General features: G+C 37.4%; 1 protein-coding gene across 1 annotated transcript; it reads left to right on the forward strand.

Moving 5' to 3' along the window:
• Positions 1-38198: 38198 nt before the first annotated feature.
• LOC107822168 (uncharacterized) lies at positions 38199-43051 on the forward strand. The gene is made up of 2 exons (XM_016648673.2): positions 38199-38945; positions 41341-43051. Exons 1-2 carry the CDS (start codon positions 38704-38706, stop codon positions 42692-42694), a joined length of 1596 nt encoding a protein of 531 aa, XP_016504159.2. The 5' UTR covers positions 38199-38703; the 3' UTR covers positions 42695-43051.
• The last annotated feature ends 29038 nt before the right edge of the window (positions 43052-72089 follow it).

Raw genomic sequence — 72089 nt, forward strand, 5'->3', positions numbered from 1 at the left:
TGCTAGACCAATGCTTATGAGAACAAAACTTCTCATTTCAGTATGGGGTCATGCTCTTTTGCACGCAGCAACACTTGTGCAGATAAGGCCCATAAGTTATCATAAAGTCTCCCCATTGCAATTGGCTTTTGGTGAGGAGCCAAATATTTCCCATCTTAGGATCTTTGGTTGTGCGATATATGTTCCAATTGCTCCACCACAACGTACAAAGATGGGTTCTCAAAGAAGGTTGGGGATATATGTTGGATATGAATCTCCTTCTATTATAAAATATCTAGAACCGATGACTGGAGATTTATTTACGGCAAGATTTTCTGATTGTCATTTTGATGAATAAGTATATCCAACATTAGGGGGAGAAAATAAGCAGTTGAAAAAGAAGATAGATTGGAATGCATTATCACTGTCTCATTTAGATCCTCGAACAAATCAATGTGAACAAGAGGTTCAAAAGATTATTCATTTACAAAATATTGCAAATCAATTGCCAGATGCATTCACTGACCTACCAAGGGTGACTAAGTCACATATTCTAGCTGCTAATGCTCCAATTCGAGTTGATATCCCGGCAGGACAATTAATTAAAGCAAATGAGTCTAAGCCATGCTTGAAACGTGGTAGACCAATCGGTTCTAAAGATAAAAATCCTCGAAGAAGAAAAGGAGCAAGTGATCAAAGTGAACATAACACAGAGGTAGTGGCTCAAGAAGAGCCCCAAGACGTAACAAATGATAAGACCTTAGGAGAGGTCCAGGTACCTGAAAATAATGAAAATGAAGAGATATCAATAAGTTATGTCTCAACCGGGAAAAGATGGAACCGAAATAATATTGTTATCGATAACATTTTCGCTTATAATGTTGTTGTTGAAATAATGCAACAAGATGAGGATCTTGAACCAAAATCTGTCAATGAATGTAGACAGAGAAATGATTGGCCAAAATGGAAAGACGCTATCCAGGCAGAGTTAACTTCACTTGGAAAACGTGAAGTCTTCGGACCCATAATTCGAACACCTGAAGGCATAAAGCCAGTAGGGTATAAATGGGTTTTTGTGCGAAAACGAAATGATAAAAATGAAGTCGTTAGATATAAAGCGCGACTTGTGGCACAAGGGTTTTCCCAAAGGCCTGGAATTGATTATATGGAGACATATTCTCCTGTAGTGGATGCTATCACCTTCAGGTATCTCATAAATATGGCAGTGCAAGAAAAACTTGATATGCATCTAATGGATGTTGTTACAACCTATTTGTATGGAACATTAGACAACGAAATTTTTATGAAAGTACCTGAGGGATTTAAAGTGCCAGAAGCATATAAAAGTTTTCGAGAAACTTGTTCAATAAAGCTTCGGAAATATTTATACGGATTGAAACAATCAGGTCGTATGTGGTACAATCGCCTGAGTGAATACCTGTTGAAAGAAGGGTACAAGAATGATCCAATTTGTCCTTGTGTCTTTGTCACACCTCCTTTTTTCGCCCGCGCCGCCCGCAAAAGGGACGCGGAAGGGAGTTTATTCCAATTAAAGGACAATCAAAACGGGATTTATTTATTTCAGAGTCGCCAATTGGGAGATTTATGGTGTCCCAAGTCACCAGTGAATCCCGAATCGAGGAAAAGAATGACTCTGTTTAACAGTCTGCGTACCAGAAATCCGGATAAGGAATTCTGTTAACCCGGGAGAAGGTGTTAGGCATTCCCAAGTTCCGTAGTTCTACCACGGTCGCTCAACTATCATATTCGGCTTGATTATCTGATATAATACATGTTGAACATATGTGCGAATTTTAACTTTTAACCGCTTTTATCATTATTATTATTTTTTTATCGAGAATTGCAACCTCGTGAAAATATATCTCGAACCACGTTACAGTCAATGTACCCGCGGTCGTCGACACACTTCGACTCCGTTGAGATTTGGATTTGGGTCACATAAATGTGCACCCGAGTTTAGGAAAATAATATTATTAAATACGCGCCTAAGACTAACGCGTTGTTATTATTTTGGGTAGGGCCGTGAAATTTGCTAAACGGTCCGTCCCAGAATCTAAGTATTTTAAAATAAATAATTATTGAGGCCCACGCAATTTTGTATTTATTTTTGGCGAAGCACGCCTCATTTATTTTAAGGATATCCTAAAATGACTATATTTTTATTAAATTCGTCTCTAAAATAAAAGAGAAAAAATTCTAATTAATTACATGCTTAAAAACGTAACATATTAAATGCTAGATTAAGACAAATGTTAACGGAAAGGAATATTACTAAAATTGAAATTATAAATACAATACGGAATCAACAAATAATATATTCAAAAGAAACTAATTATCCTATAACTAGATTAAACTCGCATTGTTAGATGACTTGGACCGTTGGAATTAATTATTTACAACTATTTGAAATTAGAATCAATCTTTATTACTAATGCATATTCGAAAATTTATTAAATTTAAACATTAACTCGTCTTGTTTGAACTCAAATCATGCCATAATGCCTAATTCGCGAAATTAATTTAAATTCATGCTTTAACTAAATTTAGCTACATTTTCACGATTAACCTAATATTGGCAATATTAAAATCTTCATAGCTAGTGAACTAATCAGTTTTGCCAAGCCGATTCACTAAAGACCAACTTATATTATTTTCCTCTTATTTCAATTATTAAACAGTTTGACAGTAATGAGCATGCTTAAATATATACTACCTAATAATCAAACTAAAGTAGAGTATTATTTAATACATCACTACAAGATGCCTAGTTATGCAAAGCAACAGAAATTTACAGAATAATAATACATGAAATATACTAAATACAATTAGTAAAAGAAACAAAGAAAAAACTAAATTAAAACTTCAAAGTTTCATTCTTCATATGTATTCATGCTTTCACATTTCAGCTTACAATATGCCAGAGTTACAGTTGTGTACCTGGTATTGCCAATACAAGATGGAGAAGGTCAGCAAAGTAGTATGTAACACAACAACATCAACAATAACCAGCAACAACCAACAAACGGAACACCCAGTGACATATTTGAAAACCAAAATAAAAATCCAGCAGTAACCAGTGAAGTAGTAGCAAATAACCAACCAAACTCAAGGAACAAACCACATGAAAATTCAGAAACACCAACAATAATCAACGGGCAAAAACAAAGTGAAACCTTTTTTTTTTAGATTGAAAGACCAGTTAATGTTTAACCCTTAATTCTCTCTTAATGTTCAGAAAATTCTTTCTTTTAAACTCTCTTCAAATTCGAATCCTCAAAAATCTTTTAATATTTCCGAATTCTTCTCCTCCTAATGTTCAGCTAATTCCCCTCCTCAATTATGTCCAAGTCTGCTCTATTTATGCCTAATAACAGACCCCTTAATCAATTAAACAAATAATAAAACAATCCACTTTCTCTTACCAAACCCACAACTACATAAAAAATGCAATTGTTATTTTATTTAATCAACTTTTCTTGAGCCCCGTAATCATACTATGTCTTGTTCCCCATTATTGATTAAACAAATGCATTATTCCCCACTACCACATGTCTTGTCCCCCACTATATTATTTTAATACCTTATTTTAATATTATTAACTTAGTGGACTGATCACTCAAAATAAATAATTGTTCAGATTTTCAATTCCAAAAATACCCCTCTGAAATTACTGAAATTACCATTCTACCCCTGAAAATACTGCAATTTACCATTCTACCCACATCAGCTATAACCAATCCTCCTAATCAATTAATCAATTAATAAACAAACTCTGAATAAAAAAACTCACTAAACAAACTCCTAATCAACAACATTCATGAATTACTTCAACAGAGTCAGATTCATATCAGAACAAACTTAATAGAACAAACAAGTAGATTCAAATCACTAAATTCAATCATCAATTGATCTTCAAATAAAATCCAACAACATTACAACCAAGATAAAGGATTCAATGATTCAGAAATATTGTTTTGAACTAGTAAGGTCAAAATTGATTCACACAGATACAAAGGAATAAACTAACTATATTGGGATAAAATCACAATTAACTTAGACAAAACCTGTACGCCCAGGGAACCAAACAACGTGATGAACAACAAAGAGCAAACTGACACCATTTTGACTGAACAACTAACAACAAACTACAACAACACGAATATACAAACCAACTAAAGGAAACAAGATAATATGACAAATAATAGAGACAAACGATTATGTAAAACTTCTTATGTGATTCAGCAATTAAACAAACAAACATCACAAATGAAAGGGCCAAGATATTAGTATCACGTGAGTCATAAAACTGGAACGAAGGAAATCGGACGAAAGCAACTCATACACCCACGACGCAAGATTTGAAAATCGAAAGATGAGCAAAGTTAGAATATGACCTCTTAATAGAAACTTCTTTATTTTCAACATCAAAGAAGCTCCATTGAAAAGCTCGATTTTTTGAATCACGAGCGGAACTAACGAACGGACGATCTCGTTGGACCCAAACTCGAACTGGCGACTGGACATGAACTTCGAACCTCAGTTTCCGCCACCTACAATGTTTTTCCGCTACTCAATCTGGTTTTTATTTTCTACGACAGGTGTGTATGTGTGTGTTTCTCGTCTCTTGCAGTGAGGATGATGGGTGAGGGTGATGTGCTGGAGAAGATGACGTTTGGTCTGTTAGTGGCGTTGGACGCCGATGGAGAAGGCTGGAGCTTCGCGACTGGCGTTAGAGTTGGGGTTGTTGTGGTCGTGAGGACGTGAGCTGGGTGTGTGCGATGACGAAGACGAAGCTCAGGCGTGGTTGTGAGGACGTGAGCTATGTGTGTGGTCGACGGGAATGGAGGTGAAGAAGATGAGAAGGGTCGTTTGGTTGGTGTATTGGTTGCTGCTGTGATGGTCGTTCATGGCTGGAGCTTCGCGACTGGAGGGTCGTTGGTTGTTGAAGACGAAGTAGCGGCAGCAGGTGAAGGCGGATGACTGGAGTAAAGGAGATGGTCGTGGTCATGGTGGAGCTGGAAGAATGGCAACCATGGATGTCGAGGGAGCTTGGAGATGGTCGTTTGGAGAAGATGAAGAGAAGAGGGGGGCGGGTATTTTAGGATTTTTTTTTGTTAGGGATGGGGAATGAAAAATGAAATGAAGAAAGGGGTGGTCCGTTTGGGTTATGGGGCGGACCGGGTCGCATTAACCCGGTGGGTTTTTGGTTCTTTGGGCCTGTGGAAGAAAAGGCTCAATATGATTTTCTTCTTTTTTTATTTCCATTTTGCTTCTTTTTTTTCTTTTCTTAAAACAAAACTAAAATTCCAAAAATTCTAAATTAACCTATAGAACTAAATTAATTTATAAAAGTATTAATTAACTCTTAATAACAATTAAGACACAATTAAATAACAATTAACGATAAAATCACACAATTTGGACACTAAATGCTAAAATGCGAAATACATATTTTTGTAATAATTTTTCATTTTTGTAAAACAAACTTAATTACTCCTACGTGTAGAAATAAATCCTAAATGCAAATGCGATATATTTTTGTATTTTTTTTAATTTAACAAATAAACATGCACAGACAAATACAAATAATTAAAGAAAAATAACCCAAAATTCATAACAATTGCAAACAGACAAAAATTATTTTATTTTGAATTTTTGGGAGTAGTTCTCGTATAGGGCAAAATCGCGTGCTCACAGCTGCCCTTCTTTGTCCGAAAACACGAAGAGTTTTCGTGCAAAGATAAAGTGAGCGGTTTTTGCTCATCCGAGTACTCCGTGTGAAGCATTTTTTTAAAAAGATTTAACCGAACCTTTGCTTCAAAGTTTTTGCTACATATCCCTGGCTAGAAGGGAATTAGGTTAATGTAGTTCGGTAAGTTTTGGTAGCTGGGACTACCATGGAACTACAATTTTGTTGTTACTGCTGCTGCATGCTGTTGCTACTGCTTACCGATCTCCTTATTACACCGTGCCAAAAGGAAATAAGAAGTTAGACTAAACTAGGAATTACAAAATCTTATCTATCTTCGACTTGCTCTGGTTGCCTTGCTTTCTTGTCGGCTTGTATTTCCACTGGTGCTTTTCTTTCGAAAACTGCTGGGGATCACACTGGCCTTTTGCTTTTCTGAACACAAGTTTTATTATTCCGCTCTGTCTGCTGGGGACACTGCTTCCTACATTAAAGCTTGTTATGCTGGGGATTTTTGTTGTAACCCTCCTTATTACTGACTTCTGTTTGATCTTGAAATGTATTCCTCTATTCTGCAGGCGGGGACGCTCCTGACACCAACTTGACTTTTGAAAGATGACACAACCTCCATTCTCCAGGCGGGCTCCTGACTTCTCCAACTTTTTAAATGTAACACCTCCATTCTCCAGGCGGGCTCCTGACTTCTCCATTTTAAAATAAAAAACCTCCGTTCTACAGGCGGGCTCCTGACTCCAACAGCTTCTTAAAAATAATTCAGTCTCCATTCTCCAGGCGGGCTCCTGACTTCAACAACTTCTTTAAAATAATTCAGCCTCCATTCTCCAGGCGGGCTCCTAATTTCTTTTAAATATAACAACCTCCGTTCTACAGGCGGGCTCCTGACTTCTTCGACTTAAAAATATAACAACCTCCGTTCTACAGGCGGGCTCCTGACTCCAACTTAAAATTTAACAACCTCCGTTCTACAGGCGGGCTCCTGACTTCAACAAACTTCTTAAAATAACTCGGCCTCCATTTTCCAGGCGGGCTCCTGACTTCAACAAACTTCTTAAAATAACTCGGCCTCCATTCTCCAGGCGGGCTCCTGACTTCAACAACTTTGAAAATAAATCACCTCCATTCTCCAGGCGGGCTCCTGACTTCTTCAACAACTTCTTCCTTCAAAACTGGTGTTTTATTCCTCTGAAAACTGCTGGGGATATCACCGATATTTTATTTTACCAATATGTCATTTTCCTTCTTCAAAGACTATTTCCTTTAAAGTTGGTGCTTTCATTTCCCTGAAACCTGTTGGGAATAACACTGCCGGGGAATTATCTTCCTCCTTTTAACAATGGTGGGGATGATATTGATTCAAAGGTCATTGTTTTTACAACTTTGGGTTATCTTGCTTCTTCCAAGATTGCTTTTCTTTTAAAACTTGTATATCCCTTCTCGTATACTGCTGAGGATTTTACTTCCTTCAAAAACTTGTTTTATCTTCTCTCTTTCCCAAATGGCTATCTGACTTTAAGAAAATTTTCGAGGCGAGAGAAAATTTTCTGCCCCAGTTTGATAATCTTCTTCGTGACCCTGCCTTCCTGCTGTCAATAATATTTCCTTTCCCTGCTTTAAATCAAAGAAAAATTTGTTAGTTTAAAACGGGGCGAGTGGTTGTGCCACTTCTGCTGGGGATGGTTTTTCCCTTTTCTTTTCCCTGCTTTGCTATAAGACTTGCTGGGGAGGATATTGTTGGATGAGGATGACACTTCTGCTGGGGATGGTTTTTCTTTTCTCTTCCTTCCCTGCTCTGTGTTGTCCGACCATTGCGGAACTTGGTCGAGAATCTGTCGGAGTTGTTCATGTATCTCGCAAATCTGCTGGGGATCCCCATAACCTATTAACTGTTGCCTTTCCGTTTTTCTCCAACTTCCCCTGGAAATTTGGTCCTCTTGGGATCTAGACCCATTCATCATTTGGTCTTGCGACCAACTTCTTTTCACTTTGTCGCCTTATCTTTGGCATGTCCTATTCGCATTTTGCTTTGCACCATTTTGGAAACTGGTAGTAAGCTCTAAAAATCCTTTCCAAAAACAAACTGCTAGGGAGGTAAAGTCTTTAAACCAAGAAATGATAAAGTGATGATTTCAAAAATAGAAAAGAAGAAGTCTTTCTGAACAAATGCTGGGGAGAAAGAAAGAAAAGAACTTATCTGAGATATAACCGATCCCAATGATCATGTCGTGCATTCCAGATTAATCAACTCAGTCTATTTGTATCAATCAATCTTTCGGACGGCCTCATCTGGCTGGGGATAAACAAGCACTCAACTCTTTGCCAAATGTGTACCCTTTCCGCCAATCTTGCCTTGTCGCCTCATAGTGCCCTTCGAGGAGTTTTCACTAATAAGACTCTCTCATTTCTCTCAACTCTCATAGCCTTATGGTGCCTGTGAAGGTTTTCACCGATGAGACTCTCTCATTTTATTTTATTTTTTTAGTTGGGGATTGGAGTGTTGCTGATATGACTCTCTTTGCTGGGGATTCTTTCGGCTATCAATTCATTTCCAGTTTATGATCTTCTTCTTTGTTGGGGATCAGAGTGTTATTCCCGACTTTCACTTGCATTGACTTGGCACTTCTCAGATACTGATCGGGAGGTCTTTTTGGACATCAATATGGGTTTTCGTGTCTGGCTAAAAGGAAAAGGGGTATAAAAAAGCTCAAAATAATTTGATGGGTAAAACATTACAACTCTTGGAATCAAACTTTGTTTTCCAAAATTATAAACACAACTTCTGCCCCAATTTTTCTTGCTTGGGGATTCTTTATTTTTTGTTACACTATGACCGAGCCGTGAGGCGCCTACGTATCCTTCTTTGAGGAATCAGGTCAAACGTAGTTCCCAATTTCTTTGTTTTTCTTATGACTTTTCTTTTGTCTTTATTATCATTATTTTTCTCTTTTTCTTTTATTTTAATTACTGATTCCAAAAGAGGGATATGAAAGAATAAATAAGGCTTAAAAGGGGAAGCAAAGGTTAAAGTGTTTGGATAGAAAAAAGAATTGCCTCCGTCATTTCATTCTCCGATAAATGCCAACCACAAACAAACAACAATTACAATCAAAAGAAATCATACATAATATCTCTTAACTGTGTCAGAATTGATAGCCATGTCGATGCATTTTCCGTTGATATCTGTTAAACATAAAGCGCCATTGGACAACACTCGGGTTATAATGAACGGTCCATGCCAATTCGGGGCGAACTTGCCTTTTGCTTCGGCCTGATGTGGCAGGATTCGTTTCAACACCTGCTGCCCCACCTCAAATTTTCTGGAGCGCACCTTCTTGTTGTAGGCTCGCCATTCTCTTTTGATATAATTGGCCATGACACACAGCTGCCAATCTCTTTTTATCAATTAGGTTCAACTGCTCCAACCGGGCTTTGACCCACTCGTCATCATCAATCTCAGCCTCAGCGACAATCCGAAGGGATGGAATTTCAACTTCCGCCGGTATTACTGCTTCAGTTCCATATACCAATAAATAAGGAGTTGCCCCTACTGAAGTACGGACAGTGGTGCGATAACCCAACAATGCAAATGATAATTTTTCATGCCAATGTCTGGATACTTCTACCATCTTCCTTAGTATCTTCTTGATGTTCTTGTTGGCTGCTTCAACTGCTCCATTCGCCTTGGGACGATATGGTGTGGAATTACGGTGTGTAATCTTAAACTGTTGACATACCTCTTTCATCAAATTGTTGTTAAGATTAGCACCATTATCCGTGATGATCACTTTTGGGACCCCAAATCTACAGATGATATGGGAGTGAACAAAATCCACCACTGCTTTCTTGGTTACCGACTTGAAAGTTTTAGCTTCAACCCACTTAGTAAAATAGTCGATGGCCACCAAAATGAACCTATGACCGTTGGTAGCTGCCGGCTCAATAGGTCCAATGACATCCATGCCCCAGGCAACAAATGGCCATGGCGCTGACATTGTATGCAATTTTGTCGGCGGAGAATGAATCAAATCTCCGTGTATCTGACATTGATGGCATTTCCGCACGAAACTGATACAATCACGCTCCATAGTGAGCCAATAATACCCTGCTCGAAGAATCTTCTTCGCCAATACATATCCGCTCATATGTGGCCCACAAACTCCAACATGTACCTCTGTCATAACTGTCGTGGCTTGACTGGCATCTATACATCTCAGCAATCCCAAATCTGGGGTTCTTTTGTACAACACTCCTCCACTGAGGAAGAATCCATTTGACAATCGCCGAATGGCTCTTTTTTATCTCCGATGGCCTGCTCCGGGTATATCCCCATCCTGAGGTACTCCTTGACGTCATAAAACCATGGCTCGCCATCCACTTCTTCCTCTATCATATTGCAATAATCATGTTGATCACGAACCTGGATGTACAACGGGTCAACATGAATTTTGTCTAGGTGGTGCAACATCAATGCTAAAGTGGCCAATGCATCGGCAACCTCATTGTGAACTCTCGGGATGTGTCTGAACTCCACTGATCGAAATCGCTTGCTCAGATCGTGCAAACATTGTCGATATGGTATGAGCTTCAAATCCCGTGTTTCCCATTCACCCTGAATCTGATGCACCAGGAGGTCCGAGTCTCCCAAGACCAAAACGTCTTGGACATCCATGTCTACAGCTAGTCGCAAACCCAAAATGCATGCCTCATACTCAGCCATGTTGTTGGTATAATAGAAACACAGCTGAGCTGTAACAGGATAATGACGTCCTATTTCAGAAATAAGTACCGCTCCTATTCCAACTCCCTTCGCATTTGCGGCTCCATCAAAGAAAAGCTTCCAACCTGGTTCCTCAGGTAATTCCAACTCATCTATATGCATCACTTCCTCGTCAGGAAAATACGTCCTCAACGGCTCGTATTCTTCATCAACAGGATTCTCAGTCAAGTGATCGGCCAGTGCTTGGGCTTTCATGGCCGTCCTCGTCACATAGACGATGTCAAACTCCGTGAGTAATATTTGCCATTTTGCTAACCTCCCTGTAGGCATAGGCTTCTGGAAAATATACTTTAGTGGATCCAAGCGGGAAATAAGATAAGTAGTATATGAGGACAAATAGTGCTTCAATTTCTGAGCTACCCAAGTTACGGCGCAACATGTCTTCTCGAGTTGAGTGTACTTAACCTCATATACTGTAAACTTCTTGCTGAGATAATAGATGGCTTGGTCCTTCCTTCATGTAATGTCGTGTTGCCCCAACACGCAACCAAACGAATTCTCCAGGACCGTTAGATAAAGGATTAACGGTCTCCCCGGCTCAGGTGGAACCAACACAGGTGGATTTGATAAATATCCTTTGATCTTATCAAATACCTCCTGACATTCTGCCGTCCATTCTATCGCAACATCTTTCTTCAGTAACCGAAAAATGGGTTCACAAGTTGCTGTGAGTTGTGCAATAAATCTGCTGATGTAATTCAACCTTCCCAACAGACTCATTACTTCTGTCTTGTTCTTCGGCGGGGGAAAATCTTGGATAGATTTGATCTTTGACGGGTCCAGTTCAATACCTCGCCGACTGACGATGAATCCCAACAGCTTTCCAGATGGAACACCAAATGCACATTTGGCTGGGTTGAGCTTAATACCATACCTTCGAAGTCTTTGAAAAAACTTCCTTAAGTCTGCTACGTAGTTTTCCTGATGCTTGGATTTTATGATCACATCATCCACGTACACCTCAATTTCTTTGTAGATCATGTCATGAAACACAGTGGTCATCGCTCTCATGTACGTTGCCCCGGCATTTTTCAAACCAAATGGCATTACCCGGTAGCAATAAGTTCCCCACGACGTAATGAATGTCGTCTTTTCCGCATCTTCTTCATCCATCAGAATCTGATGATACCCAGCATAGCAATCTACAAAAGATCCGATCTCACGTCCGGCACAATTGTCGATCAAGATATGGATGTTGGGTAAAGGAAAGTTGTCCTTTGGACTCGCCCTGTTCAGATTGCGGTAATCGACACACACCCTGATCTTCCCATCTTTCTTCGGCACCGGCACGACATTAGCCAACCAATTAGGATATTGAGTGACCCGAATAACCTTTGCTTGTAGCTGCTTGGTTACTTCTTCTTTAATCTTCACACTCATGTCTGTTTTGAACTTCCTCAATTTATGCTTGACGGGAGGGCATGCCGGGTCAGTGGGCAATTTATGAACCACTAAATCTGTGCTTAACCCCGGCATGTCGTCATACGACCATGCAAAAACATCTTTGAACTCAATAAGTGTTTTGATTAATTCTTCCTTGATATTTGGTGCAATGTGGATGCTTATTTTAGTTTCCCTGATATCGACTGCATCCCCTAAATTGATGGCTTCTGTGTCATTTAAGTTGGGCCTGGATTTTTCTTCAAACTGGCTTAACTCTCTATTTATCTCCTCGAAGGCTTCATCTTCATCGTATTCCGATTCATTATCATAATCGACCTCTTGTATAGTTAGTTTGGAATCAGATTGATCTTTTAGACTAGGTTGAAGATCCGTTGTGTATGCCATGTCGTTAAGACCAGTATAAAGAGAGCTGTTCAGAAAAAGAAAAGAAGGAAACCAAAATTAAAAATAAAATAAAATAAAGAATGAAGAAGAAACTTTTCATTTTATTGAATTATGGGATAACAAGGTTTCACACTTTGTTGAGCAATAATAAAAATAGAGAGGAATCTGGATTACAACCCTGGAATAATCCAGAAAACAAGAAGGAAAATCAGAGCCAACTACCAGGACTCCCTCCAAGTAGGAAGAGGAGTAGTTGTCCAATTGTTGACATTGGCCCTAGGCCCCACAAATTGTATGTCTGCCTTACTGGAACCCTCTCCAGCTTCTATTGTGTTGACATCAGCGAACATTCTTTCAAATCTCCATCTGGCCCGATCAAAGGTCCAAGAACTTCCGGGACTAGCAACTTTCTGCACCCTGCTTTGACAAATGATCTGGACAGGCGTGTGATTGGCTTAGGAAGGACCCAAACTCTTTTCTTCAACTTGCGGGCCCGCTTTACATCCGCTGCGGTAGGCTTGAATCCCAACCTAAAAGTATCCAGGTTCTTGGGCAAAGAAACTAGCTGGACCATTCCCTACAGATCAATCCCCAGACCTTTTCCTGGTACAAACCCGCTGTTCAACATCTCTGAGGCTATCATGAAGGTTGCAGCTGTGATTCTGGGAAGTGGAAGGCCCCCACCTTCAGGAATTTTGTCTACTAAGACTGCGTCAAAAACCTGATAAACCCATGGGCCCTTGTCATCGTCGGTTTCTATGAAGGGCACAATGGCATCGCTAACGGCATGTGTACCGTCATCCCCGTGTACCACAATCTCTTGTCTATCCCATTCAAATTTGATCATTTGATGCAGTGTAGAAGGCACTGCTTTAGCTGCGTGGATCCAGGGTCGTCCCAACAAAAGATTTTACGATACCGCCACATTTATCACTTGAAATTCCATGGTGAACTCGACTGGACCAATGGTTAATTCCAGTACGATATCACCCACTGTGTCAGTACTGCCCCCATCAAAACCTCGGACGTAGACGTTGTTCTTGTGGATCCTATCATCAACAACCTTTAGTTTGTTCAGAGTGGCTAAAGGACAAATATTGGCACTTGACCCATTATCAATTAGTACTTGAGTGACCATAGAGTCTTCGCATTTCACCGTCAAGTAGAGTGCCCCGTTGTGTTTTGTACCCTCTACAGGTAACTCATCATCAGAGAATGTCACTCGGTTTACTTCGAAGATCTTGTGCACTATTTTCTCCAAATGGTTCACTGAGAGCTTGTCCGGGACATGGGTTTCGTTCAGAATCTTCATTAAGGCCTGACAATGATCGTTCGAATGGATCAATAAGGATAGCAACGAAATCTGGGCTGGGGTCTTCCTCAACTGCTCTATAATTGAGTAGCCTTGTGCCTTCATCTTCTTCAAAAACTCCTCTGCTTTTTCCTCCATCACTGGCTTCTTGATTGTTACAGGATTGGTCCTTCTCAATTCTGCGGGAACAAAACACCTTCCCGAACGAGTTAACCCCTAAGCCTCGCATACTTCTTCCACAACCTCCTTCCCCTTATGCATCACTGCCACTTGACTGTAGCTCCATGGCACAGCTTTCTCATTTGTTATCGGCAACTGCATTGCTGGCCTGATAACAACTGGTTCCACGTGGACCCCCTTCACCACCAACACTGGTTTGCTTGATACTCCCTACAGCACTGCCCTGACTGACTCTGGCTTATTCGCAGCAACAGACAAACCTTTCCCCACTACCACAAATGGCTTGTCATCTACCTTTCCCAACTGTACCACTGCCTTTCCACTGGTCGACTTTTCGTTATGACTGGCATAAATCATCATTACCGTTTGTGAGGGTGTTTTAGGTTTCCATCCTTCGTGCACTAGTTCGATCATGTGGACCTCATGGTGCACCGGTAACGGGTTTTCATTGATGTTGGGTGCCTCTGGTGCCTGAACCTCGATCCTATTTGTTTCAATAAGATCTTGTATGGCAGTCTTCAACTTCCAACACGTCTCAGTATCATGTCCGGTAGCCCCCGAACAATATTCGCAGCTTACTGAGTGGTCCAGATTTCTAGGAAGAGGATTTGGCAATTTGGGTTCAACAGGACTTAATAGGCCTATCTGTCTCAACTTGTGGAACAAAGTAGTATATGTTTCTCCTAACGGAGTGAATGTTCTCGGCTTCTGCATCCTTTCGTTCCTGAAAGCCTGATTTCCGCGGAAGCTTGGCCCTGAAGGATTCCTGTAGGCCCTCGGTGGTGGATATGTGTTTTGTGGAGGTGGATATGTGTTTTGTAGAGGTGGATATGTATGTTGGGGAGCCGGCGCACGCCATTGCGGGCGAGCCGGAGGCTGGGTGTAAGTTTGGGCGTGATGGACGGCGAAATATGGCTCTTGTGGTGGATAATAGGGTTGTGGAGGATTGTATGGAGTGTGTGGATAGTTTGGGTAATAGGGTCTGGGTTGGTAGCGAGGGGAAGGACCTCTTGATCTGGACCAAGTACCTGCTTCAACTATTGCGACCTTCTCTCTCTTCTTTTTCCCGAGCGCACCTCCCGTGCCGCTTTGGATAGCCTGAGTTGTGGCCTTGATCGTCGAATAACTCATTATCTTGTTGGACCTGAGTCCCTCTTCAACCATGCCGCCCATTTTTACTACTTCATTGAAATATTTACCAACTGACGTCACCAGGTGACCAAAGTAAGTTGGCTCCAAAGTTTGTAAGAAGTAATCCACCATTTCACCTTCCCTCATTGGCGGATCGACTCTTGCTGTTGTTCTCTCCAACGGAATCCGAATTCCCTGAAGCTCTCTCCAGGCTTTTTCTCAAGTTTTAACAGTGTGAGACGGTCGGGGACGATCTCAAGGTTATACTGGAAATGACCTGCAAACGTTTGTGCTAGATCGTCCCAGGTATACCACCTACTAGGATCCTGCCTCGTGTACTATTCTAATGCAGACCCGCTTAAACTTTGACCGAAATAAGTTTATCAGCAGCTCATCCTTTCCACCTGTCCCTCTCATCTTGCTATAGAAACCTCACAAATGTGCCATGGGATCATCATGTCCCTCATATAGATCAAACTTTGGCATCTTAAAACCTGTCGGCAATTGAACATCGGGGAAGGGACACAGATCTTTATAGGACACACTGACTTGGCTGCCCAATCCATGCATATTCCTGAAGGATTGCTCCAGGCTTTTCACTTTACGGAGCACTTTGTCCTGCTCTGGATTCTTAGCTGGCCTCTAAGTTTCTGTTGGGAGCTGAAGGTGAGGGGTGTAAGTGTTTGGCTCGGGTGCTTTGAAGGTGAGTTCAGGAGGATAGTATTGATTGTCATGAACTTGAAACACTGGTTCATCGTATGATTTTTGCAATGTGGCGAGTGGAGGTGCCACGAAAACAAGAACAGCTGGTGGAGGAGGGTTTTGTTTGGGTGGTGAAGCTTGGGGATTATAGGAAGTTTCCCCTTGATAGTATTGGGCAATGGGGAAGCTCACTGATGGACCAGTGGAAGGGTATTCCGGAGTCCGAGCTGGTGAAAGGGAAGGAGTAGGGGGAAGTTTTGGTGATGTTTGTCCCTTAGCCCAGGCTAGGTACATCCCAGCTATCTCTTGTCTCAACCTGTCTACTTCCTCCTTCATCATTTGCATCTCCGTCTTTTCCTCCTCAACACTTTTGTCTGAACTAGACATACTTTCCGGAATGGGCCCTTTTGATCTTGTGTGGTAATGGTAATCTGCCAGAACGTTCTAACGAGCTAACTGTTTTGAAATCTCTTTCTCTGGTATTAACAACAAACTTGTTAGCGTTAGAGTTTAACACATATTGCACTTTCACATTGGGGAATGCAATGTTCCTAGGCAGTTTAACCATTTCTAACATGTTTTTGCTTCGACTGCAATGCGTCATTCCGGCTAATGTCCTTTCTTTATTCACTTTGCCTTTTCTTTTTATCTTTTAGTGGTGGTCGAATCTTATGTAGATTGCCTACGTATCATGTCCCCGCATGAATCAGACCGGGCGTAGTTCTGCCATAAGTAAAATAAAGACACAATTTTGCGTTTTATTACTAAAACATGCTATTACAAGCTATCATTTGAAAAAAAAAACGAAATACAGACTCCACACTATTAACATTGTTTGATATGAAAAGAGAACAGAGGGGTAGGCAACAGACTCTTAAAAACAAACAATTGCAGACTTGAACTAGGGATACATTAAAGCCTTGAATTTTGATGCCCGCGAGGCATCGTTCGGCCTTTCCGTGGGCTTTGGTGCCAGGCCTCTTTGCAAGCTTTTTAATTCTCCATGATCCGGTGGACATAACCAATGACTGAGGCAAAAAGGGTGTCACGGGGCATTTCCTCACATGTTAGGCACTTCGTGGTGATGTAGTGCCCAATCTCATCGATCCTGCCCCTGATTCTATCCCTTTCCATACACAGCTGTTCTATTCGTTGATTCTTTAAACCCAATACTTGAGTGTTGTCAACGAGCTGATCTTGGAACCTCTCCATTTGCTCTTCCATTCGGGCTATTGAATCATAGCAGCGCTCCCTGTCCGTTCTAGCATCTCGGGTTTGTTTAAAGACCCGATCTCTCAGAGTGGAATTTATTTCTCTTAATATTGCAATGCTCCCTTCATAATCCCTTCTCACTTGCCATAGGTGCTTTTTCCGCACTGCTGCACCTTTTGCCCATCTGGCCCGCATTCTTGCTATGCTAGCCTCAGATCTTTCCAAGTCTTTTTGACTTTCAATGACCTGATTCCTTAACCTTGCTCTCAGCCTTTTATCGGACCGGCTTCTCCGTTGGTTGTCGACATCCATTTCTATTTTCCGGATTTGAGCTTTGAGGATCTCGCTTTCCCGGGCTAATTTGTTCTTTTCTCCTTCATCGACAGCAACCTGCACCTTATTCTCAAAATTTAGATCCTTAATCTGTTGTTTCAGCTTGCCTATTTCGGCCCGGTATTCTCGCTCTTTGGCAAACCAGTCCCGCGGTTCTTGCGACGCCTCAATGAACTCTTGAATGTGGGCTTTTTTGGCTAGTCGTTTTGGCTCATCTCTTACAACATATCTCTTTCTGTACTAGGAGATATAAGCCGGTGAGACTTCACCTCGGGATAGATCGCGCACTCGAGTGTTTACCGTTAAATATTGGCATTCATTCCATATAGAACGAACGACTTCTTCATGAAATTGGTCGTTGATACCCACCTCGATTGCATAAATACTGAGATCTTCATCTGGATGTACCACTTGACACCTCCCTAACTGTCTCATCACCCGGTAAGGCGCATAAGGTTGAATGCCTCGGAGTCCCATTAAGAGGAAGTAAGGACCTGTGACGGGCATGTATACAATTTCTTCAACAGGAAGCCAACCCAATGTCCACCCTATTTGTGTTGCTGTGATGGTGCCAAGGCAAGATACCCAGTCTTCAGACCCTTCTGGCAATTTGAGCCTTGAAACCCTCGTGTTATATCCTTCAATGCAACCTTCGTTTGTAGATCTACAGCTCATATACTGAGGATGATGACACAAGTGCTCGATCATCCACATTTGCAATAACAAATTGCATCCTTCAAAAAAATCTGCCCCGACTTTATAGGCTGTGAGAGCTCGGTATATCTCGGATACTATCATAGGGGCCAGCATGCTTTTGTTGTTGGTAATTAGGACCTTGACGACTCTAGCCACCTTTAAATCAATATTTCTATCTTTCCGAGGAAACACCACAATGCCCAAGAATGCTACCATGAAGGGGAACCGCCTATGTTCATCCCATTTTGTCCGATTCCCTCTGCTGCAAACCCCGCTTTCCAGATCGTCGAACCCTCCTATATGCCCATACCTCTGGTATATGAACTGCAAAGTAGAAAAACCCCTATCCAATTCAGAGTACGAGACTCCCTTGCTTATCTTCAGCAGATCCATGAACTTGTGCGAATTGACGGCTCTTGGTGCAATCAGATATTTGTGCCTTAGCCCCTCAGTAATGTCCATATATCCTGCTACCTCTTCTAAGGTTGGGGTGAGTTCAAAATTCGAGAAGTGGAATACGTTGTGGACCGGGTCCCAAAATGTAATCAAGGCCTTTATGATGTCACATCTGGGTCTGACGTTCAACAAACTGGTGAGACCTCCCAGATGTAGTTTGATCTTATCTCGCTCTGACTTTTCCAAATCCTCCCACCACAAGCGCAACTCCAAAGGGATCTTGCTCCTAACTGTTACCGGCAAACTTGGACCCGTGCTCATTCTGCATGTTTGTTTGGGGTGATTTAAGACTCATTGGACTCAAAGGAAGAATTGACACACATTTAAAACTTCGGTCTTGTCAATACGACCTTTCAACACTTCGAAGAAGATTTAAAGGTTGTGTTTTACCAACCGGACGAAACATTGAAAATGACCAAAAGTGGCTATTTTCGCAAAAACAACCTTCCGGCGTCTTTTTAGGGCATTCGGCTATTTTTTACAAGAATGAAATCACCCGACTTATTTACGACGAAATTTTTTTTGACATTTGTGGCTATTTTGCAAAAGGGGAGGTTGGACCCGATGAGGGTTGCCTACGTATCTCACATCCTGTGAGAATCAAACCGGCGTAGTTCGCCACGATCAATAAACTAATTCTGACAACAAGACTTGTTTAAATAAATTACCCTAAAAACATTTTTTTTTCACAAAATTTTAGCAGAGTTTGCCGGTAACTCAGAATTATCTCTCTACACTACTATTTTATTTTTTTTATTTTTAGAAGTCGGTCAGCATGCAAGTCTGCGGCAAATAATGCATAAAACACACAGGATGCGGCAGGATAGTCTTTTCATTTCAGGTTGCTTGTCCTAGACGGACCCAACCCCTGTGTTGAGTCCCCTAAGTCAAATGCACATGATGCAAATAAGCATTCCTACTAGGGATCCGGCATGAGGTTTTGTTATACTAGGTTTATCCTAGGTGTTTGTTCTAGACCTGGCTTACCCGAGCGGACAACTCGAGCCGAGGATGGGAACTGCGTACCGGTAACCAAAAGATCATCCGGTTTTGCAACTCCTTCGAATCCTCGTTCTATTTTGGGATAGGACACTAATAGAAAGAAGTCACGACCAGCGTGCACTCCTCAAGAGAGAGAAGAGAGGGATTTTCGTAGCAGTTTATATATACAATTCAGATAATATCAAAGCGGTAAAAGCAACATTTAGCACATTAAGCCTAAACATGTAGTAAAATCAGATAATAAACAATGCCAGATACGACAATTATTATAAGCTCAAATTCTGAACCCTGAACCAGAGATTGTGGGTTCAGTTCCCAGCAGAGTGGCCAGAGCTGTCACACCTCTTTTTTTCGCCTGCGCCGCCCGCAAAAGGGACTCGGAAGGGAGTTTATTCCAATTAAAGGACAATCGAAACGGGATTTATTTATTTATTTCAGAGTCGTCACTTGGGAGATTTATGGTGTCCCAAGTCACCGGTGAATCACAAATCGAGGAAAAGAATGACTCTGTTTAACAGTCTGCGTACCAGAAATCCGGATAAAGAATTCTATTAACCCGGGAGAAGGTGTGAGGCATTCCCGAGTTCCGTGGTTCTAGCACGGTCGCTCAACTGTCATATTCGGCTTGATTATCTGATATAATACCTGTTGAACATATGTGCGAATTTTAACTTTTAACCGCTTTTATCGTTATTATTATTTTTTTTATCGAGAATTGCAACCTCGTGAAAATATATCTCGAACCACGTTACAATCAATGTACCCCTGGTCGTCGACACACTTCGACTCCGTTGAGATTTGGATTTGAGTCACATAAATGTGCACCCGAGTTTAGGAAAATAATATTATTAAATACGCGCCTAAGACTAACGCGTTGTTATTATTTTGGGTAGGGCCGTGAAATTTGCTAAACGGTCCGTCTCAGAATCTAAGTATTTTAAAATAAATAATTATTGAGGGCCCCGCAATTTTGTATTTATTTTTGGCGAAGCACGCCTCATTTATTTTAAGGATATCCTAAAATGACTATATTTTTATTAAATTCGTCTCTAAAATAAATGAGAAAAAATTCTAATTAATTACATGCTTAAAAAAACGTAACATATTAAATGCTAGATTAAGACAAATGTTAACGGAAAGGAATATTACTAAAATTGAAATTATAAATACAATACGGAATCAACAAATAATATATTCAAAAGAAACTAATTATCCTATAACTAGATTAAACTCGCATTGTTAGATGACTTGGACCGTTGGAATTAATTATTTACAACTATTTGAAATTACAATCAATCTTTATTACTAATGCATATTCGAAAATTTATTAAATTTAAACATTAACTCGTCTTGTTTGAACTCAAATCATGCCATAATGCCTAATTCGCGAAATTAATTTAAATTCATGCTTTAACTAAATTTAGCTACATGTTCACGATTAACCTAATGTTGACAATATTAAAACCTTCATAGCTAGTGAACTTAATCAGTTTTGCCAAGCCGATTCACTAAAGACCAACTTATATTATTTTCCTCTTATTCCAATTATTAAACAGTTTGACAGTAATGAGCATGCTTAAATATATACTACCTAATAATCAAACTAAAGTAGAGTATTATTTAATACATCACTACAAGATGCCTAGTTATGCAAAGCAACAGAAATTTACAGAATAATAATACATGAAATAGCCTAAATACAATCAGTAAAAGAAACAAAGAAAAAGCTAAATTAAAACTTCAAAGTTCCATTCTTCATATGTATTCATGCTTTCACATTTCAGCTTACAATATGCCAGAGTTACAGTTGTGTACCTGGTATTGCCAATACAAGAAGAAGAAGGTCAGCAAAGTAGTATATAACACAGCAACAGCAACAACCAACAAACGGAACAACCAGTGACAGATTTGAAAAATTTGAAAACCCAAATAAAAATCGAGCAGTAACCAGTGAAGTAGTAGCAAATAACCAACCAAACTCAAGGAACAAACCACATGAAAATTCAGAAACACCAACAATAATCAACGGGCAAAAACAAAGTGAACCTTTTTTTTTTTAGATTGAAAGACCAGTTAATGTTTAACCCTTAATTCTCTCTTAATGTTTAGAAAATTCTTTCTTTTAAACTCTCTTCAAATTCGAATCCGCAAAAATCTTTTAATATTTCCGAATTCTTCTCCTCCTAATGTTCAGCTAATTCCCCTCCTCAATTATGTCCAAGTCTGCTCTATTTATGCCTCATAACAGACCCCTTAATCAATTAAACAAATAATAAAACAATCCACTTTCTCTTACCAAACCCACAACTACATAAAAAATGCAATTGTTATTTTATTTAATCAACTTTTCTTGAGCCCCGTAATCCTACTATGTCTTATTCCTCATTATTGATTAAACAAATGCATTATTCCCCACTACCACATGTCTTGTCCCCCACTATATTATTTTAATATTATTAGCTTAGTGGATATAGCACTCAAAATAAATAATTGTTTAGATTTTCAATTCCAAAAATACCCCTCTAAAATTACTGAAATTACCATTCTACCCCTGAAAATACTGCAATTTACCATTCTACCCACATCAGCTATAACCAATCCTCCTAATCAATTAATCAATTAATAAACAAACTCTGAATAAACAAACTCACTTATCAAACTCCTAATCAACAACATTCATGAATTACTTCAACAAAGTCAGATTCATATCAGAACAAACTTAACAGAACAAACAAGTAGATTCAAATCACTAAACTCAATCATCAATTGATCTTCAAATAAAATCCAACAACATTACAACCAAGATAAAGGATTCAATGATTCAAAAACATTGTTTTGAACTAGTAAGGTCAAAATTGATTCACACAGATACAAAGGAATAAACTAACTATATTGGGAATAAAATCACAATTAACTTAGACAAAACCTATACGCCCAGGGAACCAAACAACGTGATGAACAACAAAGAGCAAACTGATACCATTTTGACTGAACAACCAACAGCAAACTACAACAACACGAATATACAAACCAACTAAAGGAAACAAGATAATATGACAAATAATAGAGACAAACGATTATGTAAAACTTCTTATGTGATTCAACAATTAAACAAACAAACATCACAAATGAAAGGGCCAAGATATTAGTATCACGTGAGTCATAAAACTGGAATGAAGGAAATTGAATGAAAGCAATTCATACACCCCCGACGCAAGATTTGAAAATCGAAAGATGAGCAAAGTTAGAATATGACCTCTTAATAGAAACTTCTTTATTTTCAACATCAAAGAAGCTCCATTGAAAAGCTCGATTTTTTGAATCACGAGCGGAACTAACGAACGGACGATCTCGTTGGACCCAAACTCGAACTGGCGACTGGACATGAACTTCGAACCTCAGTTTCCGCCACCTACAATGTTTTTCCGCTACTCAATCTGGTTTTTATTTTCTACGACAGGTGTGTATGTGTGTGTTTCTCGTCTCTTGCAGTGAGGACGATGGGTGAGGGTGATGTGCTGGAGAAGATGACGTTGGGTCTGTTGGTGGCATTGGACGCCGATGGAGAAGGCTGGAGCTTCGCGACTGCCGTTCGAGCTGGGGTTGTTGTGGTCATGCAAACGTGAGCTGGGTGTGTGCGATGAAGAAGACGAAGCTCAGGCGTGGTTGTGAGGACGTGAGCTATGTGTGTGGTCGACGGGAATGGAGGTGAAGAAGATGAGAAGGGTCATTTGGTTGGTGTATTGGTTGCTGCTGTGATGGTCGTTCATGGCTGGAGCTTCGCGACTGGAGGGTCGTTGGTTGTCGAAGACGAAGCAGCGGCAACAGGTGAAGGCGGATGACTGGAGTGAGGGAGATGGTCGTGGTCGTGGTGGAGCTGGAAGGAGGGCAGCCATGGATGTCGAGGGAGCTTGGAGATGGTCGTTTGGAGAAGATGAAGAGAAGAGGGAGGGCGGGTGTTTTAGTTTTTTTTTTGTTAGGGATGGGGAATGAAAAATGAAATGAAGAAAGGGGGTGGTCCGTTTGGGTTATGGGGTGGACCTGGTCGGGTTGACCCGGTGGGGTTTTGGTTCTTTGGGCCTGTGGAAGAAAAGGCCCAATCCGATTTTCTTCTTCTTTTATTTCCATTTTGCTTCTTTTTCTTTTCTTTTCTTAAAACAAAACTAAAATTCCAAAAATTCTAAATTAACATATAGAACTAAATTAATTTATAAAAGTACTAATTAACTCTTAATAACAACTAAGACACAATTAAATAGCAATTAACGATAAAATCACACAATTTGGACACTAAATGCTAAAATGCGAAATACATATTTTTGTAATAATTTTTTATTTTTGTAAAACAAACATAATTACTCCTACTTGTAGAAATAAATCCTAAATGCAAATGCGACATATTTTTGTATTTTTTTTAATTTAATAAATAAACATGCACAGACAAATACAAATAATTAAAGAAAAATAACCCAAAATTCATAACAATTGCAAACAAACAAAAATTATTTTATTTTGAATTTTTGGGAGTAGTTCTCGTATAGGGCAAAATCACGTGCTCACAGTCTTTATAAAAAGGTCTGGATCTGAATGTGTTATAATCGATGTGTATGTTGATGATTTAAATATCATTGGAACTTCTGGGGAGCTTCCAAAAACAGTAGACTGTTTGAAGAAAGAATTTTAAATGAAATATCTTGGAAAGACAAAAAAATTTCTTGGTCTACAAATTGAGTATATGAAAGATGGAATATTTGTCCATCAATCAACATACACCGAAAAGATTTTAAAGCGATTCTATATGGATAAAGAACATCCATTGAGTACCCCCATAGTTGTGAGATCACTTGATATAAAGAAAGATTCATTCCGACCTCATGAAAATGATGAAGAGCTTCTTGGTGCCGAAGTACCATATCTTAGTGCAATTGGGGCATTAATGTATCTTGTCAATAATTTCCGACCAGATATAGCTTTCTCAGTAAGCTTATTGGCAAGATTTAGTACTTCTCCAACACAAAGACACTGGAATGGTATTAAACATATATTCTGATACCTCCAAGGGACCATTGATATGAGTTTATTTTATTCAAATGAATCTAAGCCATCATTGATTGGTTATGCAGATGCAGGATATTTGTCTGATCCACACAAAGGTCGATCTCAGACAAGCTATTTATTTACAAGTGGAGGTACTGCTATATCATGGCGTTCGACAAAACAAACTATGGTTACTACTTCTTCAAATCATGCAAAGATAATAGCCATTCACGAAGCAAGTCGAGAATGCATTTGGTTAAGATCTATAACTCAACACATTCAGCAAACATGTGGTCTTTCTTCGAAAGAGAATATTCCAACAATATTGTATGAAGACAATGTTTCATTCATAGCTCAATTGAAAGGAGGATATATCAAAGGAGATAGAACAAAATACATTTCACCGAAATTCTTTTTCACTCATGATCTTCAGAAGAATGGTGAAATAGATGTACAACAAGTTCGTTCAAGTGATAATTTTGCTGATCTGTTCACTAAGGCGTTACCAACCTCAATATTTGAAAAGCTGATATATAAGATTGGAATGCGTCGTCTTCGAGAGATTAAGTGATTTTTCATTAGAGGGAGTAACTACACGCTGCACTCTTTTCCTTAACCAATGTTTTGTCCCACTGGATTTTTCTGGTAAGGTTTTTAATGAGGCAGCAAGCAATGCATATTATAAATAACTATATACATCCCAATATTTTTTTTGTAAGTTTTTAATGAGACACATTATCTTACATGGACATCCAAGGGGGAGTGTTATGAATAGTTTGTACATTGGATACTACTTTGGATACTACATTGGATGCCCATGTTGTGAATAACTTAAAGATTAAATTTCCTACTTTATGTCCATCATCTTTACTTTTTATGCATATAAAAGACTATGTAATTGCAATGAAAAAATACACCAAAGTGAAAGAAGAAAACACTTCTCCCTTTTTTATATCTCTTCTTATTTATATTTTACTGCATTACTTTTATTTTATTACACTAATCATATTTTTGTTTTTTTTTTATTTTTAATTTTTTTTTGTTTACTTCTACCTAGAGGAGAATCCAAGATTAATAGTGAATTAATTGTACTATTAAAATTATGGGTTCATATCAATATTTATTAAAATTTTAGTAAGTTTTTAAATATGTATCTATACTCCGTATCAAAAGTTATGGTTCCGATGAACCTATAACCGAAAGGCTACATCCGCCTCCGGTCTTACCCGTAACAGGAGCCACTTGGCTTAACACTTTAGCAACCCGTTCTTGTGTTTAAATTTCACTTCAATTTTTTTTAAAGTCCAAATGCTATGAAGGTGTTTTATGATTAAAAAAAAGGTGTTTTCTTATGTTCCCAAAGTGTTAATGCATGTATATTCATCCTACTTTGATCATTTCATTATTTAATGGGAGGTTTCATATATGATCTTGAGAATAAAGTTGCATATGGTAAGGACTCTTTACCTTTAAAGTAAGAATTTTCGATGCGAACCTGAATTAAGCGAATCTTAAAGTGGATAGATAGACGTCGAATTTACAAAAAAGGAAAACTCTACATCTATTACTCTCACTTTTGTTTTTCTTTGAACCTTTTAATTACAAGCTATTTTCACCCTTTGTTTTGTATATAAAATCATGTAATACTTCATTTCCTCCCATGCTATTAATTCATTTATCTACTTCTCTATAATTCTTTAGCTTTTATAATTTTTTGACATGTGTAGCCGTATACATACTTGCTTGGCCAAATACATAGACAACCCGTTGAACTTGGCTCCATTTTTCATTTTGACACTCTATCTCAACCTTGTTCCATTTTGGCCCTCCAACTCTATTTCTTATGTTTCATTTTGGCACTCTATCTCAACCTTGTTCCATTACAGGTTCGAAAGTTTGCGCATGAGGCAGATTTTTTTGGCAAAATGTCTTCTCCAACGATAATAAAATAACTGTTGGCCCCATATTTAATCCCCCAACTTCCTTCCCCATTATTTCATCGTCATTATTTCCTTCCCCATTTACTGTTACCCCATCTTCATTCTCAAAGTTTCAAAGCTTTCATCTGCCGATTTCATACCTGGCCATCCAGAAACCTTCAAGCTTTTATAATTTTATTGTTCGTTTATTTAATTTGGTTAATTTTTTTATGGGTTTTTTTTCCATCTAAGCTTGAAGTTTGAAATAAATCCATGTCTCAGAGAAAATTATTTTCTCACAATAGAATGAATATTTGTTCTAATGGATTTCAAGTTGAACTGAAAGTATCATGTACACCAAGAAATTCAGGTCATTGCTTTTATGGGCAGGGGCGTATGCATGATTTTTTATAAGCGGTGCCGACATTTAAAGATGGGATCAAATAAATCAATTATTGTAATGACATTATATAAAGATTTAAAAACAAAATCTATAACATATGAATAAAACACAATTAAGTACATTACTACAATTCTACTAGACAAGTTTTGTTTTTTTTAAATGTATTACAATAGCATAGTTTTGCCCTTGACTAATGGTCAAGAGTTCAAGTCTCCAATTTTATCTTTTTAGCATACAATATAAGGGGGAAAACTTTTCCAAAACTAATAATGTATGTAGCTGGATGGAATCGAACTCCTGATCTTATCAACAAAATTGCAGCGCCCAACAAGGTGAGCTAGGAGAATTTGGTGTGAAGCAGTGCCACTTTATTTACTTGTTTCATCTTTGTATCAGTTGGATATTTATATACTAGTATTTAGTAAAAATTTCCGACCAAGACACCGCTTGAGTCAAGGTACGTCTGCCCCTGTTTATGGGTATAAATTTGACAAAGTAAGTGAACCATTTTCGGATTTTATTTTTAGTATTGTCATTTTCTTGTCTCTGTTTACATTGATTCATCTGCTTTATTTTTTGTATTTTACAGTGTGGCTGCAATTACTTTAGATGCCCCTGTTTATGGGTGTAAATTTGACAAAGTAAGTGAACCATTTTTGGATTTCATTTTTAGTGTTGTCATTTTCTTGTCTTTGTTTACATTGATTCATCTGCTTTCTTTTTTGTGTTTTACAGCGTGGTTGCAATTACTTTAGATGGCATGATGACGAGTTTCCAGCTCAAGCGAACAAGATTTGCTAAACAGAGTAAAAGAAAGCGTGATTGCAATTACTTTAGATGGCATGATGACGAGTTTCCAGCTCAAGCGAACAAGGTTATTTATGATTTGCTAAACAAATTAAAAGAAAGAGATGCAGTTGGAAGAAATTAGTTGTGTTTCTTGTTGTGTTTATGCTATGGAATTGGCTAGGTTTTTTCGATTTTTATTGATGTAATTTGAATCAAAAGCTTGATGTAATTTTTCGCTCCTTTGAACGAGGAGCAGATTGCCTGTTTTCAAGAATCATGTAATAATGCAGAACCAAATAGGAGATTGTACAAAAGCTTAAAACTAAGTTAAATGCTAGAACCCTTATCTTATCTACAAGTACACGGGGACTCAGTATTTTAGGAAAACCGAAAACATACAAATGACAAAACAACAATGCTGGGAAGCATGCTATATAACAAAGAGAATTGTTGTAAATGATCACCAACATACTTCCTTCTCAAATTAGATTCATTTCTTCTCTTCCATCCAATTAAGTTCGAGAATATTGATCGCCTATAATTTCACCAAACGAGGGATATGGTTTCTTATTCTACCTCAAAATAATAGGACTGATACATAGTAAATTGCAAAAGAATAAACTTTTTAAGCTTCATATTGACAGGCCTCAAACAATAATAAAGCACAAATCAACTACCAAACAACATAACACTTGAGCTGCCAGATGCCAAAGTTTCATTCTTTACACAAAACCAACTCTTTCAAAATACACAACGTAAGTTTGCAACTTTTAGAAGTAATAAAGCTGCCAAAAGCCAAAAATATAACAATGTATTTAAATCACATTCTTGAAACAAAACTGCCAAAAACATAAGACTTCACATGGTGCCACTATTTTGTCAAAAGAAAGACACTGCATGTTGCTTCCATTTCCTTGGGCCGAAACAAATGAAGATGAGGATGTGACACTTTGTTGAAAAGACCCTATATTCGTTGTTGCTCGCATTTGCTGCAGTTGAGAAGTTGTTACTGTATTTTCCCCCTTCCATTTGAGACCACGAGGCTTAAATCCAATATTTATATTTGTTGCAGATGTATCTTTGTAAGTTTCAGGTGTTATCAATCTCTCATAAAGTATACCGGGCTGCAAAATGATACAAATTAGTCACTGCTTAGATGCTAAAAGCCATAGAAAAGTAATATAAGTTATAGCTTACATTGATAATTGTTCTTCCACTCCTAATATCTGTGTATACTCCAAAACTTGTTGCTGGCCTTGGCTTTTGAAGTCCCAGACCTCTACCCCTTCCCCTGCCTATACCAACAGATTGATTTTGGCTACTTCTTCTCACTGCAAATGTGTCATTACACATTGAAGGTGGATTGCTATTTTGAAATGATCTAGTTAGAGCTGGTGGCATTGATTGAGTTGGTTGATTGGAAGTGGATCTAGGATCAAAATCCAATAATTTTCGTACAACCTTATAACCATCCTCTTTTAATAGCATCAAAACACACATAAAAATACACAAACAAGTTCTTTTTAGGTTTTATATCTTTATCTATCCTAATCCAACAAGAACTTCCAGGATTTGTGCTTTTAATGATATCAACATAGTCACACAACCTGGAGAATTCCAACTTCTAGTCCCCCATGAACTGCTTGAGTACCATATACTTAGCTCTATAACATATAGTCCTTCCCACATATACACCTTCCTGATCCCTAACCCACCCCTTAATTTCCCAAATTTTAATATTTGGTTGGGATATAATCCTGTCTTTGCATTTGTGTGCAATGTACTTCGAAATGCACAACTTGTTTTTATTTTTGGTAGCACGCTTGTGAATTGGTTGGTATTTTTTCACAATAAAGTCACCAGAATCTCTGTCAGTGCTTGCATATAACTCCTATGTATATAGCCTTTTACTTTTACACTTTATTTTAATCTTGTGCTTCTCATTAGGCTTAAGTTTGAGCTGCACTTCGTACTCTATAGCATAAGATTGTACTGTTTTCCTAAAATGCACAACATTCCCAAAGACCATACTAAGCCCAAAGATAGTTATTTTACAATCTGGTTCAAACCTTAATTTTTTACTCTTCATTCTAGCTGGTAAGTCAAAACCCTTTCAGCTAGAACATCCAATTCATTTCTACTATCATCACTTCCAATACTGAACTGCTGCAGTAGTCCTCATCCCCCCTAATCTTCCAACATACTTGTCTCTTTTGTTTGACCTCTCAATGTCATAAAATCTTTTGTCTGCTCCAGCCTCTCCTAACGCAACCTCTTGGAGTAGGATTCTTCCTTTGTTTCTTTGGCTTTTGATTGTGTTTTCTTCTTCTTTCTTGCCTTAATGCTCTACACTCCTCATCTAACTCACTTTCATCTTCCTCGGGTATAACATCTAATTCAGATCCGCTACTCTCCAGATCTGAAGGTAAAATAGTATTGTCATCTCCTAGATTAGTGTTTTCTTCCTCTCCAGTCAAATATGTGTTGTTTTCTACCTGTTCAATGTGAAGTTGGTTGTCTATGGCAATTTGTTGTGCATTTATATTTTCTAAGCCATATAATATTGCCCTAGACCTCTTATTTATTGAATTGTCACCAACCTCAGGCCTAGTTAAAAAGCCAAATGGGACCTCCTCTTCCAGCAAACCAATATGGCTAATAAACAAATCAAGAAATGCACCATGTTTAAGGTAAGATACAATATTTAAAATCTGGTTGTCATTATCCAATAGAACAAAACCATTGGAATTAGAGTTAAATACATAGAGTCCCCCAATAGTTTCCTACCCCATATCCTTTGTATAATAGCTCAACTTGACAAAAGAAAAGTAATCTTTGTCAATAGAAGTTACCTTCATTTCTCTCTCACCAATGTATTTCGGGTCAGACGCTTTGGTAAAAGTTCCACCATGGTGGAAACGAACAAGAATATATTCCTCTGTCATTTTTTGAATTTACTCTGACATGAAAAAGAATAAAAAGCAGAAAGTCATGGTTAGAAGATTCTTCACCCACTATTTTTCGAAATTAAAAACCCTTGCTTTTGTATCAATTTCCCAATATACCACGATAAAAAAGAGCAATGCATGGACAAATCGACACTTACCAGTACAAGAACCACGTTAATAAACAGTAGCTACTTATAAGGCCAACAACAATCAAAACTACTCTTTAAATCAGTCTCGAGTGTTGATGAATATGAAGAAAATGTCATTCTTGTCTTCAGATGATGAAGAACTCACCGAAAATGATGGGTTCATCATGTGCGATTAGGGGTTCGGGAAGGAGCTTAAGGTACTATTATAGCCTGTTTGGCAAGCTCCTCGAGAGGCCAAAAATGCTTCTTTTTTTTTTTACCAAAAACATTTTTTTTCCTAACTTGATGTGTTTGACCAAGCTTATTTAGGGAAAAAAAGTGCTCTTGGGAAGAAGCAGAAGCAGTTTCAGAGAAGCAGAAAAAAGTAGTTTCTTTCCAAAAGTAGAAGCAGAAGCAGTTTTGACTTTTCTTCTTACCTAAAATACCCTTAACAAAATATAGTATATACCAAAATAACCCTTAAACCTAATACTTAGGATATTAATTTATAAATATTTCTTCTTATTTTTAGGAAAACTTTCTAATATATAGTGACTTCAGGGGTGAATGCTTTTATATTTGTTGAAGGAATTTTAATACATTTAACTTATATTAAAAGAATTAAGTACTTTTAAATTTTATTTTTATATTTTACTTAAGTAAAATGAATTTTTTTAATTATTGCATGTAATAACAAAATTTTGAGATTATTTATTTACTTATAATATTAATTATTAAGTAAATCTATTCATGTCCTTATTCGTAATTTCACACTTAAAAGCAATTTCTAAAAAGCTTGGCCAAACACAAATTATTTCTCAAAAGTGTTTTTCAGACTGATTAGCCAAACACAAACTGCTTCTCTCTAAAAGTAGTCAAAAACACTTTTGAAAAAAGTACTTCTCAAAATAAGTTGATTTTTCCAGCTTGGCCAAACATGCTATAAGTCAGGTAGGGATTTGTTTCAGAGAGAAAATAAGAAGCAGCCTTAGTTTTTCGTGGGATATTTTAGTATTGACCCGTTTGACATGGATGAAAAAATCAGGTGGCAACATTTAATTGGATGTTTATTATACCTTAGATTTATGTATACATGCGCTATAGTTTTTGCCCTAGTTTCAGTTTTTGTATCAAAGTGAAACATAAGAAATAAGGTTGGAGGGCCAAAATGGAACAAGATTGAGACAGAGTGCCAAAATAAAAATTGAATATGTATTTGACCAAAAATCATTATACTATTATAGTCTAATGCATGTTCCTCTGAAAAAGTATTGAGTTGCATTTGATTAGACTTCAACTTCTAGAAAACACCAAATATCACATTCTATTTAGAAAAAATTGCGGGTCGGAGCAGATCCATATCAGGCATGTATGAAAGCCCAGGCCCATTTACTTGTTATATGTGAAGTGAAATTTTTTTCCTACCAAGCTGCTAAACCTTCAAACTTGGAAGTTCAGAACTTCAACTAGGGTTTTGGCAAGATGATCATTCCGGTGCGCTGTTTCACCTGTGGCAAGGTAATTTTGCTTCTTATTCTTCATTATTTCAGAAGAAACGAAAGAACCTGTTATTTATATATTTTCCGAAGAAAAGAAGCTGATTTTTTCTTATTATTTTTGAGTAATTGATTTCGTGGAACTGATTTTGTTCAAATATTGGTTGTTTCTTTACATGCTTAGGTCATTGGAAACAAATGGGATGAATATCTTGATCTTCTCCAAGCTGATTACTCCGAAGGGTAAGAATCCCTACATACCCTGACCCCTTACACCCCCCTCCCCTCCAAAAAAACAACAAAAACTGCCGCTAGGTATTTTAATGGTATGTGAATTGGTCAATAGTTTCCTATTGTGGAACAACTAATTATTAAAAATGAGAACTTTTGGTAATCCAGCTGAAAATGGGCAGCGACTACCTCTCAATCCCAATAGAGTTGATAATTGGACTATTTTTTACATTGTTAGTCAACATATCCGGGCTCTTGACAGAGAATGTGAAGCTTTAGGATGTAAATCTTACATATGCATAGGGGCTGCTGCAGGGGCGGATCTATGTACAAGCTTGAGGGTGCCACGCCACCCGGGCGACTTGGTTGAAATTCTATGTATATGTATGTAGTTGTATGTATGTAGAAGAAATTGGCTAAATATTAATCTTGGCACCCGGAGTAATAAGGTGGCGCAAGGTGCCTGTGGTAGAGGGTCAGCCTTCTCTCCCAAGGCGCGCGAGTTCGATTCCCAGTTGATATGCATTTTTAGTATGCTGTGTTTCAGTTGATCCTTCTCCAAACTATCATTTTTCAGCCGATCATCTGTTATTCTCCTCCTCTTCTCTTCTTTCTTCTTTCAAGAAAAATAAAAAGAGCATCGATTAAAATAAATATTGCTACCAATAAAGTTTAATATTTTATTTTTGACAAAATAAATAAATTAATAAAGCAGGAGAATTTGAAACAACCTATCTCCATAAGTTAGGGGTAAGGTTTGCGTACACATTACCCTCCTCAGACCCCACTATGTGGGATTATGCTGGTATGTTATTGTTGCAAAGTAGGAGTAATTGATATAAATTCACCAAATCCGTATGCCAAATGCAAAGGACAATAGCCATTTGTGGGTTTGCTTCAGTTTCTACTACTGAATATGGTTTGAGGGCATTGAATTCTGAGGGCATGAGTGATAGATTAAAAAAAAGTGATAGAGAAATCCACAATATTTCAAATTTCTCTTCCCAAGCAAATTAGGATTCAGAATTTCTCTCATAATCTTGCTATGAGATTGTAGAACTTCATGACGGGGAATACCATGGTGAGGGAGAGCACTTCTGCACAATGTGAATTTCCTCGCTGACTTGTGCTATGTTCGTTGGAATAGCACTTTAGGATTCAGGCAACCAATATGCTGAGAAGTGTTATTAGTTGTGGTGTTGAGGACAACCCATGCTCTCTAAGAAGTGTTACTAGATATATTAACCCTCTTTGCGTACATCACCCGGCCTTGTGGTTGTACAGTTGGAAATTAGCAGCGTCTAATACTCTTGTTTGAAACTGCTAACAACATCTATGTAAATTAAAAAGATGAATAACTCGAACTGAAATCTAAAGTTGATCAACCCGACCTATTAATATTTACTCTGTTTGAATTGTGTAAATAACAATATGTCTATGTTTAAAGCAGTATGGCACCCGGAACCTCGGTATCTTGGATCCGCCTCTGGGCTGCTGTAGTCTTAATGTTATGGGTTCATTAATCCAGTAGTTTTGGCTCAAACCTTGTATATGTGTTAAAAAAGCCAATGATTCAAATGGACTGTGGTAGAATTCTTAAGTTGAACCCATAAAATTCAAATCTTAGATCTGCTTCTGCATAGGCGGAATTATACAAAACCATGCCAATTATTTGCTTCAGAAAGAAACTGACAGAATCCTGTAAAATCCTTTCACTTTCAGGGTTATTCTCATGGATCTCTTAATATGTATTCTCTCTTTCTGTAGGGATGCTCTTGATGCACTGAATTTGGTACGGTATTGCTGTCGTAGAATGCTGATGACACATGTTGACCTCATTGAGAAGCTTCTCAACTACAACAGTACTACCCTCCTTTCTCCCTCTCTGTAAATACATACGATGTTGTGAGAAGTAGATTAACATAGTATGCTTGAAATAAGAACTTTTGGTCCATTGACTGTGTGTGGCTACAAATCGTTTGGCTTGATATTGGAGCATAAATGTGTACTTAGCCTATAATGCCAATCAACAGGGCTATATTTAATAAATGTATCCTTGTTAATCTTGTAAGATGTATTAGAGGTTTGCAGTTGAACACATTAGAATTGGTTTAGGATATTGTGCAGTGTCAATAGACAGCGCTGTCACAATAATCACATGTAAAATTCTCAAGCAATTATCCTCCATCTCTATTACTTTTGCATTAAGGTGAAAGATTACTTTATGGACATAACTTTTCATGTGAAGTGGAAGAGTTGCACTTACTTTCAGTTGCTGAATATTTTGATACCACCAATGGTGAATAAACTACTTGTTCTTGACTTATTCTCCTCTCTTAATCATGTATTCAGCTGATAAAACCTCTTCTTAGAATAACTCGCAGCCATCTGTCGAATTGATTAATTACCTGTGTAGATTAGCATTTCCACAGAGTTATTGTGTATCATGATAGAAGCATAGCTCCAGAGTAGGAGGCCATTTCACCAGTCCCCTTCATGTTATCATGGAATCACCAAATCAATAATCATGACCACGGACTGTTGTGCACTTCCATTAGGCAGTCGGTCTATCTATCTATAGCAATAGCACCATAGCTTTTCCTATAAATATGTGCCTTGACAGGACATTTGGAAATTGTGCTACCCCTATTATTTTATTCAAGCAGTCAGCATCACCTCAACAAAGTAGACTATGATGCTATTTAAGACCAAGCCAATATGGAAATGCTAACCACATGGCTGATGCACTCATCAAAAGAACAATTAGAAAAACTATACTCATGTTCCGCAGAGAGGTGAACCTGGGAAAACCAGATAAAACTGTTAGTTAATGCTTTTATCTGTATGTTTCCATTGTAACCAATGGCGAACTTAAATAACTATTTTAGGTGCAACGGGATCTTAGTTGTTCATCTGTATCTAATTTAGCTGCTAAAATTTATATAATATTCTTGATATTTCAAATCTTCCAAGGTGCTGCATTTGGTTTATCACTTCTCAATACTTGCTGTTAAGAGAAGCTGGATTTGATGCTAACATAATCATCTTTTGCTTCTTTTTGTGGCAGCATTGGAGAAATCTGAGGGCACTTGAAATTTCCTGAAGTGATGAGCTTAAGTAGCAAGTGTTTATACCTAGAATGTTTCTCCTTTTGTCTGTTTCCTCTTTCTAGTTGGAAGGAGGTAGTTACAATGTTCCCATATGGAGTGAAGGCTTTCGAATCTTGTAACTCGTTAAAATAACATTCCAAGAAAGCAGTAAACAGAATTATGTTGAACACAGTAGGTGTCTGTTCAATTAGTGACGTAAACACTTTTCCCTTTCTCTTCTCTAATCCTTCAATGTAATAGAAATTTTATGAAAGGAAAAAACCCATCCTTTTGGCAGCTTATGAAGGTAAAGGAAGAAGATGGTCAGTTGGGAAGTGGAGGAAAGATTGCTAAAAGAAAAATTTCTACTGCAATATTTTTCCTCTACGTGTCCTTATCTTTTCTTAGAGAGTCAAATTAAGAGTAGAATAAGAGAGGGAAAATTAGTTGGAGCAAGCCTTGCATGTGAAAGGTGGTTTGGGCAACGATTAAGTGTGGAATTGAGCTGTTGGACTTGGAATCAATCAATTTTAATGAATCATTGACGGATAGGATTCCTACATGGGATTTGTTAAATGGTTACGACGTTTGGGAGTTTTGTGTTATTTGAGTTATGACGTTGGAAGTTTTGGGTTATTTTTTATTTTTTCTAAAGTAAGGAAGAACCTAGTCCTGCCTATCATAGAGTGTCATTTTAAACTTTAATGGGGTTGTTTGGTTTGAAGACAAGTTTTGTTGTGTTTCGTTATATTATGTGATTAGTTTTGCCGTGGTTAGTTATTTTGATATTAGTATTTCTTATTGACTCTTTGGTATGTTATATTTTGTCAATTTTACTGTTTTATCCTAGGATTATTATTTCACTTTGGCAGACATAAATTATCTTGATGCTATTTTTAACATTGAGATAACTTATCTCAGAATTAGTAACAAAATAAAGGATAATACGGTGCTAAAATTTTGTTTTAAGATTATTTTTGCTTATCTATTGTACCAGGCACAACCTAAAAGAATAGGAATAATTCCTTATCTTTTGTATTTGTTAGCTTATTTTTCTCAATTTTCAATTGCGAAAATTAACATGTTTTTACCACGAACAATCGTTATCATTAGAGGTGTACATGGACCGGATTGGTTTGGTTTTTATCAAAATCAAACCAAATCAACTATAGCGGTTTGGATTAGTTCGATTTTGTCGAATTTTTCGGGTTTTTCGGGGGTTTTTTACTTTCATATTATTTAAGTCTTACTTTGTTAAATTTTGATAAGTAAATATATGTTTAATAAAAATATAAAAACTTGACAAACATATTATCCATTAAAATATTCTTATGAGAGAATTTTCTTAGTAACACATAGTAATAGTTATTTTTTAATCGTCTGACAATAATGTTTCGTTGATGTACACTTTCAAAGTTAACCGAATTTAGTAATTAAACCCAAAAATCAATATGATACCTAAATAATAATAATCATTTCACATTCGAAAAAGATATAACAATTTAATAGATCTTAACATATGATATGAATATGGAAGAACAAAGAGATTTGAGCATTTCAGTAACACTTGATGAGAAAGTGATCATATAACCCATTATTTAAGGTTAATAAATATAGAGTACTGCATATACTATTAAATAATATATCCCGCAAGATAATCCCAAATATTTCTAGACATTTTTAAAAAAAAATTCTATATAAAATCTTAAAAGTACATATAAAAATTATATCTTTATATGTCGGTTTGGTTCGAGTTTTTTTACTCAATACCAAACCAAATCAAACCAAACCTAATCGGGTTTTTTAATCGGTTTGGTTTAACTTTTCGGTTTGATGCGGTTTTCCGATTCGGTTTGTACACCCCTAATTATCATGTACATCACACATGAACCAATAATGTGTACCAATTTTACAATTCCTCATTCAGTCTGCACTTGCGAATTAAGTATGAACAAGACGTTTAACGGAGAAACGTTCATAACAATTGGTGTTATTGGGTCTAGCTGGAGTATAGTCCTGGGGTGTTTACTTTTAGTCCGTGCTAGAAAGTATATACATTTAATAGTCGAAAAACAAAACAAAACAACAAATATATAGAATGTATATTGATAAAAAAAAATATTTTTTCGACTATTATTTTGAGAACGGTTATACATTATCATTTTCCTTATATTCTCGCCTTGTGAAATTACTTTCTCATTATTGAAATTGCTAAAACCAAAAATCACAAATATAACTTGAATCATAATTAAAAAAAATTAAGTTCACAGAGATGGAATAAAAAAGAATCTATTTCCATATGGGATATTTTAAAAGGTTGATCCTCATATCTAATTTATTATCATCTCTCTTTTTTTAAGAGTTTATCCTTCTCTTTTCTACAACATTAGCAACAATATACAGTGCTTTCCTTGGAATAAGTGTTGACGGTGGGGTTGAGTGGGAGAATGTTCAATAAAGAAGAAGACATAAACGTGAACAACGTAAATGCACCAAAATAATACTAGTAATTCTGAAAAAGATAGACAGAAAAAGAAGCAGCACAATAGTATATTATGTTTTTTTTTAGTTAAACAGATACTAATATTGATTACTTAATATTGTCCACAATAGTATATTGTGTTACCACTTACCATCACTTATGTTTCATTCTTTGATGATTAAACTAATTCAATCTTTCTGTTTATGTAAATCTTTTTTCGCTTATTCTAAATTTTGAACAAAAGAAATAATTTTAAAAAAAGACTTACCATGTCTGCAGTTTCCTGTCTCCTGCATATACCTGTGCTTTCTTTCTCTGACAGGAAATTTACATTTTCCCCTATATTTCGGATTTGAAAAATCCCCTTTTAAGCATATTTTGAGCTACATGTTCCCCATTTCTCTGCAATACACTCTCTTTCTATATCTGTATCTACTATTTCAATGATAGTTACCACACCCCTTAATTACAGACTTGTCTGAAGCTACCTGGCAGATGCCACAAACATTTTCAGCTAAAATGCAATTTAAGCTTCAATTCTGGATCTAAAGTTATAATCTTTTCTTGATTTAAAAGACCCCCATTTGAATTAAAGCTATAAAAATGGTGGATTTAGTAGAATCTTGGCGTTTCTGTAATGGAGTGGCATTTTCAACTAAAATGCTATTTCAGCTTCAGTTCTGGATTTAAAGTTACAATCTTTTCTTGATTAAAAGAATCCCATTTGAGTGGAAGCTGTAATAATGGCGGGTTTAGTAGAATCTTGGTTTATCTGTAATGGAGGTGACATTTTCAGCTAAAATGCTATTTCAGCTTCAGTCCTGGATTTAAAGTTACAATCTTTTCTTGATTTAAAAGAACCCCATTTGAATTAAAGCTATAAAAATGGTGGGTTTAGTAGAATCTTGGTGTTTTTGTAATGGGGGTGGCAAGTCTGAGAAAATGAAAGGTACCATTTTTTCAAGCAAAGGTCCTGCTATGGCTCTTATAGGTGCAAGTGGCACTGGTTTCTTCATCCACCGGAATCTGCTGCTTACAACACATGTTATTCTTCCTTCTGTGGCTGCTGCTGAATCTGCTGAGATCCACCTCCAAAATGGTGTAGCTGCTTGCCTTTTTCCCCACAGGTCAGTTTTTATTCTAATTGAATTTATTCTTGTATTCTACTTTTTGCTTTCTAAAGTGGTATACTTACATTGGATCCATATGGTTGACTCCTACTAGTGTGATATTGAAGCGTAGTAGTTATTGTAGTTATCTTTGTTCAGACACCAAAAGATGAAAGCTTTCTATGGTGTACATTATCAGCTTTTCCTCTTATTGACTTTTATCTTTGTATTGTAGCTTTTGCTTTGTACGGTGGAATTGATGGATAAGATTCATATATATGGTTAAATACAACTTGTTTGGGATTGAGATATTGTCGTTGTTGTTGTTTTATTGTAGTTCTATCTTTATTCAGACTCCAAAAGGGGAAAGCTTTCCTCTATTGTGCTTTGTAATTCCACCAAATGAATTGTTTTTAGTAAAATGTTTACTCATAGTATAGGAATCTGTCAAAATCATCCTCGCCATTGACAGACCTTCTCTTTATTTGGCATTGACACCATTTCAAGCTCCAACCTGATACTGCTGTTAACTAAGTACCATTTCCCTACCCCGGGAAGGAAAAAGAAAACAACTTCTCGTCACTCCGTAGTCAAAAAAGGAGAAAGTAGGATGATGAATTAGTAATTTGGTTGTCTATTTCCCTGTACAAGAAAAGCACGCTACAGTTTCATGAAGAGTTAGTGTTGTTGAAGTGAGAGTGCTTCTGTGCTTCTGGAAATTAGTTTTTTTCTTCATGAGACAGAATTTTGCAGTAAATCTGTGCATTCTAAAGGTATTTCATAATTTAGTCAATCTTATGGCTCGGAGCCGGATATCGGTTAATGTATCAGAAAATAAGTAAATATTTAATGAAGACTACGAGGTAGATTCAAGATTGAAGTTTCTTCTCCATTTAACGAATAATATATTTATTGGTTCAGATAGGACGCTAATGTTTTTGACCTTATACTTGCCAATAAAATAACGGCGTTTTGCTATGCATGTACATAATCATATCTGGTCTTGAAAGATTGCTGGTGTTGAATTGAGGTTATCATGAGGGTTACGTACTTTGATCTATTGGAAGAGCATACCAAGTGTTTAAAACGACTTAAGAAAGATTGCCACGCATTGATATCACACTTAAACTTCAGAAAAGAATTAGAGATCTTTGGCATATATTACAACTCAATTCCAGCATAACGTCTAAACTAAATATCTCCACATTTTTACGTTGAAAGGGCAAAACTCAAAGACAAGACTTCCGTCGCTGCCCTACCTGCTTTCTGTCTTTAAATATCCTCTGAATTTTTCATTCCATATAACACAAAATATGCATCAATGAATTGCTTCCTAGATGTTTTGGCTGCTGTTCTGTACTTTTCCCCCTTTCCAGCCCCATGCCATAAGGATTGTTTTAAGTCTTTGGGCATTACCAACTTTAAGTTGAGCAAGTTGAGACAAGTATGGCATCTGACTTACAACTGAATAGTGAAGAAAAAGATGATTAACAAATTCAATTATCATGAATTGTGAGTGGAAATTCTGTCTTCATCAAATTATCACGAGTCATGAGTGAGACAAGTCTCATGTTCTGCAATTCAACCAAAACATGCTACCCTTGAGGGGAATTTTGGTTTCCCAGATTAACTTCAATGGTCGATCTGCACTCCTAGTAGAGACTCAAAGGTTCTGTAGCCTGACTCAACTGTAAAAGTACCCTTACTGTCATTGTCCATCTTAGAGAATTTTTACCTTCATTGCCCCAGCTCTGCTCCTCCAATCTACTTAACTTATCCAGCTCCCATTCTTGATAGTTCTTCAACGACTGATTTTACAACAGCTTCCAGATCTGTACTGAGCAATGGTAGCGTCTGACGTCTGTAGTTGTATATGAATACATCAAGATATGTTTCAGGCAAGGGAGCACGAGTGTCCATCCAAATTTTGTCTTTTTGCCCATCACTTCTCTTATTCTAAGTAAATGGTTTGACATCTGTCCACAAGCCTCTTATATGATTCCACACTACACAGCTTTAAGGGTTTGCTCATTTAGTGCACACGCGCTTCAATATTGCATACTTGCATTTCTTTTCCACTCTCTTCTTTTTTTTAGGATGAGGGGAAACAGTCAAAAAATCCCCTGCTATCTGGCACTAGATTTCCTTCTTATGATAGAGTGGGTGCTTCTTAACTCTATTTTGCTTCTGATAAGGGATTGCTTCTTAATGTTACATATAGCCATTTTCATTGTTACTGTCCGGCTGTTAAAGTAGATTCGCTTGTCTAGTACTGGATCTTGGTACTAGTCCATAACGATCAAAGTCGAAGCATGAGCCTATTAGTGAAGCAACAACTGGTACCATAGAGAAGTTCACCTGTATATTTATTTTTCACCCTGGTCAGGTATTTTTTTTTTCCTTTTTTTTGCAGGTTCTTTATTACCAGCTCTATACTGGATCTGACTATAGTGGGCCTTGATGTCATGGATGGAGACACAAATGCAAATGTTCAGCAACCTCACTACCTAAAAACTTGTTCCAAACCTAATCTGGAGCTGGGTAATGTCGTTTATCTGTTAGGTTATAGTGAGAAAAAGGAGTTGACAGTTGGCGAAGGAAAAGTGGTAATAGCCACTGACAATCTTATAAAGCTGTCAACTGATGGAATAACTTGGAGGCCGGGTTCTGCTGGTTTTGACGTTCATGGCAATCTGGCATTTATGGTATGTGATCCTATGAAGCTAGCAACATCTCCTAACTCAAAATCCTCGTCAACTTCACCGTCCCCATTATCATCATGGAAAGACTGTCCTATGCAATTTGGCATACCGTTACCTATCATATGCGACTGGTTGAACCAACACTGGGAAGGAAGCCTTGATGACCTCAACAAACCCAAGTTACCGCTAATTCGGCTGATGTCTTCTGGTCAAAAGAGTGAGCATTCTTGTGCCTCCTTCACGATGCGACGTGTTTTTAAGTCAACTGAAGCTGAAAATGAAGGGACACCATCATCTTCGAACCGAATGTCGAGACCTAGAGAGGATCCGGGACCAAGCTGTTCTGCTGTTGCCACTAATTTGGAAGAGGAAGCAGTAACTACTGATCCGCATGCAATCACTCATGTCCAGGGAATTCCAACTCCTGAAATTTTTGAGTCGCGAAGGTTAACTTCAACACCAGCTAGGAAGAAGGAAAGTAGTACTCAAATCCATCTTTTGGATATTAATTTTCCACCAAGGATTATTAAAACTGCTGAGTCACCACAGCCTGCCCAAAAGATCTTATCCAACGCTGATGATAATTTTATCAATAAAGCGAGAGAAGAAAAATCTAGTGGCGCTGAGGTTTCCTCGACTGGATCTGTTAATGGGGCCCAGAGTGAGGTTCAATCAAGTTCCTCTCTCATAGAAGTATTGGAAGCTCAAAATGAATACAGCAGTGATGGAGAGACGACAATGTACTCTGCAGAAACTGCTGAAAGCCGAAACTACCCAAGTCCTAAAGGAGGAAGGATTCAGCAAGTAGGAAGAAGCCAAAGTTGTGTTAACTACAATAGATGGGGGCCGGCTTCAAAAAATTCAGCAGCTCGTAGGGCAACGCAAGAACAGAAGAGGAGCACTATGCAAGGAAGAAAGGTCTATTCACAAGGGGCAACTTCTCAAAGGAGTAACGACTATTACAGCCCGACAGTAGCTTCCATCATGAAGAAACGGAACAACTTGGAGCTGCAAACCATACCCCGTCTAAGTGCAGGAAATTCATCGCCGAGATGGAATTTCTGATTGAAAATTCTGAAAAAAAATCATTCTTTTTATCAAGCTCTCCATTTTTTGGGCTTATATACAGGTTATATTGGTCATTTACTGGGACTTCAATGACATTCACCAGTTAGAGATTGGCTAGTAACTGCTGCTTATCATTCTGTTGGCTGACAAAGCAAAATAGGTGATACAACATAGAAATTCAAGTGTAATGGGAAGTGAAAACAAAGGAAATGTTTGATACTGTGTTCTCTGAGGTAAATAATACTCAGGAAAAGTAACTTGCTTTTTCTGAAGATTAACTTAACCTCATTTTGAGGCAATTCCTTATTATGTATATTTACTCTATGCAAACCAATAAAATTGGCTTCACTTTCACCTTCCTTTCTTACGGTCTGTTTGGCCAAGCTTCTAAATCGGCTTATTTTGGAAGTACTTTCCTTCAAAAGCGCTTATCTCAAAAGTATTTTTGGTGATAAGCAGTTTGTATTTGACTAATTAATTTGGAAAACACTTCTGAGCATCAAGTAATGTTTGGCCAAGCTGTAAAAATGTACTTTTAAGTGTATTTTTCTCAAATTTTTTTTTTAAAAAAGTGCTTCAAGTGAGAAGCTATTTTTTTCTGCTTCTCCAAAACTGTTTCTGCTTCTACTCAAAAGCATTTTTTTCCTTCTAAAAGCTTGGCCAAACACTTCAACTTTGAAAAAAGTGCTTTTTAGCCTTGACGAAGCTTGGTCAAACAAGCTATTAATATGCGGATTAGTTTGGAATCATAACCAGATATAGTGTTTTTCTCTTTGAAATGTTAGTATGCAAGAAAATCTTGACCACTGTTATTGATACTAAAGAAAGACTATTGTGAGGGCCAATTGAATCTCAGCAGGTTAGGAACATCATTAGGGTTCGTTTGGCACGAGTGATAAAGGATAATTAATTTCGAAATTAAACTTGAAATGAGTTTATTCCACGTTTGGTTGGGATAAAATCGTGGTATAACTAATTTCGGGAGTGTAGTGTTATTTTTATCCTTACGGGAGGGTGGGATAACAATTTCGAGATAACTAATCCTGTGATAATTTGTTTCCCAACCAAACGACCCCTTAAAGTATAATCCATTGAAGGAATTTACAATATTTTGGTGTGAAATCTCATTTTTCCTCCACCAAAACTTCCAAGAAAATAGACAATCATTAGAGATAGCGCTGGAGTTATGCAACACCAAGAGCGTCCGAGACCATACTTGCAGTGATCACATGGTACAGGGTAGTGTTATTATAGTTACCACTGCTGTAGGCTCGGGTCGATTTACCTTAGGCTAAGCGCCGCTTCGCTAGAAAATTTCACAAAATACACATATAAATGATATGCAAAAATTAACAAATCCTATTAAATAATATAGAATGACGCCACTTGGTAAATTTTTGTTACTTGGTCTGTTGGTTAAGGCACTGCAATTCTCGAGTTTGGTTCTGGGATTCGAGCCCAAACCAACATAGTTTGTCTTTTTAAGTTTTACAGTTCCTAAGCAGCTTTAAAAATGATTGATATGATCTAAAATTTTTTTTTTCGCGATACAGGTTCAAATTTATTTGTTTACTCTTTTAAATGTGACACTACTTATAAAAAAAATCACGCGTACGTCACTGTGTAGGTTTGTGGCGTTTGGGTCAACTTGTATTATCTTGACTATCTCATTGCATACCACAATACAAACATCACATAATTCACCTAACATTGATGTACCATGATTTTTATCCGACTTTATTGAACGTTAGGTCACATTCTTGCGTGCGATTACTAAGCAGACCAAAGACAAAAAAATCCACCTACTTGTCCAATAGTTAAGATCTTCACTGCAATATCAATAACTGTATACCTGTTTACCCATACAATATTCTGTCATGATATTACAACATCTACCATTTTATACCTTTGGTTTCTTTCAGGTACAATAAATAGCCTTGTAGTAACAAGTACTACATTAATATTACCTAACAAAGATTATACATTGCTCTGTCCTTTAACCAACTGAAGAATATGATAAAGTACTACTATTATGTCTAAGGGCAGCTGTTTACCCTTAAAATCGGACAATAATTAAATTTATAAGTGGTTTTAAGGATACGTAATATCACCTAGCACCAGTTGATAAATATGATGATTAATAGTAAAAATAAGCAACAAAATAAAGTAAACCAGTATTGAAATGCAATTCACTCCTTGAGTTAAGTTGTTCTCGAACTGGGCGAGTGAGAGTAGAACTATGAAATAAACTGATGAACAAGAGAGTATAAGAGGAAAAGAGTATTGTATTGCTTTGATATGCGTAAATGTAAGATGATTACAAATAGTTAAGACCCTCTTTATATAGTAGAAGAATCCTATTTACGGTTTAATTCTGATTATAGAAGGAAATCCCATTATTAAAACAACCGCCCTTGATTTGATCTGTTCCGAGATTTCCGCCATGATCTTCGACCAGTCACAGATATCTCGCCTTTTCGTTATTATGCTATCTTCGGCCTTGCTCGATGTCTATCCCATTCGACCTCGATTGTTACTGGTCTTGATCTCAACAAGTACCTCGAACCCCGAACTCGGTATTTTATCTTCATATCTTGATTTGATATGTTATGGGGTTGATCCCCGATCCATCCCCTGATCTCGGTTAATCAGTAAAGTCAGGTAGGCTCGGTTTTAACTGTATCCAGATAGTCCCCTTGTTTTTTGGAATGTAATGACAAGAAATGAATTGAATTTTCGAACCGGACCTTGGTTCACCATTACGTAAGCATTGTGACGTAAGCGGCACAGGTGACCGAAACGTTCCATCGGTTCAATTTCCCAGGCATTTAAGGCGTGTCAGTTGCCGGTCGGCCACTAGCAACTTTGAACTGTCGCCGTGAAACCCATAAATAGGCCTCTTTTCCACTCTTTCAAACTTTACTTCAATCATTTCTACTATAATCTTCAAAGCTCTTTTCATTCTTCAGGTTCTTCTTCTGCAAACATTCAAGTTTCATCGCTAGCCTCTTCTTAAAAAGCCTGATATCCTAACCCCTGCTCTTCACCGTTCTCAAAAAATGGCTAAGACCTCTAAAACTGTTCCTCACAAAGAAATTACCTCTTCATCAAAGTCCGTTGGCACTGCTATCGCGATGGAACATTCCCTTGCAGACTTTGTTCTGACGAAGTGTGCCACTGCCGCTTGATTTCAAGGTGGATAACACACCCTCAACACCGGGCCGATGTGAACCCATGTCGAGGTACATGTGTACGATCACCGAACGTATCCTCGAGAAGGTGAAAGAGGAGTGCAACCGGGTAGACAAGGATGTAGTAGTGCCTAGCCCCAAAGAATCCATCACAACTTACAAGGGAGGGTATCTGAGTGTCTATACCTACCCCTTTACAATAAGTCCCCTAGACCCTATCATCGTTGCTTTTTGCAAGAGGTACGATGTCACTTTGTGCCAAATACACCTGTCATTTTGGAGGATCGTGATCCTACTTCGATTCTTTGTAAGAAAGATCGAGGGGCATCCTTTTACCCTCGATCACCTCATTCGTCTCTACGGCCCCCGACTTTATCGTGGAGGCATGATCAAGCTTTATCACCGAGCCACTAAACCCCCGTTCTAAAGCATAGATGAAACTCGAGACCGAGGTTGGATGGGCATATTTGTTCGAATAAAGACTTTGGATCTAATCCCTTCCGGAGATATGTCATTCCTTGAAAAGTGGAACATGAAACGTAAGTATTGCTTAGCCTTTTGAATATCTATTTTGCCATTCCTCTTTCTTGTCTTCCCTTCATCTAAATTCTTTTTTGTGTTGCAGCTAAGGCCGTTGTGCAGGAAGTGATCCCCGACCTGAGGCAATGGGTCGAGGTATTGGTGTCACAAAAAACTATTCTGAGCGTGCTTGGATGAAGTTTTCAAGGGGCCGATGGGAGGCCCGTAACCATGGTAAATTTCTTTCCTTGGAAAGGTTTTCAGTTGGGCTTTGTTATTGTGCTTACTCGTATTTTTCATTTTGTAGGCCTTAGGAAGGCCGTGCCAATGAGGGCCTCCTCTGCTGAGGAAGAGGCACTTCTTTCCCCGTTTGCCCGAAGCAGGACAAAGAGAAGAAAAGAAAGGAGGTTCCGAGCTCCTCAAACCCGAAAAAGAAAAGGCTGTCCAGGAGGACGCGTAAGCCTAATGGTGATGTTATCCATGTAACTTTGGAGTCTGCCTAACAGATAATGGATGAGACCGAAGACAAAGACGAAGACGAAGAATAAAGTTCTGGATTGGTGGCTCTCGTGCGAGGTGCCACCGAGGTTCGAAGTACCATTGAATAGGCGAAAATCGAAGCTGCTTTGCCCTGTCTCACAAGCCCAAGCTGGAAAGAGTTGAAGATGCCTCACCTCGAGGTGGGGAGGTCACCGATGAGGCGGTCGAGGCTGGTGTAGAAACCAAGCTCGAGGCTCCCAGGAATGAAGATGATGCCTCTAAAGACCCACTTGGGGCAATAGTGATCGGGGACTCCTCCTCATTCTTTCCAATTCCAGATTCGATGATACATGACGCTCAGGCTACCGAGACTTGTCACGGAGAGGGGGCCCATGGAGAGGAAGATTTTTTGTGGCTATTTCGCTGATGTGGAAGTTGTCACCGGTTTGGGTGATTTGAACGTACCACAGAAGAGCTCAAATGAGGCTTCATCGAGCTATACACTGACCAACCAATTCCCAGCCCCAAGCGTTGACCCCGATCATAAGCGGCCTCTTATTATCTCGATCCCGGAAGATACTCAAGTTTTTTCTGCCCCCTTAAGGGTAGCGAGCTATCTTCGATGCTTGGTCACTGAAGAGGATCAAGCAAAAATGGATGCAGTGCACGTTGCCTCTTTGTTCAACGTGGCCCAGCATGCTCTGAATCGGGTAAGTTCAAGGGCCATTATCTTTTTATCACTTTGAATTTGTAGATATCTCTAACACTTTCTTCCTTTCTCGTAGGCTTCAGTGCTGCATCATGAGGCCTTTCTCCGAATCCGAGAGGAACACAAGGTCAAAATCCAGGGTCTCACTGAGAAATGCAATACTTACAACCTTCTCAGTGAGAAGCTTCAGGTAGACCTGGTGAAGGCTCAAAATGCGCATGAAGAGATGGCCGAGAAGGTATTCCGAGTTCTTCATGATAGTGAGGACGAGTCGGAAATAACTACAATCCCATTCTGCAGGTTCAACAGAGGCTCGAACAGATCAAGGGCCTTTAAGGGTAAATAGATAAAGTGCGAGCCGAAGCCGAACATTTCAAAGGATATATGGATATTTTGGCTGCACAAAAGGAAACTGTTCAAGCAGAGCTAGATTCAGCCAAGTTGCAACTTCGATATGCAAGAGAGAATGCCCCCGTTCAAGCGAAGAAGGTTGAGGAGTTCGAGTCTAATTCAGTCAGTCTGACTAAAGAGCTCGAGGTTGACAGATCTGAAGCATTCTTCAAGTTCTTCTTTTGCAAACCTTCAAGTTTCATCGCTAGCCTCTTCTTAAAATGCCAGATATCCTAACATCACATAATTATTTCGGCTTATGTATATGGGAAGGACTCATCTAGCATTGATCTACCATGATTTTATCCGACTTTATTGATCGTTAGGTCACATTCTTGCGTGTGATTTGTAAGCAGACCAAAGACAAAAAGTCCACCTACTTGTCCAATGGTTAAGATCTATAGGATAAAGTACTACTATCATGTCTAAGGACAGTCAGACGCACCAAGCTCACGCTATGTGCGGGGTCCAAGGAAGAGACAGACCACAAGGGGTTATTGCACGCAGTCTTACCCTGCATTTCTGCAAGAGGCTGTTTTTACGGCTCGAACCCATGACCTCCTGGTTACATGGCAACAATTTTACTAGTTACGCTAAGGCCCCCCTTCTACTGCTATCATGTCTAAGATTAATAAATAAATGGAGTGCTCTAACCTCATCCACTCCATCTATAGCTTTTTCTTTCCTGACATACATGTGACAACCATGCAAATGACCAACTCTAATGCTATAGCTAATAAGGCTTTTGCCTTAGGCTTCCAAATTTGAGGGCCCTGTTTTTTAGAAATAATATGTATATAATTATTTAAATAAAATAAAATTTAGAGTTTTTAGTATAACAATAGACTTTTTCATATAAAAGGAAAGATTTTTTTTTAAAATGTATAAATGTAATCGTTTGACTTACTTAAAATGGGTAGTATGAATACTTTTTCTATCGTGTGAAATGAAATTGATTTGATAAGAAAAATAGTACAAATAGAAGATACTATATACTCAATTGAATAAAAAGGTTTGATTCTTTTTAAATGTTTATATTTCTTATAGAATAGTGTTATCAATTCCTATAATTGTTTCCTCAGCGGAAACACATTTTTCAAAATAAAAATTGATAAATCTTAGCTAAGATCAATAATGTCTCAAAAAAGTTAAATGGGTTGACTATAATATCAATTGAAAAAGAATTATTGGAAGAAATCTACTTTTTTCAACAACTTTACATCTTAAAAAACTAAAAGAATAGAAAAATATGTATTATAATTATTTTTTTAAAAAAAATTAAGCCTCATATTAAACTTTGGCTTTAGGCCACATGTGAGCTTGACCCACCTACATGCAATAGATGTTGAAAGGAGTAATAAAGTTAGATGGGGGTTTTCGTTTCATTTGTTATTATGTTCCAATGGCTCTTATATTTTTTATTCTTAGTTTCTTATTCATTTATAGTTAAATAGACTAAACAAGTTGTTAAAACTAAACAATTATACATGAATATAAATACATGGATAAAGCATCCAAAAGGACAAAGCTACTCGTATCTTTTCCTAAAAGCCCATTTAGAATACACTCCCCTATGACGGCCAAGGATTCAAGGGTAAAAATAAACTTATTGCTTTTTTAATTTAAAATAAACACATAATTTTAAATAATATCTTATACATTCAATTTTTACTACAATTAATGGAAAATCAACAAAAAATACTCCCTGCAATATATTTTATTTACTAACTTATCTGCAAACCAAACAATTCCTTAGCAATTCAAATAAATAATTTTACCAAAAAAAAGAGAGAGAATAAAATAGACCCCTTTAAAGGCCCAGTTGGACTCAAATTGTTTATGAGTCCGTCGGTCTCGAGAAATTGTTAGAGAAATATATATCTTTAGCCGCTTTCAAAATAATAATCGACGAAATATATATAATGTAGGTATAAAGTTATATATATCATGTATATATATAATAAATATATTTTATATATTTTTAGCAAAAAATGTATTCCTTTGTTCCGATTTATGTGAACCTATTTTCTTTTTAATCCGTTCAAAAAAAAAAATCTTTTCTAAATTTGAAAATAATTTAACTTAAACTTCCTACTACATCGTTAATGAGAGGCTTTTAGACCACATACATACTATGACATGTTTAACACCACAAGTTTCAAAAGAATTATATCCACACAAATGTTATGGCTTGTTTAAAATGTTTGGTGTAAAGAATGCCATATAAATGATAGTGGCTCCATACTTGATATCATAGAATCCTTGTAAGTTTTTGTAGTGGGGGGTGCTTTTACTTTTTTTTTGGGATGTATTCTGTCACTTTTAGGACCACAAACTTTGTGTTGTTTTATATTTATAAAATGTTATCATTCTAAAAAAATCACATATTTCAAAAGTTTTTGTGTCTTTTTTAAACTCCGTATCCAATTAAATAGGCTTACATAAATTGAACTAGAGGGAGTATAGTCAGACCTCTCTATAACAACATCCTTATATAACAGTCGTTCACTATAAAAGCTAAGTTTTTTTCAGAATCAAATTTTTAAATTATATTTTACCTCTCTATAATAGTTCTTTTACCTATAACAGTAACAACTATATTTATAACAGAATACTCTTTGTCAAATTACTCTTTTATGATAGCCATATGAAATCTTTAAAACTACTAATAATAATTCTAACAATATGCACATAATTTTTTTCATTAAACAAAGTTTCTATCTTGCATAAAAATTGAAGATTTGTGCATAATATTTTTTTCATTGGACAAATTTCAAAAATATTTAGATAAAAAATTTAACTGTTAAGCTTTTAGATTGTGTTCAAGAAAAAGCCAGTGGATACTTTTTTGCTGAAAATTTGGAGAAAAATCTTCGTCAATTCAAGCGTTATATCGATAGTGAGAGGAGAAAATCTACGAAACAAGCTACAATTATAATTCTTCCATCAATCTTGAAAGAATTTATTTTTCTAGATAGCTTTAAAATGTCTGTCTTAGAGTTCAGATCTTTATACATTTAGTTATGAATTTATTAATAATGTATTAGCTTTCTTCAATATTTAACTAGTGAAATATGCATATCTTTTGAGTTTTTAAATATGAATATTTTTCTTATCTTTTTTATGTAACATTAGAAAAAGAAAATAATTAATTTTTCGATAATTTTTATCTATAACAACCAACAGAAATTTAAACGCCAAATGATGTTATAGATGTATAACAACCATTTAGTCTAAAAGTAAAAAAATATCGGAATAAATGAGTCTGTTATCGAGAGGACTGACTGTATATAACTTTTGACTGACCGATTAATTTTGGAGTCCAGAACCCAATTGTGATCTTTTTGGACTCAAAATACAGAAATAAGTGGAAAAATATTTAGTGACCAAACTATATAAAGCGCAGTATTAAACCGCGCTTTGCTTTAACGTCCGTTTGGGGCGTTAAGGTAAAGCGCGTTTCAAAATCATATTTTATATAAAACACGTGTTCAAACCACACTTTACCTATTTTGTGGGCCCACCAATAACTCTTCTGCGCTTAACTGACATAACAATAATTCAAATGGGTAAAACTACCTTTTAAAATGCATTTTACTTCAAAAATTTCGACCTGCACTCCCCTCGGGATTGGGCATTGCCTTATTTAAAAGCGTTAAAGTCTTTGCAAAAATTCATTCAGAAATATTCTCAACTCCTGATAAATTTTTCTTCTTATTAAATTCTCAAGCATTTTTTCGTAATGTCTGAAGAGCGAAAAGTAAGGGTTTCATTATATTGGGGGAGGGGGAGGTGTGGTGGCGAATAACTCAGTGAGTTATAGTTTATCTCCACAGAGTCATGTTAAGTTTCCACTTACAATGGAGTACGATAGACAGGTATCGTTGTTATGTAATAAAATGAGTGTGAGCAAATATTTGGTGAACCATAAAATAATCGGAAGATATCCATATTCTGTGACTTCACAAGGGGTTGCTTGTTACGCTGAGTTTAACATCGAGGATGATGAAACTCTGAGAGATTTTTTGGGGACCCCAGATGAATACCAGGAATTTATTTTAATAAAATGTTGGAAATATACGTGAAGGTTGAAGACGTTCGCAATAATGAGATTGCGCAAAGCAGGGATAACCCTCAATAATCGGGTGATTATTCTGGAGCAGTTTTAGTCGAACATGTTCCGGCTAAAAGAGTTTGGTCCGATCTAAACTTATCTCCATGGGCGAATGAGGAGCGAAGAAATAATTTCTCTCCTACTTTACTTAATCCACAAGACGACTGGTAAACTTCAATTTTTCTTTGTGTTATAATATTTATTTTTATTGTATTGAATTTGTATTAACACTCATATATTCCACAGGGGTTACCGTCCAGATATGAATTGTACAAGTTATGAACCCACGGCCAGTTGGAATATGCGTAGTTTTGGTATGTTGGATCATGGTGGTTCATCCGGGAGTCATCACCAACAGAATAATGTCCATCATGAAATGTCAACACACTACAACTTGTAAGTGAAGTGATATAGCTATATGTAAAGTATTTATCAATTTGAGTAGCTTATTATTTTGTTGTTTGTGCGGTAAAAAGGAGCAACTTGATGGTCTTGTCCTCACTTAGTTGCCCGTAGATGACGTATTTACTCGGGATTTGGCAGATGTGCAGAGTCAGGAAGATAATAGTGATTATGATAACAATGCCAATGAGCCTGGAGATGACACACCCTAACGAGGGTGATGATGAGGAGGAAGAGAATGCCGAACCTGATTTGACAAGGGAGCATGCTCCACCTCCCATTAGACCAAGAGTGTACGAGTCCCACGTGCTATTTTATACAAGGCATATTCCCTACCTTGATCATTTTCCAAGTATGCTGGATGTGGATGCCCTCACAAGGGATTTTAACGAAATTCGGACAGCAATGTGGGATGAGTCTAGATCAACGGTGCTGGCAAAGGGCATGCCTGATAAAGCGCACCTAAGCAGGGTGGCAAAAATGTACAGCGTAAAAGAGTGTCATGAGGTGATGGTATGGGAGTCAAGTCCGGATGTATACAATGTTGTTTGCCATAAATTGTTTAGGGTTGTCATTGTCACACCTCCTTTTTTCTTACACCCCATAAAGGGCATATAAATATAAAGGAGTTTTTCTAATCAAAGGACAATCGAAACGAGATCGTTTATTTATTAAAAATCAGAGTCGCCACTTGGGATAATTTATGGTGTCCCAAGTCACCGGTTCAAATCCCGAATCGAGGAAAGTATTGACTCTGTTTAACAGTTCGCGAACCAGAAATCCGAGTAAGAAATTCTGTTAACCCGGGAGAAGGTGTTAAGCATTCCCGAATTCCGTAGTTCTAGCACGGTCGCTTTGATCATACTTGGCTTATTAAAATTGTTTAATTACTGACTTTAGATCCTATGTGTATTTACCCCTAACCGCTTTTAAATTAAAAAATACCTTGAAACGGGTCACACGTACGTGTACCTATTTGTTTGGCGCGTCAAAAATCATGTCACGCGAACGTGTTCACAATTAATAATGCTTCATTATTGTCAAAAAAGTTTGCCCGAAGGTATGCGGACGTATACGCGGTCACGATAGTGTATTAAATGTGCGTAATGCAAACTACCAACCTTTGTCATATTTTTTATCTAGGCTATTAACACGATGACCATGAATAATTAAATTGTAGACGGCATGCTTCGAAACTCTTAAAATCGACTAGTGGCCTATTAGCAACTGTTTCTATTATTGAAGGAAATTGTTCGAAGTTGCGCGAACGTATACTCCAATTTTATTTTTTAGAAATCGTAAAACGTGTATACAATCACGATGGTATTTTAAACGGCCCTAAAGGTTCCTCTACAAATATTTTTTATTTACACCTGTATTATGAGATTAACACAAGAGCCATTTATTACTAAGTGTCTAATTATAGCTTGCCTCAGATTAATTACCACAAAATAATTGAACTAACCCGATTTAAGGCCGAGGTATGCAACTATTAGGGAAAGGGGAAGGGGAGTTGGATGTTCAGAAGCTGGACCATCCTTATTAGTTAACGCCAGCAAACATAGAACTTTTAGACGAGGAGGCCCAGGACAAACGAGAACAACGAGACCATTCCTCATTTCCAAAGGGGCCTCCGAGACCAGGCCCAAAAGTCAGCTGGGCCTACTGGCCCTGGCCCGTTCATGACTGATTGGTATGCGTATAAACCAAGGTATGACTGAACAAAAATCCCTCACTTGAATATTAAAAGACAAAACAACAGAAGATTATAATACAAAACTCTGATTCTGAAAGAAGAAGAAAAAACTAAGCTAAACATAAAACCAATTTAAACTATATCTAAAGAAAAATAATGAAGCAAATTTAGATCCCTGCTATAGGAGAGTAGATATTTCCTAACATCGAGGCTTATCACACAAATCAGACCCAAAAGCTATGACATTGAACCATCAATTCAACTTGCATACAAGATTCAAATTCATACTACAGTAGCCCTAAAAACCTTATTTAGCACACATTTAAAGTCTAGCAAAAATCGAATTGACTGCACTTAAACAGGTCCAAATCCTAACCTTAAAACAAAGTAGTAATGCAAATGACTACATTTGAAGAATCAGACTAAGATGGATATCCAAACTAAACTACCAAGTCGTATGATATTCAGAAATTAAAGGGTGATCCCATTGTTCACAGTTAAAAGGCAGTAAGTGACATATCCAGCAAAACAGAGTAAACAAGTATGCTATATTCTTAATTTAAACTTAAATTGAATACAACTCAAAGCTCCAAATTCCATTTTTCTGATTTCCCACATCAAACTTTACATTCGAATAAAGTGCAGAGATGTGTACCTGGTAACAAACAACAACACAAAAGGAGAAAAACTGAGTTGAGATCAGAACATAAACAACAGAAATCGACAACGGCAACAAAACAGTCCCAGGTTTAACCCAAGGAAACAACTATTAACCCCAGATAATTCAATGAAACAGTATATGGAAGATGGTTTCAGCCAATTCGAGATTGAAAACCAGAAAAATGGAAATCAATGAAACAGTAATTTCCAGTATTTTCAGAGTTATTTTTCTTTGTATTTCTAAGTACCAGCCTCTCTCTTCTGTATCTTAAACTCTATATCTCTTTCTCAGAATCTCCTTTGCTCTTCCCCACTCTTCTCTTAGGTCTGTTCCCTTTAAAGTCCAATGTTAAACCCTTTTTATTCATTTTTTTTCACTTTTCAGCCTGTTTATTCCCTCCCATGTGTGCCCCTTTAAACTTTTATTATTAGCCCTTGTTGTTTCTGATTTCCCCACCTCTAAAGTTTTTTTAAAAGGGTGTCAGCCTTACTGCCATCTTCAATTTTTTAAACCTACCCTATGTTCTTCTCTGAATTCCCACCTCTAAAGGTACTTAAAGACTGTTACTTTCCACTAGTGATCCTTCTTTTCAATTTTTAATTAAACCTCTAAAGGTGTTGACAAACTGTCATGTCCACTACCAATCCCTTTGTTTCTTAATTAACTCCAACTAACCATATTACCCTTATGAGTACTATTTACATGTTAAGGTTTCAAAATAGATCCAAAAGAGATGTAGAGATTTTGAAAATGAACTGAACCTAAGTCAAATATACACACATTTATAGAATCATGTAAACCAAAATTCAAACAGAAATTGCAAACAAATTATATTATTTAACTAAGCAGTAATTTGACATGCAATGTTCACATTTGTTGTTCTCAGCAAATTAAGACATAAACAGATTGAAACTTCATATAATAAAAGGACAAGAAAATGATAAGACCGTGAATTTTAGCCTGTGGGAAAGGGATGATGAGGAAGATACATAAAAGAAAACATTGAAAAACACCGAAACACTTACCAGAATCGAACCCTTTATTCCGCTCAAAAGATCTTCCTACTCTTTTGGTTGAGACGGGCTCTAATTGTATGTTTTTGTTCGATTGAAAACACACGATTACAACCTATTTCAACCTAAAAATCTTGAAATCTTTACTAAGTAGTGTTTTTGGGGACTCAAGGTTCAACTTTTCGATCTGAAATTCGAAAGGCTCTACGGTGATTCGAGGAAAACTATCATGGGATTTGGGACGAGGGAAGCCTGGTGGTTCAGGGGTGTGAGTTGATTGGGTAAGCTAGGGTTTTTTGACTGAACTTCGATTGAAGATTCAAGGCGCTTGGCTATGATTCGAAGAGAGGTGTTTGGATATTTGGAATAGGGAGGTTGAGGGGGCTCCGTGGTGTGAAGAAGGAGGTCATTGGAACCGGCGCCGCCGGGTTTAGGGCGGTGGAGAGGGGCAACGACTGCTAGGGTTTGGATTTAGGTCGTCTCTGAAGAGACGAAGGAGATTGGGTAGGGGCTTTAGGGGGGCGGAGTGTGTTACACATATATATACAGGTTGTGGAATTGAATCCAAACTGTTGGATCAATTGAGATCAACGGCGTGGATCAGTTAACTTATGTAAAACGGGGTCGTTTTGGCCAGTTGGGGGATTGGGTCGGTTAGTGGGGTGGACAGGTCGGGTCCCGAGGAAAATACTGGACCGTTCGATCGAATGAAACAAATGATTCAGATCAACAAACATGAAATGACGTCGTTTAGTTGATGCTGGAGATGGACTGAACCGTTCGATCTAATGAGATCGACGGTTGAGACTTATCAGCTCTGAAACGACGTCGTTGGCTAAGCTGGTGGTGGACCGGGTTTGGACTGGTTTTGGGCCTGGGAATTTAATTAAAACTGGTCCAACTCCTATTTCATTCTCTTTTATTTTCTTTTCAATTTTCTTCCTAATAAAATACAAACCCAAATTTAATTTTGACCAACTTATCTTAAAAGTATTAATTAACTCTAAGTAGTAATTATCACAAAATAACTAAACCCCAAATTAAAAGAAAACATAAAATTCGACATTAATTACTAAAATGTAAAGAATATATATTATTTTTTTATAATTTTTTTACTTTTGCAAAAACACCTAATTATTGATTAATTAAAAAGAATGTCAAATTAAATCCTAAATGCACATGCAACATATTTTTTGTATTTTTCATTAATTTAACCAACGATCATGCACACACAAATGCAAACAATTACAGAAAATATCACGAAAATTCACAAAATTGCACACAAAAAGAAAGATATATTTGATTTTGAATTTTTAGGAGTGGTTCGTGTGAGGCAAAAATCACGTGCTCACAGCTACCCCTCTTTGCCCGGAAAGATGAAGAGTTTTCGTGCAAAGATAAAGTGAGCGGATACGAGCGATTTTTGCCCGTTTGAATTCTCCGTGGGAAGCATTTTTTGAAAGAATTTGACCGAACCTCTGCTTCAAAGGTTTCCTACATATTCTTGGCTATAAAAGAATCAGGTCAATGTAGTTCGGGAAGTTTCGGTAGCTGGGACTACCATGAAGCTGCGGTTTTACTATTACTGCTGTTGCTGCTGTTAATACTGCCTACTGACCTCCTTATTGCACCATGACAAAAATGAAAAAGCTAGACTAAACTATAATCTATGCTTTACAAAGATTTATTTCCAAACTTGATCTTGTGACTGATGTTGCCTCGTTGACTTGTATTTTCCTCAGAAGTTCCTTTGTGGTTGACTTGAATGGTATTCTTTGAAATGCTTTCCCTTCTTCTCCAAGCGAGCACCTGATTGCTGAACCTTTTAAATGTCTTCCTTTGACTATTGTTTCCCTTCCTCTATTTCCCATGCAGGCTCCTGATTATTTGAAATTTGAATTGCTTCTTCCCTTCGTTCTCCAGGCGGGCTCCTGACTACTTGAAATTTGAATTGTATTCCCTTGTTCTCCAGGTGGGCTCCTGATTGTTGAGACTAGAAATGTATTCCCTTGTTCTCCAGGTGGGCTCCTAATTGCTGAAACTTGAATTGTATTCCCTTTGTTCTCCAGGTGGGCTCCTGATTGCTGAAACTTGAATTGTATTCCCTTGTTCCCCAGGTGGGCTCCTGATTGCTGAAACTTGAATTGTATTCCCTTGTTCTCCAGGTGGGCTCCTGACTGTTGAAACTTGAATTGTATTCCCTTGTTCTCCAGGTGGGCTCCTGACTGCTGAAACTTGAATTGTATTCCCTTTGTTCTTCAGGTGGGATCCTGATTGCTGAAACTTGAATGTATTCCCTTGTTCTCCAGGTGGGCTCCTGATTGCTGAAACTTGAACTGTATTCCCTTATTCTCTAGGTGGGCTCCTGATTTCAACAAATAGACAAAAGCAAAGAAATATTTCTGCCCCAGTTTGGTAGTTGGGAATATATATGAGTGTAAACTAAATCATGTTACCAAACATTAGTAAGAACTTGAAAGCTGAAACTTGAATTGTTGTTCCTTGTTCTCCAGGTGAACGCCTGATTAATGAATCTTCAATTGCTTTTCCTTGTTCTCCAGGTGGACGCCTAATTATTGATACTTCAACTGTTCTTCCTTGTTCTCTGGGTGGACGCCTGACTTCAACAAAAATAGACAAAACAAAAGAAAATTTTCTGCTCCAGTTTGGTAGCTGGGCACATCTGTGAGGGTTAAACTGAAGCATATTACCAAATATTAATAAGAATTTGAAAGCTAGGTCCCATTATCCAGGGGGTCCTGACAACTCTTAACTAAATGATAATTTTAAATCTAAGCTATATCTTTTAAAGGCATGACTTCTGCTAAATCTTGTTATCTAAACCAGTTTAATGCTATGTCCCATTATCCAGGAGGGTCCTGACAACTCTTATGTGAACTTTGAAACCAACTTATATTCCTTTTAGTACGCGTTTGTCTTATATTTACTACTTATGATTGTTTTAGGGTTTAACCTAGGTCCCATTTTCCAGGAGGGTCCTGAAAACTTCAAATTGAATCCTATCTTAAACATGCAAACTTTGAAGCCAACTTATATTCCTTTGGGGTACATTTATGCAAGATTATGCTACTCATGATCGTTTTGAATTTTAAACTAAGTCCCATTTTCCAGGAGGGTCCTGAAAATTCTGTGATCAAACCTGCATGGTACTTGTTTTCCTTACAGGATGCTTCTTGAAGCCCATGCCATCTTTGTCCTTGTTTCAAATCAAAGAAAATCTTGTCAGTTTAAAACGTGGCAATTAGTTGTGGCATTGCTGCTGGGGGTGTTCTTCTCTTTCCATGCTTTGCTTCGTCCGACTGCCTTGAACTGGTCGAAAGCACTGTTTTGACCTCATGACTGATCCTTAACTGCAGGATCCCCAACTGTTGTTTTTCACTTCTGACCCTTTTATTCGTAACCATACATCTCTCATGACATTACTGAACCATTCCACCGATTTAACCTTTGATTACACCCTAGGTCCCACTTTTCATCATACTATCTCCAGCATGTCCTAGCCATATTTTGCTTTGTGCAATTTTGAATCTGGTAGTACACTTTGACATTCCTTCTTATTTGTTGGAACAAGGCTAACCTTGGAAGAGCTTTAGAGGAGTAAAAATTTAACAGCAATGAAATGCGACGATTTTGAGAATCAAGAATGAAGAAGAAAAATTCAAATTTGGATGACTGTTGGAGATAGGAAAAAGGAACTTATCTGAGTGGAATCACTGGCACCAATGATCATGGTATGCATTTGGATTAATCAGCCCAGTCTATTTAACCGATCTCCTTTCCAATTGTTTTACTTTGTTCTCCAAGATTTCCACAACCCAATTTTACTTTCCGCCAACTTACGGACCTTGTTCGACTTGTAGTGCCCTGAAGGGTTTTTACCGACAAACCTCTCTCATTCGTTTGTTCCTCAATTCCTTGTCGCCTTATGGTGCCTGTGAAGGTTTTCACCGATAAGACTCTCTTATTTTTACTTTCTCTCAGCTTTCGTCATCTCATGGTGCCCATGAGGGTTTTCACCAATAAGACTCTCTTATTTTTACTTTCTCTCAGCTTTCATCGCCTCATGGTGCCCATGAGGGTTTTCACCAATAAGATTTTCTCATTTTCATTACTTTTCCTGCTTGGACCAGAGTGTTATCCTGATATGAATCACCTTTATTTTCTCAACTTGGCATCTCTTGAAGACTGATCGGAAGGTCTTTCTTTGGACCGTAATGTGGGCTTTTGGATGGGGTTAGAAAGAAAGGGTATCAAAGGCTCAAAACAATTGACATGGGTTTAAAATTACAACTCTTGGAATCACATTTCTTATTACAAGTACAACTTCTGTCCCAGTTTCTTGCTTGGGGATCTTTTGCTATTTTATTTTACTATGATCGAGCCGTGAGGCTGCCTACGTATCCTTAACAGGAATCAGGTCAAACGTAGTTCACACCTGAATTTCCTTGTTGTTATGCTTTCTTTTTTCACTTCTTTTCTTTTCTCTTTTCACCTTTTCTTTCTTTTCTTTTCTTTTTGTTATTGATTCTAAAAGAGGGGTATGAAAGAACCACGGAATTCGGAAATGCCTAACACCTTCTTCCGGATTAACAGAATTCCTTACTCAGGATTTTAAAAATGTGTAAATAGCGTTTGCTACAAATAGAATAATGAAAATTCTTCGAAAACATCACTTCCTTTTGTGAATCATTTTTTTTAGTTTTATACGCCATTCACTTTTTTGGGTATACACATATTGTATTTATGAGAAAAATGGTAATATTAATCACACGTTGTTTATTTTATGACAAAATTAAAATTTTGACATGTTTTTTTATTATTATTTTTGGCTATTTTAGCAAAAAAGGGGAAGCTGGACACTGCTCGACTTATTTATGACAAAATTAAAATTTTGACACGTTTTTTATTTATTTATATTTTTGGCTATTTTAGCAAAAAGGGGGTTGGACCCGATGAGGGTTGCCTACGTATCTCACATCCGGTGAGAATCAAACCCGCGTAGTTCGGGCAGGTCATGAATAAAGTAAATAAACTGATTTTAAATTATTATTATTATTTGAATTTGTAAAAGAACTGCTTTAAAAGAATAAAGGAAGTATTTTTTTTTTTGGATTTTTGATTGATTTTCTTTTTGAAAGAAAGACTTCTAAGAATTCCTTTTCTTTTGATTTGAACTTTGAGAATTTCAAAAGTAAAAGGAAGATATTTTTTTGTTTGAATTTTTATTTGTTTTCTCTTATTCTAAAGAAGAAAGAAAATATTTTTTGTAATTTACCTCTAATAAAAGAAATGCTTTCTAAATTTTTTTTTTTTGAATTTTCTTTTCAATTTTTTAAAGAAGAAGGAAAATATTTTCGGATTTGTTTTATTTTATTATATATATATTTTTTAATAATTAAAAAGACTTTCTAAAGAAGTCAATAATGGAAAATATTTTTGGATTTTTTGTTTTGAAAATTGGGAGTCTAAAAAAAACTTTTCTAGACTTTTTGGCAGGACAAATATTTTTGCAACAAATAAAGATATATATATATATTTTTTGGAAATAAAGAAAAACTTTTTGGATTTATATATATATATATATATATATATATATATTTGCAACAAATAATAAAACCACTTTCAACGCCCGACTCTTTTTATTTTATTATTTTGAATTTTTCAGAAACGAATAAAAAAAAACTATTTTAAAAGTAAGACTCTTTTTCATTGTCATTTTTAGGGGAAGACAAACTATTTTCCTTTTTATATATATATATATTTTTATTTTTATTTTTAATTTTTTTTTGAAAAATAAGACAGAACAACGATTTTTTTTTCTATTTTTTCTTTGGTTTTAATAAAACATTTTTTCATTTTTTCGAAATATCGGCAGAGTTTTGACAATATTTAGGCATTGTTTTTTTTTCAAAAATAAACAATCAATTCCCTAACCGCTATTTTTTTTTTCTTTTTTTTTTCAATTTCAAAATTTTATTCCTGATATTCAAAAGTCAGTCAACACACAAGTGCGAATCAAATAAATGCGCAAATAGTAGCAAGTAAGATGCATCAGGATGGTTATTTTCATTTTTTGGTACACCTGTCCTAGACAGACCCAACCCTTGTGTTGAGCCTCCAAAGTCAAATGCACGTGATGCAAACAAACGTTCCTACTAAGGATCCGGCATGTAGCTGAGTTATTCTAAGTGAAAAACCTGAGGCATATTGTTCTAGACCTGGCTTACCCAAGTGGACAGCTTGAGCCGAAATGGGCGCAACGTACCGGGAGTACGAAAGTCTGCCCGACCTAGTTACTTGTCCCAACTTCGTCTTATTTGGTATGACTTCTAACAGAAAGTTGGGCCACGCGCACGTGTACACCATAAATTCAGAAGACTCAGAAATAAGAAGGGTTTCGTAGCAGTTTTATATGCACAATTCAGATAATATTAAAGCGATAAAAGCATCATTTAGCACATTAGGCATATATCATGTAAAAATCAGATAATAAATAAAGCCAACTATAACAGTTATTTTAAGCTCGAATTTTTGAACCCTGAACCAGCAGAAAAGAGTTATCCCCAGCGGAGTTGCCAGAGCTGTCACACCTCCTTTTTCCGCCCCGCGGGGGGCGTAGGGAGTTTTCTCCAATTAAAGGACAGTCGAAACGGGATTTATTTCTTTATTTCAGAGTCGCCACCTGGGAATTTTAAGGCGTCCCAAGTCACCGGTTTTAATCCCTGAATCGAGGAGAATATGACTCTGTCTATTTAACAGTCTGCGCACCAGAAATTCGGATAAAGAATTCTGTTAACCCGGGAGAAGGTGTTAGGCATTCCCGAGTTCCGTGGTTCTAGCACGGTCGCTCAACTGTTATATTCGGCTTGATTATTTTGATTTGTAAAATACATTTTTATTGCATGATTTTATTGTTACCGCTTCTATTTAGATTTAAAGACCCTTCTTTGAATCGAATCACGCGTACGTATATTCGTGTTATAAATTATATATTAAAAAAACATGCAGAGTTGTGTCACGCGCACGTGTACACAATAATATAGATAATATTTTTATTAAAATAATTATTTTCGAAATTATGCTTTAATAAAATCAAGAACATTCGCCCTTTTTGTATAATTAAGTAGTGAACCTCACATCTCGGGTTTTATGAAATTAATAATGATATTCTCCGAGGAATCCCTTTTATTAAATATTCGATCGAAGTTGCGCGAACGCATAATCCGAATTGCTTTTAGAAATATAATCAGGTTACGCGAACGTATCCCTAATCACAAAAATATTCTTGATAAGGTTCTCTACAAATTGTTATTATGTGTTGACCGCGAGCCTTGTTTTACACATATGAATCATATACCTCAAATTTTAAAGAATTAATGACGTGAAAAAGAAAACAGACAATATGTATCTAAAACTAACATTTTTTCGTGGATACAACATTTGGATGTCCATAAATCGAATCGTGTATAAAATTGGGAAAGAACTTAAAATGATAAACAAATTAATAGTTTCCGCAGAATCTTCATTGTTTCATTTAAGGCGAACTCTTCTTCTATATATCTTTTACATAAAATGCCACGATTCGTTTATAAATCCCATGTCCTTCTCATGTATTTTTTTTAGTCCAAAGTTGCAATGGTTTGGTTAATGTTTGCAATGGAAGATAAGAGTCAAGTTGATAAGAAAGAGAACTATTATACAAATTGATTCAATAAAATTACATCACATGCAATATAGTTGTACGTTTGAACCATTCCTAATATTCTAAACTCGTAACGAGATGTATCAACTCACCTTCCACATATGATTATATATATACTCATCATCATGCCATATATGAACATGCAACTTATATCAATCTAAACCAAAATCAGATTTTTACAAGATATACTAATAATGTAATTTCTTGATACTTCCATTCTACTTTACATTTAGCTAACAATATTACGGGATGTAATTAATGGCCCATTTTATGCCATGTTCCCTACCTTGATATTTCAATCATGACTTCACTTAATGAAAATTCCGAAATAGATGATATTATTACAACACTTAAACGAACTTTAAGAGGTAACAATTACCTTATATTCATTACGCCAAACGTACTACTATATTAATCAACTGAAACAAAAACCAAATTTTTAACTAATGAACTTGAACGAATGAAAAACAGAATTATAATTCCCGAACTTCATTAATTTGTCATGTTGAAGCTTTTCGTGACATGAATTTACAGATATGTACCTGATATTGGAAGCAAAAGAAAATGAAGATGAGAATCAGCAGCAGTAATAACAGTACAACACAGCAGCAACAATCCAGCAACAGTAACAACCCAGTAACAGACCAGTGGAGTAGTAATCCCAAAAACAAAAGTTTTAAGCTTTGAATGAAACAACAACCATTAATACTAATTTCAAACAAAGAAAGAAAGCAAAAGATTTTTAGTTTTTATTTTTATTTTTGAAAGCTTAAATATTTTTCGGAATTTTTCTTTCTCTTAAATGTTCAGCCCTTTTTTCTTCTCTCTTTTTCTTCTCAGATTCGTGTGTATTTTTTCTTGTCTGTCTCTCTTTATATATTAAATCTGATTTCAAGACTTCATATATATAACTCATCCCATAAACCTTTCAATTAATTAAAAATCCATACTTTTTCTCTACCCAACCCATTATCTTCCCACTCATCCCCATTACATTAAATAAACATATCACACCACCCCATTATATTTTGTCCCCTATGCCTAACATAAAATAATGCAAGATTCCCCTTTTAAATTTTGTCTTGATTCCCCCTTTATATTAAATAACCATATCACAACCCACCCCATTTTATTTTGTCCCCCATGCTTCAAATAAACAATTACAAAATGTACAATTCCTAAACTACCCCTCCGACATTACTGAAAATTACCAAACTACCCCTGAACGTACTACAAATTACCAAACTACCCATCAGCTATAACACATCAATTAATTAAACTTAACCAAAATATAGGCAATATGATTAATTTCTAACAATGTTCAAACAACAAATTTCATGAACATGATTTCTTCAACATTTCAATAACAAATCACATGAACATGATTTCAACCACAAATCATATGAACACAAATTGAACAACCAAGAACAACTAAAATTTGATTGAACAATATTTTTAGCAACAACAAACCTATTTTCGGATTTAACAACAACAACAAACAAGTATATTTAGATTTCTAACTTCAATCATATTGAACTTAAAATCAATTCTAACAATATTACAACCAACAATTCAAGAACAATCAAACAAAGTATGAACATGAATTAAATCTATTTTGAACAACAAACATGATGGATTTAAACGATTAAACCAACATATTTCTCTAACACAACTAAATTCTTTAGACAAATAACAAGATCGACGAAGAAACAATTATGAACTTAAACTTGAACTTAACAATATTAACAATTTCTAACAATACATAAACACATGAAACAAATTGAAGAAATAGTTAATTAAATTTCAATTTGAATCTAACAAACATCAAACTAACAAATTCTTACTTAAACAATAATACAAACATGAAATGAATATGAAAAATAACTAATTAATCTTTCATTTGAAATCTGAAAAATTAATTTAACAAACAACACATGAACATGAACTAAAAATTAATTCAAACGATAAACAAAACAAACATTTGCCGATTTTAGATTCGAAAATATCAAAACAAAATACGGACAAAATAAGACTCAGAAACTACTAACCGGATCGAAATGATGAACAAACGACTAAACCAACAACGAACTTGACGAGCCTCGACCAAAGCTCGAACCAACGATGACGAACACGATTGAGAAGTAACTGAAGAAGCTGGACGGGACAGTAGCAGCTGGGGGTGTGTTTGGTGCTTGCGTGAGGAAGATGAAGGTGAGGCATCAACTCGGCAGCAACAACTCGGAGCTTGGTTGTTGACGAGGCAACACTAGTAGCCCAAAGCAGAAACGAGCAGCCGAGGACGAAACAATAACGGAGGTCATTTGGGCAGTGGCGACGTCGGGGCAATGACTGCATCCATGGCGGACTGTCTGGGCCATCACTGGTCGTTGATTGTTATGGCATGGATGGTGGTTGACGACGAGGGTGAGGGCAGCCATGGACGTCGAGCTCGAACTCGAACTTGACGTCGAACGACGAAGATGAAGTCGCGATGGATGGGGAAGGTGATGGATGGTGGACGCAGGTGGTTTCCCGGGGGCTATGGCGTTTGGACGTGGGTTGGTGAAGGTGTTTTTTTTTTCGCTGGTCGTGAGGCTGCTGCCGGACTGGTTTGGGTGGTGACTCCGGCGTCGGGGGGGGGGGGGTGGCTGCTGGGTAGCCATGGCAGCTCACTATTTTGGAGATGGAGAAGAAGAAGCCAAGGGGAGGGGGCGGATGGTTTTCCTTAGTTTTAGGGTTTCTTGTCTTTTAATTTTTGTTTTGTTTTGTAAAATGTAAGACAAAGGGGTTTGGGTCTTTTGGGTTATGGACTGGGTCAACCCAGTTCGAAATGGACTGGGTCGTAGGGAAGATTGGGCCATTTTTTGGGCCTGTGGCTTGAAATCGAAGAAGAGGCCCAATTCCGACTTTCTTTATATTTTCGCTCTCTTTTCTTCTTTTATTTCTCTAAAACTAAATTATAAAAATACTTGAACTATTATTAAGAATTAAATTAAGTTATAAAAGCGCAAATTAACTCCCAATAATAATTAACGCACAATTAAGTAATAATTAAGCATAAAATTGTATATTTGGACATTAAATGCTAAAAATGCAAACGATGCCTATTTTTTGTAATTTTTAATTTTTGTAAAACTAATTTAATTACTAACAATTGTAGAATTAAATCCTACATGCAAAATGCGACGTATTTTTGTATTTTTTATTAATTTAACAAATAAGCAAACACAGACAAATACAAATAATTATCCAAAAATCACAAAAACACTCAAAATTGCACATCAAGAAAAATCATTTTATTTTGCATTTTTTGGGAGTATTTCTCATATAGGGCAAAAATCACGTGCTTACAGTATGAAAGAAACAAATGAGGCTCAAAAGGGGGAACAAAGGGTCAAGTGTTTAGATAGCAGAACGAATGGCCTTCGTCATTTCAATCTTTGAAACAATGCTCGGTACAAACAATCAACAATTATAACAAAGAAATCATACATAATATCTCTTGACTGCATCGGAATTGATGGTCATGTCTGTGAATTTTCCTTCGATATCTGTTAAATATAGAGCACCATTGGACAATACTCTGGTTACAATAAATGGCCCTTGCCAATTCGGGGCAAACTTGCCTTTTGCTTCAACCTGATGTGGAAGGATACGTTTCAGCACTTGCTGACCCACTTCAAACTTTTGGGGACGCACCCTTTTGTTGTATGCTCTTGCCATTCTCTTTTGATATAACTGGCCATGACATACTGCTGCCAATCTTTTTTCATCAATCAAGTTCAACTGCTCCAAACGGGTTTTGACCCACTCATCATCATCAATCTTAGCCTCAGTGACAATCCGAAGGGAAGGGATTTCAACTTCTGCATGTATTACTGCTTCAGTGCCATATACTAACAAATAAGGAGTTGCACCTACCGAAGTATGGACAGTAGTGCGATATCCCAACAACACAAATGGTAATTGTTCGTGCCATTGCCTCGAACCTTCTACCATTTTCCGAAGTATCTTCTTTATGTTTTTGTTGGCTACCTCGACTGCTCCATTCGCCTTGGGACGATATGGGGTAGAATTGCGATGTGTAATCTTAAACTGTTGGCATACCTCTTCCATCAAATTACTGTTAAGATTAGCACCATTATCCGTGATGATCACCTTTGGGATTCCGAATTGACAGATGATATTTGAGTGAACAAAATCGACCACTGCTTTCGTGGTCACCGATTTGAAAGTTTTGGCCTCAACCCACTTGGTGAAATAATCAATGGCTACCAGAATGAACCTGTGCCCCTTGGATGCTGCTGGCTCAATTGGTCCAATGACATCCATGCCCCAAGCAACGAAGGGCCATGGTGCCGACATTGTGTGCAATTCCGATGGTGGAGAATGAATCAAATCTCTGTGTATCTGGAACTGATGACATTTGCGCACAAAATTGACACAATCTCATTCCATGGTAAGCCAATAATAACCTGCTCGGAGAATTTTCCTTGCCAACACATATCCGCTCATATGTGGTCCGCAGACTCCCGAATATACTTCGGACATGACAGCCGTGGCTTGTCTAGCATCTATGCATCTTAATAATCCAAGGTCTGGTGTTCTCTTATACAAAACTCCTCCACTTAAGAAGAATCCATTTGCCAACCGTCGAATTGTTCTCTTTTGATCCCCCGTGGCTTGCACTGGATATATCCCTATTCTGATGTACTCCTTGATATCGTAGAACCATGGTTCGCCATCAAGTTCTTCTTCAATCATGTTACAATAAGCATGTTGTTCTCGGACTTGAATATGCAGAGGATCGACATAAGCTTTGTCCGGATGGTGCAACATTGATGCCAGGGTAGCCAAAGCACCGACGACCTCATTTTGGACCCTAGGAATATGCCTGAACTCTACTGATCGAAACCATTGACAAAGATCATGTAAACATTGTCGGTACGGTATGAGCTTCAAGTTTTGCGTTTCCCATTCTCCTTGAATTTGATGTACCAGAAGATCCGAGTCTCCCAAGACCAAGATTTCCTGGATATCCATGTCTGCAGATAGCCTTAGACCCAAAATACAGGCTTCATACTCAGCCATATTGTTGGTGCAATAAAACCGAAGCTGAGCCGTAATAGGATAGTGATGCCCTGTTTCAGAAATAAGCACGACTCCTATTCCGACTCCTTTCATGTTGGCAGCCCCATCAAAGAAAAGTTTCCAACCTGGTTTTTCAATTTGCTCCAGTTCATCGATATGCATCACTTCTTCATCGGGAAAATAAGTTCTCAATGGCTCGTAATCTTTATCGACCGGGTTTTCGGCCAAATGATCGGCCAACGCTTGGGCTTTCATTGCAGTCCGAGTCACATAGATGATGTCAAACTCTGTGAGCAAGATTTGCCACTTCACAAGTCTTCCTTTCGGCATAGGCTTTTGAAAGATATACTTCAACGGATCCAAGCGCGAAATGAGGTAAGTAGTGTAGGATTACAAATAATGTTTCAATTTCTGAGCCACCCAAGTCAGGGCACAACATGTCCTTTCCAGATGAGTGTACTTAACCTCATAAGTCATGAACTTCTTGCTAAGATAATAGATGGCCTATTCCTTTCTGCCGGTGATGTCATACTACCCAAGTACACAGCCAAATGAATTTTCCAAGTCTGTCAAGTAAAGAATCAAAGGTCTTCCTAGTTCTGGTGGAACCAACATGGGTGGGTTTGACAAGTATCCTTTTATCTTATCAAATGCTTCTTGACACTCATCAGTCCACTTGACCGCATAATCCTTCTTCAGCAATTTGAAAATAGGCTCACAAGTTGTCGTGAGCTGAGCAATAAACCTGCTGATGTAGTTCAACCTCCCTAACAGACTCATCATTCTTGTCTTGTTCCTCGGAGGTGGCAATTCTTGGATGGCTTTGATCTTTGATGGGTCCAACTCGATGCCTCACCGGCTGACTATGAATCCTAACAGCTTTCCGTACGGAACACCAAATGCGCACTTGGTAGGGTTAAGCTTGAGGTTGTACCTGCGAAGTCTCAAGAAGAATTTCCTCAAATCCCCAACGTGGTTGGCTTGATGCTTTGATTTTATGATTACATCATCCACGTATACCTCAATCTCCTTATGTATCATGTCATGAAACACCGTAGTCATTGCTCTCATGTAAGTTGCCCCGGCATTCTTCAAACCAACTAGCATTACCCGGTAGCAATAAGTTCCCCACGGCGTGATGAATGCCGTCTTTTCTGCATCTTCTTCATCCATTAGAATCTGATGATACCTGACATAGCAATCAACAAAAGATCCTATCTCATGCTTGGCACAATTATCGATCAAAATGTGGATATTGGGTAGTGGGAAGTTGTCCTTTAAACTTGCTTTGTTGAGATTGCGGTAATCGACGCATACTCTGATCTTGCCGTCCTTCTTTGGCACAGGTACGACATTAGCCAACCAAACAGGATATCGAGTGACCCGAATAACCTTTGCATCCAACTGCTTGGTGATTTCTTCTTTAATCTTCACACTCATATCAGTTTTGAATTTCCTCAACTTTTGCTTGACGGGAGGAAACACTGGATCGGTGGGCAATTTGTGGACCACTAAATTAGTGCTCAAGCCCGGCATGTCATCATATGACCATACAAAAACATCTTTGAATTCGATGAGTGCTTTGATTAACTCTTCCCGGATCTTTGGCTCGAGGTGGACACTTATTTTAGTCTGTCGAATATTATCTGTGTCTCCAAGATTGACGGCTTCTGTATCATTCAGGTTGGGTTTGAGTTTTTCTTCGAAATGAATTAACTCCTTACTAATCTCTTCGAAGGCCTCATCCTCATCGTATTCTGATTCGTAATCAAAACCTACTTCTTGAACTATTATTTCGGAATCAGATTGATTTTTAAGACTGGGCTGAGGATTCCTTATGCATGCCATCTCACTAGAGCCAGCGTAAAAATAACTGTACAGAAAAGAAAAATAAAAGAAAAACTATCAGGAATGATAAAGAAAGGGAAACTGCATTTCATTGAATGAAACAAGGTTTGCACACTTCAAACAGACTGAAAGATAAAAATCTGGCTTACAACCTTGGAATGATCCAGACAAACTGAAGGAAAATCACAATAAACTACCAAGACTCCTTTCGAATGGGGAGATGAGTGGCTTTCCAATTATTAAACTTTGTTTCTGGCCAAACGAATTGAATTTCTGCATTGCTAGGACCTTCACCACTTTCCACCATGTTCACATCATCAAACAACTTTTCAAATCTTTTAATTAACTCCTCGTCAGGATTAATCATAGAACTGGGAATTATTGTTACTGGGCGACTTCTGGTACTGGACTTGACAAATGATTTGGAAAGACGTGGGACTGGCTTTGGAAGGACCCATGCCTTCTGTTTTTGCTTTCTAGCCTTTCTTATGTCTGCTGCAGTGGGCTTGAATCCCAAACCAAATGTTCCCAAGTTTTCGGGAAGAGACACCGGCTGTATGATGCCTTGCAAAGATGAGACCAAACCTTTACCTAGTACAAAACCATTCTTCAACATCTCATAGGCTACCATAACTGATGCGGCAGTTATCTTTCGATTTGGAATCTATTTCCCCTCCAGAACTTTCTTTACCAACATCGTATCTGAAACTTGGTAGACCCATGGTCCCTGTTCATCTTCCACTTCAATGACTGGTACAATGGCATTGCTGCGAGCACATAAACTGTCTTCCCCATGCACAACTATTTCTTGTCTATCCCATTCAAATTTGACTACCTGGTGTAGTGTTGATGGGACTGCTTTAGCGGCGTGGATCCATGGTCGACCAAATAGTAAGTTATAGGAAACAGCTATATCCAGCACCTAAAACTCCATTGTGAACTCGACTGGCCCTATCGTCAGCTCCAGCACTATGTCCCCAACCGAATCTTTACCTCCGCCGTCAAATCCCCGCACGCAAATACTGTTCTTATGAATCCTCTCATCTTATATTTTCACCTTGCTTAGAGTGGATAGAGGACAGATGTTTGCGCTTGACCCGTTGTCAACCAATAACCGGGTCACCACAGAGTTTTCGCATTTTAATGTGAGGTAAAGAGCTCTGTTATGCTCAGTACCTTCTATAGGAAATTCATCATCAGAAAACATGACTCTGTTTGCTTCGAAGATTTTGTTGGCTATATTTTCCAAGTGATTCACAGAGATCTTATCGGGAACGTGTGCCCATTCAAGATCTTCATTAAAGCTTGACGGTGCTCGTCTGAATGGATCAATAATGATAATAGGGAAATTTGAGCGGACGTCTTTCTTAATTGTTCCACGATAGAGTAGTCATGCAGCTTCATTTTCCTCAAGAATTCTTCTATTTCTTCTTCAGTTACGGCTTTCTTTATTAGTGCTGGATTATTTTTAGCTCTTCTTAACTCCTCGGGAGTAAAACACCTTCCCGAGCGAGTCAAACCCTGTACTTCACAGATTTCTTCCTTGACTTCCTTC

Source organism: Nicotiana tabacum, chromosome 8 (genome assembly GCF_000715075.1).
Source record: "Nicotiana tabacum cultivar K326 chromosome 8, ASM71507v2, whole genome shotgun sequence".
Lineage (NCBI taxonomy): Eukaryota > Viridiplantae > Streptophyta > Magnoliopsida > Solanales > Solanaceae > Nicotiana > Nicotiana tabacum.

Bases quoted from the DNA above. Each gene is read 5' to 3' on its own strand.
- LOC107822168 (XM_016648673.2), top strand. From the start codon at position 38,704: ATGGTGGGTTTAGTAGAATCTTGGTGTTTTTGTAATGGGGGTGGCAAG. The intron at 38,946-41,340 runs GTCAGTTTTTAT...TTTTTTTTGCAG, and splicing joins GCTTGCCTTTTTCCCCACAG to GTTCTTTATTACCAGCTCTA.